This window comes from Rhodnius prolixus, unplaced genomic scaffold, assembly GCF_049639745.1.
Source record: "Rhodnius prolixus isolate KJV_2025 unplaced genomic scaffold, Rpr scaffold_22, whole genome shotgun sequence".
Taxonomy (NCBI): Eukaryota; Metazoa; Arthropoda; class Insecta; order Hemiptera; family Reduviidae; genus Rhodnius; species Rhodnius prolixus.
In genome coordinates, this window is record NW_027411617.1 from 1,323,249 (window position 1) to 1,391,224 (window position 67,976).

Here is a 67,976-nt window from a genome sequence, read left to right on the forward strand (position 1 = left end):
GCGATGGGTGATCAGGCTGAGGGGAGAACTGCTGAATCTCAACTATAAACCTTATAACCCTGATGGTCAGGGAGAATGTTCCCTCTGTAATTATAGGGTTCAGGAGGATACTTTTCACTTTGTAGCGGTCTGTCCTATCCTCGCCTCTTATCGTCTAGAAGTTTTTGGCGAAAGATTTCTCTCATTTGATTTTTTTATATCTCTCTTAAATGGCCCAAACTGGAATAATCTGATTAGATATGTGGTTGGTGCATGGAAGTACAGGAGGATGCTCAATAGTGAATACAGCTGCTGTTGATATAAAATGATGGTCTGATCTTTGAAAACCTCAGTTACATAATTTCTAATTATTTATAATTTCTGATTTATTTTTGATGTTTAATTTATTTTTTTTCTAATTTCCCAGTAAAGTCAGCATTATTTTAGAGAGTATTGTGTATTGCTTTGTAAACTATTTATTTATAAGTTAGGATATTGAATTCTGAATGACTTGCTGATTTGTTGATTATTTATTATTATTATTAGGTATTCTTTGGCTATTCATTCATTTAAAAAAAAAAAATTTTCTCTCTAGTTTAAAGAAAAAAGAAAAGAAAAGAAAGAGGTCTGTTTATTTCATATTCACAACAACACAAAATTGTTTACAATTACAATTATTAAAAATGTATAATTTTAGTTTATTTGTACTTACGTATATAATTTTATTTATATTCAAAACCAAACCCCGGCAGACGGATTTCCATGCCGTAATAAGTTTTTGTTTTTTTATTTTTATAAATTAAAATGTATTATGTATTTTGAGTTTTTCAATAAAACTTTATTATTATTATTATTATTATTATTATTATTTATTGCAAGTTAGTTTGTTCCAGCAGTTTGATGACTAAATCATCGCTCTCAAAACGTAGAGATTATAATTTTGCTGCACAAATTTAATTGTAAGCATCACTTTTATGCTGTAAAGTTCTAGCTTTGCCTTTATCTACTGGCTTTTTAATGAAAGTTATTGACCTTAGGACAGTAAGAGCGCCAACTTTACAGGAAGTCACTGGAAAAAATCTTAGAACGAGCGATAACCTCTTCATTTAATCACCGTAACCTTTCACTTCAGGGCTGTTGAAAACTCAGTTACTAGAGAGGCCTAGTGGCGGGTAGTCCAAATATTGCATTTAAACTTGCCGCGTTTTGCGAACTCGCAAAGGCGCAATTTGTAATAACCACTTTTTGAGGTAACGTGTAGGTATTTCCGGTGAAAACTAGCCAAATTTCAATACACTTCCGGCGAGGACGGATGAAAGAGATTACAAATTGATGTTACTAATTTAGATCGGAGATTGAAGTTTCATAGGTAGGTGAGCGAACGTATATCAGACAGGGAATGCCCGCTGCTAGACAGGATGTCGGGTGGGAGCCGGCAGTCTTGATCTCAGATTTACTACCGCAATATATGGCCTGCGATCTGTGCGGCAATGCTGACGACTTTCCCAGGGGATTATGCCGATAGAATTCTCTATACCAATCTTATCTGTTAGTTTATCAACTGGCCCAACATTTGTCTATTATTAAATTCGTTATTCGTATCGTTTGAATACTGTGTAGAAACCGGAAATATGACGCCAAAGAAAACCAATGTTTCTGGGTTCATTTTATTCCCCTTATCAGTTCTAACAGGAAGTCATGCAATCCGCAGATTTTCGTTTTTCCCTTTTTGATGTTCTCTGGTAAAGTTTTAATAAAAATTAACTTTCCTTACGTGTGGGTAAGAAGAGGTCAGTAAATTCCTAATAAGTAAAGTGCCCAGGTTGTCCCAACAAAAGGTTTCTAGCATTTTACATCTCGGCCTGGAAGAGAACAAATTGAAGCTGAGTGGAGGCCGACTCCAGAGTGCCCGCTGGGTCCACAAATGGCTACATCTTGTCCAGATATATATTTCATAAATGACTCTATCGATTGCCACCTTCCAGCACTCTCTCAGAGACATACTGGAGAAAGTGGCCCCCTCCAAATAATTTATATCACTTCTGGATCTCTCTGGAGCTCCTGTGTGACCTAATACGCTCACCTAATGGCTGCTACTCGTTCAATCCCCCAGCAAATCCACTAAATCGCCTTGTTCTCTTCTATAATGTCGTTGTACATCATCTGTACACTCAGATAACTTGCACAGTTTATTGATTTAGGCCAAGATAAGTAAATGCGAGCGCTTATGTTTTACATCGTTTTCCGGTTTTGAGAACGATTCTTTTAAAGAAATTCACCAATCGTAGTCCATTATAGGGTAAGTTGTTGACATTTCTTCCTTAAATGCCTTCCAACAAGTTAATACACAGATTTTCTTTTTTCATATGATCCGGGTAGGAAAAAATCACTTATGGCAACCTTGGGCTTACAGTCAAGAATGGAAAACCGATAGTAGAATATTTTTAGAGAATGGAAAAGAAACTTAATCCCTAAATTTCGGAGTTTAAATGGTCTGAAAGTGTCAATTACAACCAGTAACCCGCTGGCTGTGTTCGTATAGTTAAAAATAAACCAGCCTCACGAAGTCGCAGACTGCAAGCCCCACTTTAGTCCTACAAAAAAAAAGGTTATTAATAATTTTTCCGCCCCAAAGTCCAAAATAATTCTCTCGTTTATCCAACAGGACGGCCATCCTTTAGCAGGCCATTTAGTTTGTTTGGTTAGATTTCATTAAAATTAATATGATTTCACGAAATTGATGTAAACTTTTATTAAACCGCATTAAAATTCACGTTTAGTCCTGCCATTTATCAGTGTGTTTCGTTTAAAAGAAATCCGAGGATATTATGCAGGCTTCTCTGAGCGTGGCATGATTCACTTTTATGAAAGTTTTTTTTTTTATCGATGTTTAATTGATGGTCGCATCGATTTTCTTTGTACGATGTACATAAATGCATAATATGTAGGTCCATCATTTTTGTTTGAAACTTCCCAAAAATTTATCTAAGGGGGGTTTCTCAAAATGAAGTTAAGCATTTTTTTAAGGCACGGTTTCGAGTATTGTACGGTTCTTAAGCTGAAGTGTAACCAAGATTTCGATTGGGAAGTTTTATTTGACATAAAGGGCGACTGTTTCTTCCAAGTTTTCTTAATTCTCTGGACCGTTCGCGATGCTGTATCAATCGGACTAGGTTGTATTATAATTGGCAGCCCAATTACTTTTGTCTGGAAAATTATCTCGAGATTGTATTCAATACAGGGTGGTTCAGCGGCAGGTTTTTACATGAAAAGTTACGTGAGCTTTCAGTCTGTATTTTAATTTGCGTAGGTCGAACTTCCAAACCTTTTGTAAACAAGATGGCTGAATTTCTAACTTGAGAAAACTTGTATTAATAATAATTCCGGAAACGGTGAATACTATATTTATGTTACCGTAAAGCTAAGATTGCTCTTTGAAGATACCCTGATGGAATGATAACAAAGCAAGTTTACTATGAGCCTCTGAAGATATTGGAGATGTTCGATAGCCTGGAGGCTCATTTCTCTGCTAGTTCTTGCCTCTGGAAGTTCTGCCCTGGATTTTAGATTCGGCGGCACTCTGTTCTGCCCCGGAGGGCTTGTAAAACAGACCGAACTGCTGTCAACCATAAAGCAGGTATATAGGGCCGTTAGTCAGTTCAAGAGACTGGTCTGCTCACTGTTCCACTTGTTATATAGTTTACTAGGCAACTTCCTCCACTCTTCTTTGCCACCCAGCTTGTTCCAGTTGGCCAACCCTTGGGTCCGACCTCTATCTTCACTAGATAGTCGTAACTATAACCCTTCCATGTAGAGTACTAAACAGTGACCTCCAGATCTCAACTTTGCTTCGCAGACCCCACCTCAAACGCCATTTTATTTCCTTTCACAGATTACAAGAGCACCGGCCTGGATATTGCTTCTATTTATTGCACCTATAAAATAATATCTTAGGGTGAACCAATAAAATACAGTACAGGTTTATCAGCCAAAGAAATCGATGTACAAACAGCGTCATCCAGTGAATGTATAGATAAAATTGTATTGAATCCGTTACTATTGTATTTCATTGAATATGTTACTGTTGTATGGTATCGATTATTGCTTCCTTTACTCGGATTTGCTGAATTTTACTCCCCCTCTCGCTCTGCACTAAAATTGAGATTGCAAGGGGCGACTCTTTTCCCTTGTCTATTTATTACATCGATTGCCTTCAAAATTACATTTGTAGTATTATATCTGTACTGCCTAATTTTCTATTTATTTGCTTAGAGCGTACTTCAGGAAATTAAACCAATTTATTTCTACCTAAATTAAATTTATCATAAATTATAACCATACGTATATATCCGGAAGTCCGTGATGTTGAAAGTTGGGTAAAAACCGTCATCCCGTGCAAATAACGTGGACACTCGCACGACAATCTCTTACGACTCAAAGTTTTATTCAACAGACTCACTTCCTCTCTCAGAAGTACCTCCCCCCCTGTAATTTTTCAAGGAGAAGTTTTCAATTTATGTGTTTGTATTACACAAATACTAAATAAAATAGTGGAAGCAGATTGCCGGAAGCAACTCGGTAAAGTGGTCACAATCAAACCAAAGGGTAGGTTAGGTCAACATGTAAAGCCTTTTGGCCACTGTATAGACAAATACAATTACAGAATACTCGAAGAGGCCGAAAGGCTTTTCCGGTGGATTTGGGCCTTCTTCTTCTTCTTCTTCGGACTTTTGGCTTCTCAGGTCATACTCATACAAGTATATGAACTTAGGATATCCCGAGAAAAAGGCATTTTTAGGGATGAACTTGATTTCATGACCACCCTAAGGTAATCAACGACGGTAAATTTCACGAAAGATATATTGAGCTGCTTGGCAGAAAATGGGATTGATTGCCTCCAACCAATACAAAAACGGAAAACTCTCATTAAGGAAGCCACAAAAGTAAAAATATTTTAAATAATACGTAGTATACAGCGCGATTAGGGTATCAGTTAAAAAAATCGTTGAGCTGTCTGTCCTCTTGAGGAAAACCCAATAAACTTAAAAATAACTTCTTTGAAATGACTTTTCCGGTCAATTAAATTTCTTCAAATTTGTAATTTGGGTTTCATGTTTGATTGTTTTGAATGTAAACTGATGGTAAGATAGTACATTTAGATGAAATGGCACTTTAGAGAGAAGTTTAATTACTTTCTCCTCCAAAATAAATAACGATAACAAGAGTTGCCTGAACGAATTACCTTCCAGTTAAATTCACAACTAATTTCCCTCAGTCCAGGAGATTCTTTCTATTTTTGCAGTCACGTATTTATTTAGAAAATAAAAATAAATTTAATACTATTTGAGAAGCAATTTAATTAAATACAGAACCAGCGATTTTAGTGAAAGAATTTGACGAAAAGTTGATTGAAGTGAGCAAGTCCAACGGTTTGCAGGCTCTTTAGTCGAGTGTGAAGTCCACTGTCGGTAAGTTAAGTCAAAGCACTCCAAACTATCTGGCAAAGCTCCTATTGGCTCCCAATGTACAACTTCCAACTGGCCAAAACTCGCCCAAACAATACTCTAACTACTGAGAATCATCCTTCAACTACTGTTCACTGTTGTTCGCCCCAACGCTGAATGTTCAGAATTCTTGGCCACACTAACTTCTCTTCAGACTAGAATTAAACATGATTAGAAACCCCTTTGTTGGTTACAATAGAAACATTCAACTTTTTAACTTTGCTCGTACTCTCTCATAAGTGGGGGACTTATTGAGATTGTGACAAAGTTCTGGATTGTAGCAAAGTTCAGCTTCCGAAGTAGGTACTTTCTGGAGGTGAATTAAAGTTTATATGATCTGTAGGGAAAGGTGTGTGGGTGTTTTATCTCACGAAGTCCCCAAAAAATCGAAAAGAAGACGCAATACAAATTTCATCTGTGTGTCTGTTGGATAGCTTCCGGCAATTCCCGATTCTGTGTTTCCGATGTAATCTACTACCGGAGGAGTCTCTACTGAATATTTCTCTTTTTTAAACTCTTTTCACTTTTCAAATTTCGTTTACTATTCGACCTCAGACACTCTTTGGGAAATTCTCTAGACCCGGAACACGGAAGTAAGAAAAAGAACAAAGCAGCCACATGTGTAGGAGATCAAACCTGGCCCAGAAGGGATGCATTCCAGGTAGCAGTGCACTCTAATCATACCAGAACTCTCATTTGAAACTTAGCTTGAAACTTTAATTAGCACTTTTGATTAAGTATTTACTTAATATGGTAAATAGGTTTCAAAACTTCCAGGTTTGAGGAAATTGATGAGCTATAATTTTGGGATTTCCCGTAAATGGAAAAACCGTGTGTGTTTTATTTGTCGTTTTTGGTAGCCGTCGTTATGTATGTACTTACTACCGTTGGCAGTCAGTGATTTACAGGAGTAAGTAATGAATTCATAGTGCGAGCCACATCAGCGGAGAACGCCGCTCTGGATTTTTATAAGAATATAAAGAAATAAAAAGTGTTTTTATTTTATAAAAGAGAGAGAGAAAATTGAAATAAAGGAGTATTTGAGAGCGGACATTAGGAGCGCTGGTTGGAGAATTGCAGAGTTGGGCAGTAATAAATGGTGATAATAATGTGATAAAGAGAGAATGGATGAATACAAACAGTAAAAAATAAGAAGGTGAAGAAGCTTTTATTAGGGAGAGGTTGCTAAGTCCTTGTTGGCGGCCGACCATCGCTGTAAGAGGAGTGCGCGCGCACAACACTCGCTTTATTGTTGCCGAGCACGGACAGGGGTAGCCTTGGTGGGAAATTAGACGGCAGAAACGAGCCAACATAAAGGAAGTAACAACGAAGGCGAAGCGATAGAGTGCGGTGATAGCCAGCCAGGTGTAGCTACTCGGGAAGCAAGACAGGAAGTGGAGGAGGAGGAGGAGAAGAGCTTGAGGTTAGGTCTCACCACATGAACCATCATAGTGTGCTCTTCCGTAATCCGCAGACTGTTTAGAAATGCTCCATATCAGCAGGACGATGCTTGTATAGAAGCTGCGGACTACAAACAGTGCTATTCTGCTCGTACGCTCCCAATATCGATTGGTTATTTTCTTTTAAATAGACTCGTATTGAAGAAGATGGAGCGACATGTCCAGAGGAGCAGATTAAATATGTAGCTGGAAGTGAAAGGGAAAATAGCCGGAAAGCTGGAAATTTAAAGAAAAACCGCCCCTGTGTTGGAAGCCACTGTAAGAACAACTCATTCCAGAGGCTACATCTCACTTAACTTATAATTTTCTCTCCCCAAAAAGCTCCCTGCAGATCTGAGCCTGATAACTCTCCAGCAGTTCACTGGCAAGTAGCGCTAGAGCTCCTATTTAGTGCTGGTTCTCGTCTTCTAATCACTTCGGTTTGACCTGGATACCAGTTGTGATACTGCTTCGTTAACATGTTATTGTTGACGTAATGCGACCATTAACCTCAAAACGCGAGAACTTCTGCGCACACTCAAGCTTAAGGAAAACCGTTGAAAAGCCATTTATGTGGAAATCTTTGTAAATATTAAATTTTTCAGCAAAGTGTTACTTCTAGTGAATCGAATTCCACCAAACCTTGTTGCGCCTTCCTCAAGAGACTAACTTCCATTTTCTAGAATTTTTCGTTTTTGAATTGCTGTGGATATGTAAGCACACCAAAAACCAGACAAACAGACAATTAGGCCAGTTTGTTGGAGACCTCAAAACTTAAATCTCAAAGTAGTCTCTGGAGAAAGAGACAGAGTAAAGCCGTCAGAAAGGTGGTACTTTTCGGTATTTATCGTTAATACTATTATATAATTAAGTTACTACTGGGATGTTTTGGAGGCTGCGGATGGAATTGTAACGAGCTTTTAGCGATTTTTCGTTTTTGAATTGGTAGTGTTGACGCACACTCCAGGAAAATCACTTTTTAAAACTACGGGCAATTCAAAACGGGTACTTCTGATGAACAACATCAAATATTTGACACCATTAAGATATTTCCTCTAAATTACGAGTACATTAACAAAGTAATAACTGTAGATTTTAAATTTAAATTCCAGAGACACCAAAATTATCTAAGTTATATGTGAAATGAAAAGGAAGTGAATGTTGATTGAGTTTGGTCTTTATTAAGTTGGCTGCACTGACATAGGGAAGCTCTAGCCTTTAGTCGCCGCCTACTAATCAAAGCCGAAACCTCAATAATGGGGACCAGTGAAGCCGGACAAATAACTAGCGAGGCCAGAGCCTATTATCTAGGGACGCTCTAATATTATCTACTGGGAAAATTGGAAAGAGAAACCACAATACGGCGAACATCTCAATATTAGTCTCTTGTCTAACAACATTACACACAAATTCTTCGGTACTCAAACTGACTGACCTTGGACACAACATTTATTGCAATTTTCTTAACCAATCACATTGCTTATTTCGCACACTTATTTTTTATTATAATTGCAACGTAATGCATTGGATATTAGTTATTAGTCATTGTTCTTATTCCTTTATAAGTCAACTTTTGGAAGTCTGAGGGCCACTATTTGTGGGCTCGCTACTCCTTCATCCAATATCCCTAAATCCAACTATAGTAGAATCATTAATGACATAATTTACATAACACCTTACAAAGTTTTTGACGGACGTCTGTCCAAAAATTTTACTAAAAATGATACTAGTACACATCGAAAGTACTCTAATTGCAAGTTGAGAATCTTGAGAGGAACTCTAACTCGGAAGTTGTACCTTACAAGTTGTACAAACAACTTTCTCTTCCTGCGATTCTTACCGCAATCCTAATTTACGGTTTCCCTTAAAACCAAAAGTTTTTCTCTATGGATCTAAGAGCCTTTCGGTCTTCTTCCATTTTCGAACTCTCAAAATTAAATCTTTCAATGAAATGTTTGACATTAAAAAAAAACTATAGCTTATGTGAGTGCAGTTAGTAATAAAGTGCAGAGAAACTGTCATGGTTGTAGAGCAATTAATTCGTAGAAAAAGATCATGCTAGAGGGAAGCCTAAAGATGGCGGTCCATAAGAATCCTCAATTTCTCCGGTCATAAGTTTCAAATAGTCAATAGTGCTATATTCGGAAAATAGGTAAAAATTTACAAAAGAATTTTTATATTTTAAAACTACGAGCTACAAAGATTTCACTTTTCAACTAGCAGCCATTAAAATCCGATAGGAGTGGGCATGGCTGTGGGCGTGGTCACTATGAAAGTTCTTGCTTCTAATTGGCCGATCCAACCGCCCATATTTGGCTCCCTTATATCCCCCTTCTGATTAGTTAATTATTCAACACTGATTATTTTATAGAAAATATAGTTTAGAATTTTTTTTACTAATTTTTCCCCCGTAGGTATTTGATAAATTATCGGATTATGCAATAAAAATGTTATGGGAAAATATCTATTAAATCGTTATCATATTTATTGTTTTACCTTATTTAATGCTAAAAGGGGTGGAAAATTAAGTAGATTTGTATGATTTTAAGGGGAAAAACCAAAATCTACTCAGGTATAGATCAGGAGTAATCTCCCAGGTTTGTGATGTTAATATTGGACTGCCTTTTAATGGAAACTGATTTCTCAAACATTTTTAAAAGGTTAGTTGAAGTGGTAATTTGTAGTTCAATGCTGGATAATATCCAATCAGAGCAGTAATGAACGATTCGGATGGTAATTTTTTTTGGAAAATATTATAAATTCTTCATCAGAGTTATCTGTCATAGAGACCTAGGTACCATGTATTTATGAGATCAATCAGGTAGTCGGTTCCTCCCCAAAAACCCTCGATGACCAAGATGATAAGATAAGCATCTAAGGGCAATTTTCAGTTTAAAAAAGAAATCTTAATTTTGGAATTCCGAAACGATCGCAATTCTTGCTCGCACTAGAAACATACAAATGAAAAAATAATATTTGATAGTAACTCTAATACTGTGTTTGAAAATGTGTGGCGGAAGGTAATGTATGTCGCAGGGGTCACACTGGCGGGCCACAGTTTCCGCACAGCTGCTCCACATCAATGTTCTTGCCATCACGTTGGCAACCAGTTAGTTCCAAGTATAAAGATTTTCTTCCAGGATATTGTGGGGAAAACCTTTGGAAAATTCTCCGAACTTGTTACAAGTAATTGGCGCGTAAAAATAAAAATGGCATTGTAGGAGGGAGTCTGATTAGCCCTTTCTCTCAGGGAGGTGATCAGATTTTTTGCGGTGAGAATCTACAGTGTAAAACTTCTCTTTAACGACTGTAATGCTTCCGCCCTCTTGACAATTGATGGAATGGCGTAAAGGGTTGGATGCAGTGAAAGTGAAGTGCAAAATGAAGTAGTGAGTGCATGTTGAAAGGAGAACTGTGAAGATGACGTTGTCCACGAACTGGTGAAAACAAAACGTGTTAGCTTGAGAGACGGCGAGAGAATAGCAAGAGGAAAGGTTATTTGTGAGGGAGGTTATCACACGCTGACACGGTTAACCGAGCTAATGCCATTGTAATAACGAACTGGAAGAGGTCGGCTACTTCACGATGTTTAGGAGGTATGGTGTAGGTGTTGTTATGACAACCACATATAGATGACCAAAACACGTAGTACGCTGTTGAATGGTTGTTATATTCACTCAGATCAACTAGGGTGAAGTCCTTTTTGGGCTGTCCAGGGGGTAGAGAGGCGGGAACAGCATCTCGTCTATCTTCACCAGCTGTAGGGTAGTTCACCAGTGCCAACACTCAGCGCGCTGCTGTCCTAGATGATCTATAGACGTCGTTTAGGTGTGCTTTACTTCCGACCGCCCGCTGTCAGACCACACTTGGCGGCCACAAAATGGAACACCATCTGACAAATCTCTCAACGTCCATAGCATGCGGCTTCACAACTCTCAAACCCAGCTCTTTAAAGAGGCTTCCCAACCAGCAACCAGTAAACATGTTCAAAGGAGAACCCCTTAATATCCTCTTCAGATAAGGGGGGTGGAGGCAAACTTACTTTACCATAATCTTCTAGACGGAGACAGAGTGTCATGGCAGAGATCATCGCCAAGTAGACGACCTAAAACTCTTTTGAGATATTGTATCTGTCATCTGGCCTTTACCACAGCCACATAGCAAGAATCATTAGCATCTCCAAAAGGTATTTTTTCCTGTAATTTATCAAAGAAATACATTATCAACTAGGCAGTGTAATTCAGCCTGACATACTCAAGCCTAATCGCCTGTCGAAGCAGCCTGTATACCTCCATATCTGCGATCAATACAGGTCCCTAGTTGTCATCTCCACCTTAACAATATATTAGGGAATCATTCATACTTGAGAGGATTCTTCTTTTGAGGGTGTAAACACTCTCAAGACTTCTTCAAACTGCAATTCTTTGCAGGAAACACAATGTTCTGCCGAATTGGTTAATTAATAAATTGGGTGCAAGTCTTTTGATGGTTTCTCTGGAAATCGGGCATAATGTATGTTAAACCAATCATATAGGGTTTACTTATTCTTTGAAAGTATTGATTTTACAGTGTTCTGACCATTCCAAGTTGACAAACCAACTACTTATTTTTGGTACAAGAAGAAAATTTAATTAGATGAATTGCGGAAAGAAGAAGTCGTTTAAGTTCTTAGTTAACTAGTTTTGGATCTGCAAAATACTGGAAAAGGGGGGGCATTAAAGAAATAAAAAGATATTAAAAGGAAAGAAATTGGGAGAGCAGACTGAACATGAGAATTACGATTAGGGTGGGGGACGCCACCAACACTCAGAATACTGAAGGAGATTGGATAGAAAATGATCATATACTTTTAAATGATTCAGCTGTACAAAAACACACATAATGTGGTCTAGTCCATACAAAATATATATTAAAAAGACTTACAATTTGGTACCTTACGAGACATACAATTACTCGTTCAATTAGCACGTGCTTGGCTTCTTATTACAATTTATGTTTCCTTGCTATTACAACATTAATTCACACCTTGACAAAATAGACACAGACTTCGCGACATTAATGGCCATTAAATATTTATATTGAAGTCTTTAAGGAGACACAGGTCACCTGCCCTACTCGTCGGTGTACTAGGACGACATCTTGATTATGGCTGGACTTGACGGCAACTGACATACAAGGTGACACAGACTGCAGTTCCGTTGAGTAGCCCAAAGGGCTACTTTCCCAATGAGAAGCCCCCGGGCAACTGGATCGAACTCCTAGGCACAAGCTGGAGCCCCCTCTCCTTCCTCTTCACCAGTTCTGCCAACTAGCCAATGATGCGCTATCAGCGCCATAAGACAAATTCTAGGTAGGGCCGCTCATCCTTTCTAAGATCGAACAAAATCTGTGAATAATTACGCAAGGCTTGACACTTTCTCAATGTTTGTTTTAGAAAAATTAATTTTAGTAGTGATCCTGAGGTTGAAGAGAAATAAGTGATTAACAGAATTCTGTCTGAATTTGGCTACAACGGGGGGGCTACTTGAAGAGTAGTTTGTGTGGCAGTTCTACACCATACTTTTACTTAACTAGAACGATGTAACTTGATTGTGTAATTGCTTAATGATGTCGTTGGTTGTGCAAGTACCTCAGAACAGTAGATACTTTGAGGGCATAATGGATGAAAAGTGAAAAGACCTGCCCTTCAAAAAGGGAGTGAACCCGAGGCTACAGTTGGGTGCCAGTGTACGTCATGGTGAAGCCAAGTAACCATACTTCACAACGCACCGGAAGTACGCCCGTCCTACTTCTTCATAGCTGCTTTTCAGGTAAATAGAGACTGTAGTGGCTGTTGGTCTGACGACCAAGAAAAGTTTGAAGTACTAGCACCCACGGCAAGAATTGCTGTAAGACGGTCCTCTCTTTGATAAATATGAAGGCAAGCGGATATCCTGTTGGGAGCCATTTCGTGCCCACTTCCTGCAGATAAATCATACTTGTCTGCACAACTTAACTTCTTCTTTTGTGTGTGTGAAAATTTCTCTCTTATTTCGTGTCTTTGTGTGCTGTTCCTCCACTCTTCTTCTGCGCCCTTCTGGGAGCGAACTTATGCTCGTTCCAGTTTTACCTTCTCTTACCCCCTCCTAAAAGAAAGTATTGTGATAGCCTCAAATTTTTTTATATCTACTTTCACCGGAAATGTAGTTTAGTCCGAAAATTTCTATTCCAAAGTACCATGCAAATTGATGGCTTCAAACCCAGTAAACATTCAACAGCAACAAATTTCAAGTTTTAAAAATAGCTGCCATTCAGTAGTGCGACTGCACAGTTTTTCGGATTCGCCAAAACTATTGTTGGCAGGCGAAGGAATGTGTTCGAACTTGGGTTTGTTAGAGCTAGCTCTTAATTTTGAAATTTTATCCCAGTGAATAAGTAATCGCCTATTTTTCCAGGCGGGACTTAACGTTCAACTACCATATACTAGGTGTCGTGGACGGAGACGAATAGCAAACGTACTTTACTATTTCTCATTTAACCATTAAATAAAATCCAAGGCCAAGACCGGGAATCGAACCCAGTACCACAATGCATGTTAGCTTTGCTTATCCCAGTGAATATTCTTTCTTGTGAAGTTTTTGCACAGCTGGGATGTCGCGCTATCTTTGAAGTAACTTTTTATCATTGTTTTTTAGTATAAAGTCCAAATTTAAGGCAAATTTTATTTACTCAAGCTGCTATGAAAGATGCTGTGTAGTGGTGTTAATACAAGATTGTTTAATTCTATCTTCTTTCTGCGTTGTTGACAAAGTATTAAAGGAAACTGATATTGGTTTTACTTCCTGTTCCCTTGTGTTGCGCCTTCTCTCTGCCCCCCCTCTATGCCGCCCCCAAACTAGTAGAGAGAGATAGGGGGGCGGTACCCCAGCCAACTTGTACTTCCGCTTTAAGCTCATAAAAGATGAAATTTATTCACTCAAAGCCGTTCTTCACAGGGTTTACACACAGGGCTCGCAAATAAAGAGAAGCAGGAAGGAAGTACACGGCCTCCTTGTGTCTGGAGTACATTAAATATTTTCTTAAATATAAAGCTAGTGGCGGGAGTACAGGATGGAAATGATTATGGCGGCAAGCTGCGTGCATGTGTTGTCGTCTTATCGACTGATAAGGGAGGAAACAGGATCATACGTGCAGGATACACACATACACACAGGAGCGCAGACAGGAAGCAAGTAGCTCCCTTTCACTGACGACAGACAAAGGAATGTCACCTGGTGCTTGAAGGCAGCCAGCCGAATATTAGCAGCGGCAAGGCTACAGCCTCGGAATTTATTAACCCTGCAGAGAGTACAACCTCTCGCTGAACTTAATTAAAAAAAATAACTCTCTCTCTATAGATCTCAGACTCTTACCTCGGTGCAGCGCCCTTGCGCCAGTCTTGCCAACTAATATTCATTAAACTTTTACTTTGAAATTAAAAACTTTATTAAAAAAAAAAAATTTACTTCTATTTCCCGCCAAGTAGGTGAGGCGGTTTCTCCTCTGGTCTAGTTTATTCTAGATCATAATTTATTGTACTTCCATGACTCGTCAAATCGACGACAAGTGATTGCTTACCGTTTGTGGCTTAGTGCCCAGTCGAAATGGGATTGGATATGTGATTGTGAAGTGCGGTTTGGTCGAACTCACGCTAAAAACGCGTCGATAACTCTGGGTTTAGCCACATTACAGCCAAACAACACTTCACAATCACATATCGATTGACCATCAATTAATACGCTGTAAATTTAGTCCCTCCAAGCAGGAAATGCATCTTTTGTATGCATTCCAAGGGAAATCTGAAGGATGGCGATTCATTCTTGTTGATGATAGATGCACTTGAAGTCTTTCTTGGTTACCTCCTCCACTTTTTAGTTTAACCGCAGTTACTTGCGAAATGAAAGTTGTACGATAGTCAGTAAAAACTGCGGGATGGGTTTTAAGGAAGCAAAAAAAAAAAATTGAAAAGAAGATTATAATTTAAAGGAAGTAACGTCACAGAAGTGGAAGTACTTACAAGATCCCCCCAGTCAGGATAGGGAACGCTCGTTTCCTCCTGCCTGCGGTGCATCATGAATAACCCAGGGGTAGTATTTTGTCTTTTCCTGCGACTCAGCTGGTTGCCGGCCTGGAGAATGACTTGAGAGAAGATCTAGATTAAACACGTGTGTCCCTCCCCTCACTCTTTTTTTTGTTCGGCTACACCCCCTCCTCGTACTCCGCGCAGTGAACTCCAACCAACTCTGTTCTCCGGGGCTGGTGAACGCTTTTTTAAAACATTATTATAATGATGGCGTCGCCAGTGTGGGGGGGGCGACACTTCACCAGGCTGGGTCGAGTACATCACCAGGAGCACATCCACCTTATCATCCTGCCAGCTGGGGCTATTCCACCCAGAGTGTGCCTTCTTTACATAATTATGGCCCGTGTCCCGTTTCAATATCCCTAAATAAACAGATTGTCAAGTATTGATTAACTTTGTATTTTCTCTAATACACCCACTATCACCATTTTATGTATGCTAATTGATTTTTTATTAGTTTGTGTTTATTCATTGATGGAAATTTTTAAAATCACTTTAACCTATTTAGGAAATTTAGGTCAAAGTCTAGCGACTTCCGTTTTATACTTCTTCAACTTTTTTCCACGAAACTATGACTCGAAATACTCTAGTTACTCTTACTTGATTAGATTTTCTTTAAACTCGGAATCAGTACTGAATCACATAATTCACTTGAGAACGTATTCGTTCAATGATAACAAAATCTGTCGCCTCGACTCACATGAATTTCTCTTATCGCTTTTCCGCTTTTTACAAATTAATTTTCCTTTAAACTTTCAATTTTCTCTAAAATATATGGAATACAAGTTCACTAAACTGGTTCTTTTTACAAATATTTGCTAAAAACCTGAAAAATCCACCAGCAAAATGGTACTTCCGGTCATCTAGTTTCCTTCCGTTTTGCAATTTCCGGTTGAATATTGACTTCATATTTATATTTAATGATAATTAGTGCCCATATTGCTCTGTAATGACGCTCAAGAGAAAAGCCCAACCACCCCTCCAAAATCTTTAGTCGAATTTTACAGGGAAATATTTTCAAATAATTAATGTAGAACTGCTTGGGCGCAATAAGGAAATTTTTGGCAGAATCTTTTAAAAAACGGGAAATATGTTCTATAAAGTGGCACTACTGCTTGATCAATTTTGTTCAAAAGGCATTGGTCGATAGAGGCATTTAATATAATAAGCCGCGATTTTCACTAAACTACAATACAATGAATATGTTAACATAAAATTTTGTGGGAAGGTATTAGCTATGCAGTTAGCGTATTGGATTCCCACGCGGAGGTCCCGGGTTCGAATCCAGCTGCTGACCCTTAGATTTTCTCTTCCTAGGAGCTTCTTACAGCTCACTCTCCGGTGATGGACAGTGTTGTCTGTAACGAGAGAACACTGTCCGGAGGCCGGCAGTACACTGAAAAAGCTCCGGGCGCCAATAACCTTAGATGTTGACGTGCCTTAAATCATTAAAAAAAAAAAAATCTGCTACAGTTTTCAGAATTGTCACTTCACGTTAGATATTTTAGATCTGCCCGCAGACGACGGATGTACGAGTCACCGGAAAGAAAGAAGCCGTGATGTCACTGTCAAACGTATGCTTACCGGAATTGATTCATTTATACCTGAATGAAGAATTCCTGAATCCTTCTTTGGGTTATTAATCCTTTATCAATTCTTTATCAATTGAAACAGGAATTCGAAATCTGATGTTTGCCACTTCTAATTAATTTAATTAAGTATGTCACGTCATCTAAAATGATATCAATATCTTACACGCGGCTGCTTAAAGTCCACCGAAACGTAAAGGTTAGGAATACTTGTTCAAAGTACTTCCTGTAACAGAATTCGACGGGTACGCAATGAATACTCAAATAGTTGACGTTTCTACGATTTTCTAAAAATCAATTGTGATCCCAAATGTGTCATTTCCCGTACAGAATATTTGACGCAATCGTAGATGTCTTCTTCAAAGTTGCCAGAGAAAGAAAACAAAAAAATAAATAAATGAAGGAAATGACTTAGTTGGCTCTTAGGAATAAAGAGAACATGAATTAAATTGCGAGGAGTTCATTAGACGACCTTCACAAAACGGCGAAGGCCAAGGGGGAAAGAAAGAAGACAAAAGAAAGGGGTTGGAGGTCGTCAGAAGGTTAAAAGGGGAAAAAAGAGTGAAAATAATAGAAGTGAATATGATAATTATTTTGATAAAGTAAGCCGGGATGAAAAAGACATGTCGGCAAGATCAAAGAGAAGTTGTAACTGAAGAAGGAGTTGGAGATAAGAAGGAACAAAAGAGTCTGTGTGCAGGTGATAATGACAGCTGGCAGCCGTCTGTGGCGAACAGCCGGGGAATTAGCGACACAACAAACAACATCCTCTTGTACTCAGAACAGAACCAACGTCAGCAATGGAAACCAAGACAAAGCTAGATTTTACAAACAGTCTTTGGCTAGACGCAGACTGCATTGTTTGTTTGTGTAAGGATGTAGTAAAATGGTACTTTTCTTCTGACCTGAAAATCGATTTAAGAATATTTTCTCTTTCCATTTGAGTAATTATTGTTGTTTACTTGATGAGACTGTGGTAGGTTGCTGGTCTTTTCTCTGCGGGTGGTTGTTTTGAGGACGCTCCAGTAGCTGGCTTAGATCAACCTGTGCAGCCTAATTGCTCCAGAACAAAGCTAGCAACTTAAGATATGTCTGAGATGTTTATATTAAATCTTTGAGGATGCGACAGTGGCCCATTCCAGAACCAGGGTGGGGCGATTCTGTTAGATTAGCACGCGGAAGAGTCTCCTAACTCAAGCATCCAAAGAGAACTGAGTACCATTCCATGAATGTCTATTGAAGCGAAGCCTCTCTTTTTGTTCTGTTATCCACAGTCTTTCTTTTAGAAGCACAAACTTGAGGACCTTAAATACATCTGTATTCTGGTGCAAGAAACTGTTATATTTTTTGAAGTTTCTACTAAAAAGAAATATGGAGATTTTCTCAATTTTACAGCTGTCAGTAGACCTTTTTCAATCTAGGAAATCAGCGTATAATTAATCTTCTTTGAGTTTTTGGAGATATGGAACAGTAAATTTTACTAAAGGAGCCCTTTAGAAGGAAGGTGTTCCCAGGGAAGCTGAAAAATATTTGCTAAAGATTGGAACCATTTTCATGAAAATTGCTTTAGAAAAGCGCTTCAGGAAATTCCGGCCAAATCATTCCCATCACTAGCGATACCCATAGAACAAGTTTTTAAAACTGTGAACCCTGTAACTGCAGAACCCTATTTACTCCACTAAAGTAAAACTCCTGCAATAAGTAAATGGGATGAAAATGCAAACTTGGGAAGAGTCATCCATCCAGGGGTGACTCTCCGATAGAAACTTGATGCCAAATTTGAGTTCCCTTTGATTTTCATTTTTTGAGATATTCTTTTATCTTTCACACTGGTACTTTCAACTGTGACACCCATGCTAGATTTGGTTTCTCAGGTGACTACAAAACAAATATATTCTTCTTTTGCAAAGTCATTTTCAGAAATGATACTTGATTGCGTACTTAAACTTGCTTAGAGAAGGTAAAAGAAAAATAAAGCTAGAATTGGTACTGTTGCTTTATGGGTAATTAGCGAGAGTGAAGTTAATAGATTTCAATGAATATCGTTAAATAGCAAAGCGCATGCGCCTTGTAAACAGTTCGCTCTTGGAGGGAGTGTTAGTGCAAAGAGTGTAAACACAAATACCATACAACACACACAAAAACAAACCGACAATATGGTATAACATTAAAAGCACATTGCTACATTAAGATAAACAGAATTCGCTCGGTAGGACAGTTGTTACAACTGGGTGGATATAGTTACTTCCCTTTGGCCTGTTTAAATACAATTTCTCCATTTCTTATTGCCAACTTAATGCGGTACTTCTACCGAACTGGGTGTGAGTGTGTGTGAGGCATTAGTAGCAGAGAGGCTGTCGTAGCTGAAGTGGAGAGGAAGGGGGCAATCTGGCATCGTTTCAAGCCTAGCCCAAATGACCCGTCTCTAATAAGGCAGCATAGACCATGTAGACTTGGTGGGTGGTGGAATCTCTGCGTGTTTTCAGTTTCTACTCGAGACAAACTTACAACTTTCTGGCTGGGAAATTTAATGCTTTAAAAGGAAACGGAAAGAAAAGACACTGCGGATAAGCGGAAAGCCGTCGCTAATCTCTACTTAGATTCAATACGGGGTTCACTCACACCAGAGTTAGCCCCCGTCCCCAAGTCGGATAGTGGGTGAGTGAGATGGTCATGTCTGTACATGCATGATCGTCGCTGGTACCTACTCCTGGCTGTTTTAACAGTTACACAAACTGACTAAATTAATTATTAAAAACTGTAAACATTTATTTGGGGCAACCAGGAACTCAGAAGGTCTTCGAAGGTTTGGCATCAAGGATGTGACGCACTACCTCATTAGAGGATGTGTATTAACCGGAAATCTCACTGTGATAACAAATTGGACTGGGAAATTCCAAGATGTACAGTTTGGTATTAAACCCTCTAAAAACCGAACTCCCCCTCCAATTTAATTAATTTTAAAATTATTTAATTTTTCCAATGAAACGAATATTTCGTTACATATTTTTTTAATTCTCGGATCGCAGGTCTCTACCGACTGGACAGAACGAGAGATTGCCTATGGGTAAAGTACAGTAAAGTAATCGCTTTTTCAGGCGGGGCTTAACGTCCAACTACCATTTACTAGCTGTCGTGGACGAAGGCGACTAGCAAACATACTTTACTGTAAATTTCTTTTATTAACCATTAAATAAAATCCAAGGCCACTAGACCGGGAATCGAACCCAGTATCACAATGCATATTAGCTTTGCAGGTCTCGCCTCTAAACCCGCTCGGCTACCAGCCTATGGGTTCGCTAAACTCCAGAATTTCTGCAGGCTATCAGGAGCGAAGGTTTGGGGAGTCAGTATTAATGTTTCAGGTTTCCGCAAAGCTGAAACCAGCTGATCTTTTTAAACTGAAAATGTTAACAAAAAAAAAAGCCAAAACCAGCTAAATGTTAGTTTCTTGAATTAAAACAAGAGATATATTAAAAATTATAAATAAATAAGACAATGGATGATGTATCAACCATAATTGTGTGTTCTTCTCAGTTGAATGAGATGGAGACAGGTGTGCGACAAAAACACTTGTGTAAACTATAGTAAGATATGCAATGCCTTCTAAATATTTCAATCTCAGCGCCTTTATAAAATATATTGAAAGACTGACTCATATGTGACGAGGAGAGCAGAACATGATGCATGAAGTGCTGTTAACATGCTGAATGGAACGGTAGTGTTGTAGCCAACTACAATACAGTTTGGATTTCCTCTTGGCGGATCACGTTCCTTCCGCTTAAAATCTGTATAATCACATTGATGGATTATAAAGCAAATTAATCAGCTAAACAGCAGACAAGTTTCCGGAGCACGGCCTTCCAAGTGAACAACATCATGACAGCCTGGCATCATTCAGCCGTCAGGCTGCGTTGTTAATGTGAGCGATAACCAAAATCACACTCAAGATCGCTTCTCTCATTGCTGTAATTGTGTTTCAATACGAGTCTATTTTAGAGTTCATGGTTTCACCAGAAATATTTTTGTTGAGCTGTCGTGGTTTCGAAAAAAGTAGTTTCTACAAATTGGTATATCGGGGGGGAGGTCATGTTGTCGGTCTGTCAGTCTGTGGAGGGTGTGATCAGCAGAACTCTAAAACGAGAAGTCACAGGAAGTTGACATATTTGGTTTTGGTGAGATAGTGCAATACGGCCCTTACTTTTTGAAATTTAGCCAATAGAATGAGACAATGGATTAATCACTGTAACGATTCACTTCCAGTCGGAATTTAATGAGCTTTGTACAAATTAAAACAAGAAATTCAGATATTGTAAGAACAACTGCTGTAAAGTAACAATGCCAAAATTGTATGGAAAGAAAGTATCATGTATTGAATGGCAGGTGCAGTAAGAGAACTATCGATGATGACATTGAATCGATACTGTTAGACCATTCGACCACATTTAGGTTTGCCACGAACTAACAAAAACTATGGAAACCTCTTTAAAACCTCACACCACGTTCATTCTTTACAATAGATAGAAAACCCGTGCGTTACATCAGTTTTCTACCGAATGAGGCGACAGGCAATGGTGGCTCCATCGTGGAATAAATGTTAACTTATTCGGGATACATTCCTAGAAAAAATAACCAAGATCCTTGTTATTTCAGAAAAACCAAAAAATTACTTTTTTGTAGAAGGGGAGGTTGAGGAGAAGTTTTTAGCCACTTGGGGTCGGCCTGGCTACAAATTTGTAAGTGGGTCCTTGATGGGGTGCTCTAAAGAAACTGCCTAAAGAGTAACAACCTGAAGAAGCGTTATTGCATAGTACAATGGTACTACAGTGTTGCAACAATAAATCAATGGGTATAAAATATAATCTTAATATCTAGGACCACCAGCCGTTCCAAGTCGTGTAAAGATGTGCGCCCATGCGTAGCAATGTAATCCGGGGATATATCTATCGACCGGCAACATATTAGCACTGTAATTTCTATTAGTAAGCTCAGATGGGTTTGCGGGCGGGCCAGAGAGGAACGGTGTGGGTTTTGCAGATGGGTTTGAGTTGGCTCTGGGGCACGGTGGGTTAACTGGGAGGAAGTGAGGGTACCGGAGTGGTGATAGTTGGCCAATGTTTGATGAAATCTCTCTCTCTCAGCGAAGCGGGAGGGGGTCTAAGATCGCTCCGAGAGGGGCACAGACTAATCCCCTCTGAGGGTGTTCTCCTCGACTCTTTCATCCTCTTTTCGCCATCATTCTTAGCGGTCAAACTTTATGGTGAACCCAAACACTCTCATTGCCAGCAGCTCGTTCTTTTAATTCCTCTAAAAGTACGCCATTAATATTTTATATTAATCCAACACCGTAAATGTTTATGGAAACATAAAACTGGTATGTGCTCGTACGTTGCTTTAATACATGTCCATTCATTAACCACCGCCTTCCATAACTGCCCACCACCTCCCATAACTGCCCACCGCCTCCCATAACTGGCCGCCGCCATCTAAATAAAGCTGGAAGCTTTTCTCCAAATAGCGAAACTTTTTACTGCTACGAAATTTATTTTTTTTATTTATTTTTTTTGTTATTTTGGGAAGTTAGTTTGGGAAATGGAAAGCGCGGAGCAGCTTGTGAAAATATTAACATGTTTCCTTCCACCTCGATGGCACACTATCTGAACACCCAGGTCTTTGTCTTGTTGATACAAGGGTCTAACATCCTCAAGGGTCTGATTTACCCATGTTCTGCAAACCTTATTATCTCGGAACATATTAAATAGTTGCCAATTAGTAGAACCATTAAGCTGAAATAGCAGTAGCCGGACCTACTTCCGCTTCTGAGATTAAACAAAGATAAATTTCCCGCAAAAAAAGAATTCCAATCGTTGTTTTAGTTCTACGTGAATTTTCGCAACATCTACACGTTGAGTAAAGTTTTGAACTCGAGGCCAGCGGCCGATTTCCTTTAAATTCGAATTTTCCATAACACCATTCCTTCTTAATTGTATGCGTGATGACCGTACTTTATACAGAAATCTTAAAAAGGAAACTTAACATTTCTCAACTTCCAGTCTTCGGGGAGGGACTTCTCCACTCATTACAGGAGCCATTGTAATCTGGAGAGTGGGTCAGTGTCGGGATTGGCACCCGACATAAGTGTAATTGGGTCGTATGAATGTTAGTGTAAATAATTATGTAAGTAGTTTTTATTTATCTTAGATTAGGTTATTAATGTGATGCGAGGAACATCAAGTACTCCATCACAAATCGCGATTAGTAAGCGGGAAAATATATTTAGCTAGATTTAATGTGTGTGATTGTATTTACTTGGATGAATATATTTATATGCATGAGTGTTTTTTAGTAGAATGATTGTTTTAGTTTATTGATTGTTGAACTAGTATAGTGTCATTCAGAAGCATTGTCAGGTGCAAAGGACCTTAGATGTTGAGCACCTTTAAAAATAACACAATAATAATAATAACATTTCCCTTTTTCTAGAAACGCTCTTAACAGAATTTTCCTCAGTAAATGAGAGCCATTTATACGGAAATCATAGAAAAGTAAAATACGCCTTCCCGGTGAAATCACGGAAGTTAAATCATTGTGAAAGTTGCAGCTGCTTCAATGAATCCTCACGAATAATAGGAAATTTTAATTACTTTTCTTTTTTTATATTTTGAAAGTTAATAAAAAATGTCTTTAAAACTTGTTTCCGCAGTAAAAAAAAGGAGACGACCGGAAACGTGGTTTTTTTACGATATGCCGGCAGAAAAGCGCGCAACAGCTGTTTAGAAGATAGTATCGTCCTGCACTAAATACTTGAACAAGCGAACTCGTTCGGAAAATAAAAAAGATGGTAGAGTATAGTTGAATAATTGATATAGCCGGGCTCTCGTAAATTTGTAATAAGCCCGGGCTCTCAGTATAGAGGTTTACTTCCAAATAATACCCAGTTTGGTAGTTTACCACTTGTAAAATAGGAACGCATTTATATCCCACACATGTGTGTCTGTGTGTGTATATCTTTCGCTCCTCGTAGGTGTGAGCGAGATAGAAGATATAAACCATTTTTAAACATTTAAAAAGCAATTTCGTTGCTACTAAATAAATAATTGTTTAAAAATCAATATTTTTATATTATTTTATTTAAATTTGTAGCAAATATTAATGCCACGGTAGATTTTCATCTTAGCGATCTAGTTCGATTTGTGATCACCGTTTGGAGTCTGACCAAATGTCTAACAAGACTTGAGCGGTTCTACTTGATCAGAGCGTGTTCTGAATATTGTGCTACTACGCTTCCAAGCTTTAGCTCTTCTTTTTGCATCTGAAGATGCCAAAATCTCTTCCTGAACTCCTCAATGCCGGTCTCCTCTAGTGTAACATACATTCAATTAGGAAAGGATGATTTTAACTAAAGGATCCATTAGCGTCGGTAGATGGCAATGGAATTTCATTAAAAATTAGAGGTTCGACTACTATATAGATCTATGGTCGATAAGTGATTTAAGTTGTCGAAAGCGTCTGTTTTAGTTCCTTCCTTTTACGTCTTTTGTGGAGATTACAAGGAAGTTATCGGTTCCAAGAGAGTTGAAGGAGTCTCAAACATACCTTATGGGAAGATAATGAATCTCTTACGCTAATGGGTTGGTCAGACTGGAGGGGAACTGAAGAGTTTACGAGGTTTTTAATGGACCCAAGTAGACACAGGTGTTGGTGGAGAGGCTGTGGAGCGTGGCTATGTAAGTGGAAGATTCCCAGTTCGATGCCTGTAGCTACCACTTTCATTTGTTAGAGAAAATGTAAAGAATGTGTTTTCGGCCTCTACCACTACACGTGATTGGTAGTTGGACGTTAAGCTCCGCCTGAAAATTAGGTGATTATTTATATATATTTTTTTTACTTTAATTGACCTAAAGTATGAAGAACTTCCTTAAAATGTGAAAATAGGTCGCCCGGAAAATCGTAATGTGTGAAGTGGAAAATAAAGCTTTTCCTAGTGAAATCTCAAGCAAGAAAATCTGCGGGAAAACAAACTTGGTCTCTTGGAGGAGGCAGGGTAGTTCGCATTTTCATTTAATACAACATATAAAATGGGAGACATGTAAAATATGGAGAAAATTTAATCAGTTGAAGAGTAGAGTTGACTGTGATGAATGTTGATGGTGCATTGGAGGCGGGTTGCGATAACTCGCCCGGGGGTGGGGCTGCAGGTCTGCAGAGAGTTGTCACGTTGTATCTGTCCGTACAGGTTAACACTGACACGTCCGGATCTACGCAGAGTACCCGTAGTTTTGTGGGGCGGGCGACAGCAGACTGTGTCATCAGGCTACACTCTGAATATACAATATGTATTTTATATATATATAGAGAGAGAGAGAGAGTGAGAGAGACAGTGAGTGAGAAGGGGATAGCCACCTCCAGCTGGCGGCCTAAGTAAGCCGTGTGCACTACCACAATGAACAGTGTAGCTTTCTAGTGGGGAGGCGGATGTACCAGATATTCATGTAGCTTGAGCTGCCCCCAGTTGAAGTGTACGAGCTGTTAATCATGTGGTGACAAGTGTACTGTGCCGCCTCCAAATTCACGCATCATCCACTTCTTCTCTCGCTCGACATGCCCGCATCATCCCGAAGAGAAGCACATTCTAAAACCGAGTGGTCCATCATCGTACACATACATACATACATTACTGATAATTTCATTGGACATGTCACCAGGTTTGCCACTCCACTAAATATGAACGCGTATGAAATTAATTAAAACTCTACATACTATCACAACCGAGTATTAACCTAACATCTACGAGTCTACTTTTATCTGCAACACTGGAAATGTTGTTCAATTTTATACAACATCCATTAGTAGCTAAAAATGCCATTCAGCCCTCTTCTAGCCCGTCAAAAAAAGAAATCATGTGGTGACACATTCACACTCACAACTGCAATCAAGATTCAATTGACTCCGAACTTCGGAAACAGTCGCCACTCCCCGGTATATTGAATAGCCTGAGAAAATGAAGTCAGTAGAATAAGTTTAAACGAAATGCAGCGTAAACACTTTTGGAAAAAAAAGGACAAGTTTCTTGATGTTTCATGTATGGTCTCGATAAGTCATCTCAGAACTCAGACAGCAGTCAACAGGCTATAAGATGCTCCAAGGAAGTGACAATTTAAGGGCAGGTGGATGGACTCCAATCCAGCATCTGTGCGTTGCAACCTCCAGCTGATCCATTTACTGAAACGTTGTCGTCAATGAATTTAAAATGAGTCATTCAGTTGAATAACCAGAAAAATCGTGCCATTTCCTGAAGGTAATATCAAACAGAACTCAGGACTGGCTCGGTTTATTGTACTTCTTGAAAAGTAAGAGGCCAGCAAGTCCCTCTGGACTGTGTATGTCGCGACGGTAAATTGGACTTAACTTCTTAGCCGTGTCAGACTGTCAACTCGTATCTCTCTGTTGACAGTTATCCGCCAGGAACTATTGATCTAATTTCTGTCTCATCTTTAGTTTACTCGTTCATTTCTAGCAGAAATATCTGACAGCATTCCAAGGATTGGTGTTCCACCATTGCTAAAATTAAGTTTCAACAATAATCCTATCTTCCACTCGGTTTTATTGAAGCAACGTCACCGACGAAGATTTCTTTTTGCAGGTGGTATCGATATTTTGTAGACACGCACATACAGAATTTTTTCTAAAAACTACTTTTCGGATTCACGGAAACCTCAAGACCGTTATTTCCGGTGAAAATGCGGCACGTTCGCGAAACTCTCTCTTAGTCTAAGTAAAAAATGATTTTCCCATTCCATTCACTTAACAGAATGTATTTCCTTCCAACAAATAGTTTATTGCACTTTCCAAAGCCGTCATTTTGAGCCATCAGAAGTGAGCGGAAACTCAAGTTTTACGTACTGCAAGCTTTCTAGTTTGGTCTGCCCATCTCACTTCCGGTGAGAAAAGTATTGCGATCTGGTAGTTTACAGATTGTGGCTCTGAGTCAGGAGGTTAGAGTGTTGAGTCTGTGCGCAGGTGCAAACCTTACTTATCATTTATTTTATAGCTAAATAATTATTCGTTCGTTTTACCCCGATTAAAAAAAAATCTATTGCATTTTTTGGAAACTGTCATCGGATGTTTCGAAACATTCAGTGAACCATTAAATCAATTCAGTCGAATAAAATATTTTATTGTCTCAATGTCTAGGATATACAAGAATCCTAATGGGGTAGATACATGATTTGATGATGTAAGGCAAACTCTAAGAGTACACTTGGACACTAAGACTGCTTACTTTCTTATAATAGTTTCGAATAACCAAGAGATCATAAGCAGCATAGACTAGTCTTCCAGGGGCACTGATCCGTGCGTAGGTATCCTTGAGAAAGTCATACACTTCGTGCTTAATGTTTCCGGTACAGTAGGGATCTAGCAGGTACCTATCTGCGCCCAACAGCAGGCGATTCGTCCAGAATCTGATTGTGTGGATCAAGGTGGCCTGGGCAAGATCGTACAGAACAAAAGCTTTGTTCGGCGGGCAGTCACAGTTCAACGAACCACAACCGTGTTTGTAGTCAACATTGATCAGAACTATGTCCGCACTCGGCATCAACTTGGTGGTGTCCACCGAGTTGATACGGGAATCATTACTCCTCCGGATCTGGTTGGAATACAATTCTCGGCCGGTCGCCTTCTCCAATACGTTGTACTCTATCTTAATGGTGAACTGTTCAAACAGGATGTGTTTGACGGCCAGCAAGATGTGATAGTTCACGTAAATGTTCAATATGGTATAGTCACGATCCCTCCGGTATATTTCTACACCGTGTTCGTCATAGCAACACAATTGTGCAAACGGAACAGTTTGGTCAAAGGTCTCTAGTAAGTAAATGATTTTCTGATCGGATGTCCAGGAGTAACTTTGGACTTTCACTTCCAGCAGGTACTGCATAGTTTCCAAATTGAATGCACAAATACAATACGTTCCTTTACCATCTTGTCTGTCTGTAACGTTTCCAAAAGCCAAGTACAATGTGTTGCCAAGGAAAGTTAGCAATTCCAGGTCAGCACGGCCTACTAGATCCTCGTACTCGTTCAACCTCCGGTTACTCCCCTCTTCGTGAACATAGTGAATGAATTTCTGATTGTTCACTACATAATAGGCGTAATCTGTTTGATATTTACCGCAGACCTCGTTAAATCGATACACCAATAAATATTTCCCATTGTTCACTATCAAATATAAAGTATTGGTCAGCAATGACTTGTACGAAGGTTTCGGCTTCTCCTCCAGAGCTATGCGATCTGCATAATGGTCATGCACATGCACAAGATAGGCTTGCAGTTTATCTTCTGATTTCACCACCAAAACTTCACCATTGTAGGTCAAAATATCCACCGGCTGTGAAAATGGTAATTTTAAAGGAAATGACTTAAATTTATCGCTGGTCCAATTTCTGGCCACTTTCTGCTTCAGATAGCAAAGTTTCCATCTGCAAGGAACCGCAAATGTCCAACTGAAATCTGAAACAATTACAGATGTAAGCCAGAAAATTGGTAAAACAAATGAAAAATGCCCACCGCTCAGATGTTAGAGTACACTGTGGAAGACACTGTGGTCTAAGCAGCTGGGGCGGCGTTATTGGAGGAGCGAGGTGATTTATTCTTCCGGCCTCGATCTTCTCTTATAAAACTAAGTTGGACAGAGCTGAGAGTTAGATGATTCTGTGGCTTCTCTCTCCGCACATCTCTCTGGCTGCTGACTGAACCATATTCAAGACACTTCGTTCTCAGGATTTAGCATGAGGCTCATACCAAACCTTTCTTGGACTTAGAAGAGGACAAACCAAGGAGATTAGGTTCCAGATCTTTGGCTGGAACAGGTTTACAGCAATCAAACAGAGTAAGATTTAGTAACTGCAAACTTTCAAATAAAAGAGAATTTTAGGTAAATATATTGATAGGGCTAATGTTGTGCAGCATCTTATGGTCCAGAGTAAAAGTTTTAACAGATGTTAAAGTTTATTTTATTGAAGACAAGATGAAGACTCACCAAAGAAACGTTCAGTTCTCTCAGCCAGATCCACTTCACACAAAGGCTTCCAGATTCTGTTCGTGTTTATAACTTTATAAAACTGTTTGCAGACCAAATTACACCTTAGCAGATCCTTCAAAGTGAGAGCTTCAAAAATTTCTAACCAGACTTCATCGAAAAGTTTCATTACAAATTTTTTGAAACTGAAAAATGAACGGGTAGAATAAAAGTGAGTGATCTCAAGACTTCTTTTTAACATTTATTAACTTAAGTACGAAAATAAATTTTGTATGGTGGCCATTTTTTCCCTTACTGCAATGCTCAAATACTCCGAAATTTTCTGTAGACTTAGATTTTTACTAACTATGGTTAATGTGCTTCAATTTTATAATACATACGCTGGTGAAAGAAGCATGACCATCCAAACATTCCCTAGAACATTTTAAAATGACTTATCTTGATGAAAATATAATCAATAAAAGTGATAAGCCTACAACTTTCAAACTTAACTGTTCAAAAAAAAAGTTTATAACCAAGTTTTGGTCACAGCACCTCCTCTTTTGATTTGGGGAGGGGGGAATTACTGTCAGGGTTGAAGTATTGAATCAAGCAAGGATGTTTGCTTTTACTTTAATTTCCGGATTTATTTCTTCAGCTTGTGTGTTGGACAGAGTAATGTTCATGACTAGAGATGGATACCATACTGCCCAAATCAGAGACATCAACAATGTTGGTTCTCCTCTGCCACTAAATATAAACTTGAGCCTCTAAATTTTCTGAGGCACTCATGGATATTTGATATCCGGTTTACGTAATATCGTATCTAACAACATATGTAAGATCTCAAAATTCTTTTACTTTTTCCTTATTTTTGGTGAAGGTTAGGTTCATATTTCTTCCAAAAAAATAAAAATAAAGAAAATGACAAATCAAATAGAACACAAAGAAATTAACAATAACGTTAAAAGAAATGTAACAATAGTGTGATAATTTGCTAGGTAACTAAGCTATGAACACATTGGGAGCAGATGATTTTTGTGAACAATAACAGTAAGCCCTTCTAGGTAATCCCAAAAAGAGGATGGCCTCTATAACAGTAAGTTTTAAGAGAATTTAATGAAATTGCACTGTTTGAACTTATTTTTTTTTAATTTACAACCAGTTTTGCTTTCTGTACAATATGCTTTCACATATTCTTGCTGAACACTCGTGCTGTGCTCTCTACAAATTATTATTATGAGTTGTTCAGATTTAATCTGAATCATAAGAGATATAAACTTTTATTCCGTTTTAAAACAATTCTAATTTCCGTAAATCGCTGCAGAATGGACGCTAAAGTACATCTCTTTCACTTCAAATGGATCTGATAACATCAATAAAATGGATGGCTCCTTGAAGCCATCACTTTTTTTCTGGTCTCCATAGCCAGACTAACAGCTTGCTTTGCAGGACAAAGTCCTTCTTCACTCCTAAACAGAAAACTAGTTTGGACCGAAATTGGTGGTCTGATGAAATCTGAGGAATCGGTGTCTTCCTGACCGAATCTTCTGAAAATAGCAGCTTCGATGACTTGTTTTGCAGGTTACTGTTTACATCAGTCTGCGGTTAGAAGAAATGAGGTGGTACACCTAACTGGGGAAGCAATAATTGTTTCTGGAGCTTTACATGAAACTTCCTGTTTTCACCTGTTCGAAGACGCTCTACACTATTTCGAACTCAAAGGACTTCAAAACGGATGTGTTCAGTGAAAAGTAAAATTCGAAAATTCAGCAAAATGACAACACCAGTAGAATGATCGGAAGTAAAAAAAGATAAGTGGCAGGTAATGGATGAGATCTGGAGCTAATGAAGGTAAAAGGAAATATGAGCGGAGGTAATCAACAATTCTCTGCACGTAATATCCAAGGAAGAGTCGTCCTGTAGGGAATGTTGAGTTGCAGCCTGGAGCGTAACCTTTTACTTCCAACCATTGCCAACCTAATCTCCTACTAACAGCTTTCCATTTCATACAGCACATCATCTTCTTTCTTTCCAGTTCTTTCAACTTCTACACTTCTGGCTTGGCCTTCTTATTTTACACTTTTCCAACTGGTGATGTCTAACCAGTGTGCAAGTAGAGGCCGTCCTGCTAGCAGAAGACATTGGATTAGAATAGAAGCCGTTGCCTTGAATTAGCTTCAGCAAAAAATATTAGAGATTCAAGCACCTCTTATAGGGTCTGTAATCCTGTCCACTCTGAAGATCGGAGTCTCATTTCCATCAAATGCTGTAGTTTTCTTTTGAGATAGTTTTTTGTGGGTGCTTGAATAGAGTTGGTTTCCCGCCCCCACTGACGAATAATAATAACAAGAGTGTGGTAAAGGATTGCTTGCTGGCCAAGCTCGAAGAGCGTAGAGTTGTAGGCAAAATGACCTTCCTTGATCGGAAGAGACACTCACCACCTTTGAAGGATAATTCCCTCGTTATGATTTCCGCCTGAGATCTCTTTCCACCTTTCCGTCGTCTTGTGGAGCACCCATGGTTTAGTAGTTGTACCGTGTGCCATGTTGCAATATCCCAAAAGTGTTCAGGTTAGGTGAGGGCTCCATCATTCCTTTTCGAAGCCAGTGAAGTGCCGCTTAATTCACCTAGGCACTTGGTTCAATTTGATGACGACTTGAATTTGATTATTTGAATTTGATGTGGAATTAGTTATGGCTATTATACGATTTCTCACCGAGCGAATACATTATTGACTGTAAGAGTAGTTGGCTGGATGGATTCGCTGTGAAAGAGTCCCGGATTAGCAATGTACATCATGACGGTCCATCCCCCTAGCTACAATACATACAGTCGCTTGACAATGGTGGTCCTTTAAGCTTCACGCTTTAAGCTTCTACATCCGATCTGAGAACTTTAAAAGGTTGTCAAAGTCATGTTCAATATTCAATCAGAAGTCATGCTATCGGAGTGCAGAGCCACGGACCCGTCTCCAGCTTCTCGCGTAGACCTTGAAATCTAGGCAAAGTCTGGAGCAGATTGCAGCTGGACTCCTTTGCAGCAAATGCACTTAACATTGACGGAGAGGATATTACTTTCTTTCAGGGATAACTTCTAGAGGGAAGGGGGCATTGCATTGGTAACTAAGCTGAGATGGAAAAATAAGTTTGAAGACAGTCCTGGGAGTTGAAGAAACCTTTTAACGGATTTAATGGAAGAGGCAGGAAGTAGTGTACCGGTCAGAGCTCATCCGACGGCGGACACACGACAAGGGATTGCTCTAAATTAACTAACCTGCACCAATACTGCTCTGTACTTTATTAAAGCCGCTTATTACCTTCCTTCCGCTAGTTGTGGTGGGCGTGGTGGGGGTGTTAGTTCGCCCAAATGGATTGGATTAGTATTCCAATTAATTTTTATTTTTCTAGAGAAAAACTTATTCAATCAACTCTAAAGTGGAGCGCGCCGCTCGTCCTCTTGTTAATCTGATCGCTCAAAGTTCTGGGAGTAGACTCCCTCTTCTCTCTCTCCAAAACTTTTCTTGTAATTCTCTTCACTTAAAGATTAACTCTTTATTTGCTAAGAGGTTGGATAGATTTTAGCTGAACAATTCTTAAAGAAGTTAGAACCTTCAACCTTATCACCTAAGAAGGCTTCGTCTAAAAGAATTGATAAAGAAATTGACAAGAATCTCGGCCATTTGTAAGAATTTTAGCGGTAAAGCTAGCCACTTCTAATGTCTCTTAACCACTTGTTGGTAAGCCTGCCTAAATACTCGCCAATATGGATACGGCAACAGATATGGCGTGAGAATCTGGTTTCTCAACTTTATATTACATAATTTAGGTAATGCAATTTTGTTTGGTACTTACAACTTCAGATAAAAAGATACTTGGAACAAGATTGTTGGTCCACTATGGGAGAAACCTAGCGTCTACATCTACTCGCTGCTGTCCTACTCCAAGATAAAAGCCTAATAAAACTCAGTTCAAAATGAAAGTCTTTTTGCTAAATGCCTAGACAATTACAGGAATTTCCGCCCACTCTCACACACAAGCAAAACTCTTTGTTAAAACCAATTCTTCTAACTCAGAGAACGTCCAAATATTTAATTCCGAAAAAAACACTGAATAGTAAGTAAATCTCTCCAATAGCAACACTTCTTCATAAGAGGAGTAAGAGCAGACCTATTTTCCACTTAGTAAAGACCAAAGGCGCCAAACTTTGAGGCAATCGTCCATATAATTGGTTATAAGTATAAGCCCTGTAGAAGACCTAGTCCCTTAGGTCGAAAAATTGGAATTGGAACAAAAGTAATGATTGAATTTAGTAATTCCTTGAATTAATGTCACCATTAAAGACGAACTCTACAGTGAAAATAGTATCTAATATAACTACCCCGCTATATCAAGAAAGCGTAATTTTAGCTTCATGGGAGTAATTGTCTTAAATCGATAGAAGACAACCCTTGCTAAAAATAGGAGCTAACGATGTGTACGGTGGTAAACGGAAAACTGCGAATTGTAGCTGCTATAAAACTGTGCGGTGTATCACGGAAACGGATGTTAGTACCAAACACAGTTCCAACTTGCTCAACTTTATTCAATGATTAAGTCCATCCTTGCTGAAGACTAAAGTATTAAGACGTCACGCGCTGATAAGAGATTGGCACAGAACTACTAGGAAGGAGTGGAAGGCTGAGCTGGTGTCGTTCCAGCATCCAAGTGGCGCTCCTGGGAGGTAATGTAGTGGAACATCTTAGTGTTGGTCCACCAGCCACCAGTATCTAGTTTTGCCGCGCTAAACTGCCAGACTTTAGCGGAAAACTGGATAGGGGCGCGCCATCTTTAGGCGGTAATTTCTTCCCTTTTCTACACTTCCTTTTCCGCTAATAATACTTGTGGAAACTTAATAAATTATAGAACTATTTAAAGAATGAAAAACGGGTCAGTATTTTCCATTAGTGTTTGCGAGTTGATTGCAAAAGTTTTCTAGTGATTCTAAAAGCCTTGGCTTGCTACTTAGAGTTCTTGGAGCTCCTGACTGCAGGGCTCCCTCTCAAGAAGTAAGCTTCGTTGAAAGAGTTGCTTCATCGCTGAGCTCCAGGATAGATAAGCAATCTGTCTTTCTGGCCTCACAGCAATCGCTCGGAGTCTGCGGGTAAATTAACTTTACTGTACTTATATTTCCAAGGCTGAGCCTATCAAAATAAATCATTTCGATGGAAAAGTTCCATGCCATTTCCTAAATCGGTTTCTCTTCAAATTTCAATTTCAGTCATGTTAAACATTACCAACTTGGATGTGACCTGAACGAAAGATTCAGCAAAGTGATACTTCCAGTGAAGCGATTACGACTGAAACCTTATTGTGACATCCTCCGTTCGCCTTTAAGCAAAATCTCCAATTTCCGAAGTGTATGATTTTCCGTTTTTAAGTTACGGTGGTTACAAATTGACCAGTTTGCAAAAACTGAGGAATCAGTGGACTCAGAAGATCTGAAAATGAATATTTCTGATAAGAACTTTTAAAAAAACCGGAAATCTGCATCATTAAAATATCTTCTCTTACTAGAAGAGGAGATTCAGTACAAATGTTGGTTTGATGTGTCCGCTATTCACAGAGAAGTTACACTGAACAGAAACTAGAGATTCACTGCCACCGAAATCAGCCAACCCGAGTAAAATACCCAAGTAGTCCCTGAAAATTACGCCAGCAACGCCAAGAATTTCTATTGGAACTGAAATGAATGATTACTATTGTATTAACATCTGTATATATAGGTATACCGTCGTATTTAATAAAAATAAATTAATTTTTATTGGTAATAAATATGGTCCTGTTTGATGTATGTCCAGAGGGGGCAGCCGGACTGTTTGCTGACATCAAACCAATAACAAGCGGAAGTAACGAGTGGCCATTTCCCGCAACCCCTCGATACCTTATTACTTCTCCAGCACTAAGTGACCCTCCACTCCACCCTGCTTCCTATTTCCAGTCTCTCAAATTTATAACCTGTACAAATGAAGACTCTCTGGCTGAGCAGCAAGACCAGCGCTCTGTCTAAGCTGGCACTTATTGCCTTGTTCCTTCCTATCAGGCGGAGTTAGTCACCCGTCCCATTTTTCAAGTCTACGGTGCTCAACTCTGGCCAAGTCTGTTTCTCTCTTTCTACCAGCGCCCATCTATTCTTCTAATAATCTGAAACAGTTATTTATATATATCTGTTAGTGAGTGAGTGTGTGGTCCATCGATTACCTTCTTGCAACCTCCTGCTTTTTCTGGATTCTATACAAAAATACTTCAGTTTCTTTTCTGCTGAACGCACATGGTTTAATACTCTTTTGATTAGAACGTTAATTTTAGGCCATTCTACCGGAATTAGGATCCAGTTATTGTGAAGGAAGCTGTGCAGTTCGACAGTAACTTCGTATAGTAGAGGAGAAATGCTGTTAGTTGAGGCTACCACAACGAGATGAAGGACTAAATTTTGCCCGTCTCCAATAGATTTGTTAGGGATACGATCGCGTGTTAAGGAAGAATTCTCGGGAGTAACGGTGTGAAAATTATATTTAAGCCATTAGGAAAATTGGTGAATTTCTCAAGTTTGAAGGCAACTTTAAGGATTGAGTTCGAAGAAGAGAGTTCCGGTAGCTTTTTAATTATACTGAAACGCACACGGACAAACCAATACCTAACCATTATGTTTTATCGACTCAGGAAAACCCGGCCAAGTATTTCCGGCGAAAAGGCTCCCTCTGACCAATGTTAAGCCAAAGTAGAATAAGGAAAATACTTTCTTAAAAAAGGGTAATGTGCTTTAAGGGCTAAGTAGAACATAAAAATCCAGCGGGAATAGGGAAAAGGTAAAAAAGCAATAGTCAAGGTACAGAAAGTACTTTGGCCAAGTGGATTTCTTCTCGCTTAGAGTTCTCTGCCATCTTCAGCTTCAATGTATTCCATGAATTCGTAGGAGGTTATCTCAATGCTGGCCAGAGTGAGAGAGAGTGGCGGGGGAAAAGTCTGAACTTGCTATTTCTGCATCATTTATATTCTCGTACGGGCGTAATGTCTTTCTCCAGCGAGTTCCAGCCAAACTGCTATAAGAGCGTAATGTAGCGAGGATTAGTTGTGGCCGGTCTGCGGCAGGAAGACTAGTTTCAGCAAGTCTGAAGAAATAAACAGGAAGAAAAGTGCTTTCATCACCAAGGCTGTTTTAACCCGCGTTCAGCTGTTTATCGCTCCGCCCACACAACATCTTACCCACACACCTTCTCCTTCTCAATATGATATTTACAATATTTCCGCAGTCCCTATTCTAGAGAATCTGTTGGTAACAACCTGGAGTGAGCAAACAATCCGCAGTCAGCTGCACATTCTTGACGCCATTAATCAAACTTGTTAGCTCAGCGCCTCTGTTTCCTTTATAAAAAAAAACCCACATTTTTCATCTCTCTCCAGGTTGTGCAACATCTAACAGAAGTAAATATATTTTCTCCATATTATTCCAAATAAAATAATATATCTCTACTTATTTTTCAAACTCGGAAAAAAACAGAAAAACACTTGGCAGCAAATGCTCAATAACTCTTATTCATTTCCAATGATTTTTCACTAAATGTTTTAGATTTAGAAATAAATTGAATTTTTGAGGGAACCGTGCTGTCTGGAACCGCCCTGGAAAGAATATTATTTCGTAGTGAGGAGGGTAAACTGCTCCTCCTGAAGAACTAATCAACCAATCATAAGAAAGATGGGCGTTTCCACCTCCGTCTACGAAAAAAGATCAGAAGACAATCCAGACTTTTTTCAAAGTTTGTTAAGATTTACTTTTCCTATTCAGATCAATGCTAGATGTTCCATACTGCGCTGCCTGTTACAACTTTTTAAATTTAGGTATTTCTTTTTGTTCCAGCTGGTACCAGCCTTATCAATAATAGTTGTGAGATTAATTAAAGTCCGCTGAGTGGCTCTGAATGGCTCTCAATTCTGCAGCGAGCCCCTGGATGGACATTCGTTTTAACAATTTTCGCACGTACCAGGACTTAAACAATTCTCTGTCCGCTTTGCAAGTAATGTCATAGATAATTACTTTTTGATTGACACGGTATCCTGTCCAGCCCACAACGCCGGCCTCCAGAGCTGACACCTGTCAACCGCTCCAGGGCTTCCAGCAACGCTTCATCACTTTATGGTCACTATGACGACCATATTGTTCACTAACTGTCCACCGTTAACCGCCTGATTGTTAAACTCTTTTTGAACGACCTCCATTCGTCTGAATACGTGTTTCTCCACGTTAAATAAATAAATATAGGCTATTCTTACTAATTAGGGATTTGTATTAACCTAAAAACCATAAAAATCAAAATAAAAAAGTTAATAGATCTGTTCCGAAAAGTTTTACTATTTTGTGAAATGTTTTTACACTTCAGGTGGTCAGAACTTAAGGCCTACTTCGTCAGACCTTGATTAGAGCTGGGGATTGCTGCTCAAGGCCAATGTTTTAGATTTAAACATGACTTGTTTACCATCCTTCTCAGTGTCTTTCGGGTTTAACTTCCCCAACAAACAATGTCCTTGGTTTACGCACTGGTCAGGATGCTGCAGCTAAAGTGTTTCCTCATTATCCTGACACAGTCTGCGCAGAAGTTCTAGTTTAATAAGCTTTGTCCTGTAAAGAAAGGAGGCCTGTTCGACGAACTCTTTTGTAGTTCTAGTAAGAACTACATCATCATCGTACCCAATGGCTACGCCATTTTGTTGAAATTTTAATGTTTAGTTCATCAGTAGGATTTAGAGGCTGTGACTATTTTAGTGATTAAAATGATGGGAACCAGTACGAAAAATGGTTGATGACATACAGTAAATGTAGAATAGAAACGTTCAAAGTATCATTAATCAAAACTACGAATAGATCCAATCCAACGGTGCTGGAACATAAAGGAGACGGTGGGATGTGGAGAGTGTTCCTTGTAAGCCGCGCTCCTAATACCCTGGACACGTAACAACTTCTAGATGGTGGTGGGATTCCATTCTCTCACCACTGGATACACCAGGAGGATCTCTTGGACATGTAAACTAGAGAATGGTTATTGTAGGAATAACTGGGCACAACGTTAGGCACGCAGATATTCTGTGCAAGGCCTTCAAGAGCTGTACTTAGAGATGAATGCTGAATACGTGACAAGTAGTCGGCTTGTTAATGAATCCATTTAACTCGGTCCTTGCTTGGCTAGGCGGTGACACCACTCGCCGCCCCCGACTATCGCCAACACTAATCATATTGCTCATTGTCAACATTTGACACGACCAGAACGGCCCCGGACTGTTCGCGCTACTTCTCCCGGATATTTACACCACCGCAGCCAAGACAATACAAAACACCACAAAGCTTCACTAAGTCCAAAATCCCTCAACTTGCCATCTACATTCTTAACACAACTTGTTCCCTCCCTTCGCCAATTATTCTTACTTCAAACTTCGATTAAATATATCAATTGTGTCAAAATTGTATATTATGTTTTCAGTGGAAATGGACGTTGAGAAGAATGAAGTCTTCTGAGACGGAAAATGTTTTTTTTTGTCTAACCTTCACACATTCGTGTTCAAGGTTATGTGATACTTCTTTAACTTTGATTTGAATCCTTTTTTGTAGAGAAAATAAAATAATTTTCCTGCATTGAGTTAGACATCTCTCTAGGGCGCCATTTCGATGTTATATCCTGCATTTCAAAATTGTAATTTTAGTAAGAACGAAATTTGCTTTGAAATTGTGAGTCGAAAAAAATCTAAATTTGAGATTTTGGAAAGAGAAAGGTCGTATGAGTGTACGCTCCGGACTTTACTGAAGAAGTATCAAGCTCCATCTAGTTGAGAAACCACGGTCTGATCTGAGAGCACCGGAGTAAAGACACCACGGAGTTAGTTTGCCATAATGAGCTGGAGGCAGTGGTGTGCGATTCGAAGGGAAGAAGTTTTTGCCCATCTAAGTAATTGAATAATATCGGTACGGAGACGCTGGCTACACGAGGCGCGCGTGAAGACCAAGTAAAAAGAAAAACAGAGTTGGAGAAATTTTTTAAAGGGGGGGAGTAAAAAAGAAAACAAAATGGTTGACAAAGCAATGAGGGGTGAAACTTGAGATGTTTAAAGTGGAAAGCGCACACAATATTACACCTGACTGCTTGCCGGCGACTGGTAAGGGGTTCTGTCCTTGCCAGTTAACTCTAAGTAGGACTGTGTTAAAGAAGTTTTTGGTTCTAGTGTTGGAGCCGTACCAACACGCCAAAACACTTAGGTTACGTTAATAATGCCGTCGGGAAATGAAGAAAAACAAAGAAGAGGGCGGGAAAAGTTGGTCCCCTAGTTTTCCTCCACTCTAGAGCTTATTGCGTTAGCGTAACCCTGGAAGTTTGGTGCCGTCCAGCGATTGTGACGTCGTGCAGAACCTCACTGTTGCCAACTTCAACCCATCCTCCAGGCAGAGTTTCAAACCTTTCAAATAAAAGAAATCGTTCATACTTAAACAAACCATTAAGCATACCTAGTGTGTGTGGTGAAATCGTTTGTGTCATTTTCGGCACGAAAATATCGCATTTTCGGTTATCCTGTTTTCCAATTTTCCCTTATTTAAAGTTGCCTGAATTCTAAAAAATGGTCTACTGTTCGCCTGTCTGTCTGCCTGTATACCTTACAAGTACATTCATTACGAAATAAAAATTCACCGCCTCCTCCAGTAGAGGTGAAGATATTCCCGTCAGAATCTTGCCGCCTCCACCCAGACCAGAAAATATTAAAAAATACCATCCTCTGCCCCAGGATGAATAGTACTCTAAATTTATCTCGAGTTTCTGTCAGTGTCCTGATTTGCTCGCTTTCACTCTTTGTTTTATGATTACGATAGTATTCCTTCTCCTTTGGTGTTTTTATTCACATTCCGCACATGCGCGCCCCCCCCCTGCGGAATCAGCCGGCAATATTTAATAATAAGTATGCGGAATGTGAGCCGCTCAGCATCAGGTAATTATTTGTAATAAAACCTTGCATTGTTGGCATTCCTGACCACCAGTTCCGTCCCCATCTCCTCGCTGTAATTCTTTCACTCGCTAGAAATTAAATTGTTACTTGTCAGTCCTTGGTGTGTATTTGTTTTTTGTTTCCATGTTCTTCGCTCGCCACAGAAATGGAGAAAAAACATAATCCTCAGCGTTGAAGTATGTTTTTGCTAGAATAAAAGCGAAATAAAATAGTTAATCTCATTCCAGGTTAAATTCATTTATTTTAAAAAGTTCTTTTTTTATATAGTACATTTATTGTTACCACTCGTGAGTAAAATTATTGTAATCATGCATTTTTTTTATTTTGAGCTTGGAAACGGCTGCTGCATCTCTCTTTACAAATAGTGCAGAAATTGCATTCATTGGTATCCACAAACATTTGTTAGAAAATTGCTTCCAAGGGAATTACTCAAGTGGATAATTCTGGAATAGAAAGGTGGTTAAGTTTGGGCTCTAAAGTGCTATTTATTTGCAAGGTATGGCCCTAAAATCACTTAAGTAAGGTTTACTGTGTTGGTGAGTTTCCCAATTTGAAGGAAATGCCTCAACCGAAAGGAAGATGGATTTTTTCCTTATTAATTGTAGTGTGAGTCTTTACACCAGATTATTTTGTTTAAAAGCGTGTCAACAGCTGAGGCGCACTGCCGGCTCCTACCCAGTGTTCACTCGTTATAACCCATTACCGGACAGCCAGCTGAAAGAAGCTCCTAAGAAGAGAAAATCTGAGGGTCAACAGCTGGATTCGAACCCAGGTGGAATCCAGTATACGCTAATCACTGTCGTTTTATTTACTTAAAATTGTACTAAGATAGTAAATAAATATATTTTTGATTTATACCCATCGCTATTATTCTACTAATCACTCTCATCTCCATCAACTCTACTAGTAAATACCTTCATCTCATTCACTATCTATCGCCTGCATATTTCTCCTTTCTCACTGCTTGTAATTGTCTCGGAGAGTTTCACTGGACAACTGCTCCACTCTTGCACTCATCTTTTGCATTTATCATATTTACTAGATGCAAGTTTATGCAGTTGTAAATTTTTCAATAAATAATAAAAAAAAATGTTTTATACAATTTTGGGAAAATATCTCAATTTGTAAAATTTTAATATAACCACAGGGAAGTGACAGGTTAGTGCAGCAAATATTTAATAATATTATATTTCATCAGTCAGTATTACAGAACTAATAACTTTACTTTACAATAAGTTTAAATAATAGAAAATTTGTAAATAACATGGAATTAGTGTTGAAAGTAAAATAAATATGAGTATTAATTTACAGCGGAATAATTACGGTATTATCTTCAGCTCTGCCATGTTTACAAATATAATGGCGTAACATTGAGGGAGCGCACATACAGTATTCTTGACTTATTCATCGCAAATGTAACCACCAGGCTGAAGTGTATTCTAGGAATCAGTGTTGTCATCGTTGGCCACACATACCAGCAGTTGGTACAACTGCTGCTACTGCCCCCCACTCTCTCGTCTTGATCCTCTATGCCACAATGTCAGCTGGCTTGTTCCAGAGTTGCATCCATTATACATATTGTTCTAATGGAAAATAATGACGACAAATGATAGTTTAATTATTTTCTTTTCTGTTCTCTTCTCTCCCCCACCCTGCCATTACGTATTCGTTGTTTTAACTTTGCGGTCATTATCTTGGTTTTAAAACTTTGTGACGTTACCATTTTACAATTTGCTGTGCATATTGTCGACTAACGCAGTTTTACCATACATCACTCCCTACCGTTTTTCCGTCGATACCTAACCAGCTGTATATAAAGTGGAATTTCTGCTGAAAATTGATCGCCTTTGCTAGAGGGTAATCTACCTTTGCTTTATGAGGTAATTTTAATACAATTCTTGATTTTTTTTTTTTTTTAAATAATAGAATCCATATGTGTAAAATAAAAGCATATTACTGCGTTTCAAACTAAACAAAATAATCATTCTTGAAGCTCCTGAAGCTTTTAACGGGTTTAGCTTCTAGGCTTGCTTTGGAAGCTTAAGGGTGCGTCACAAAGTACCTATACTTAGACCTTAATAATGACACGGGCACTTCTACCGTTAGTTTTCTAGAGCAGATGTTCCGCAGGAGAGCATTCTAGGTCCTCTTCTGGGCAGCTGACATCCCCGTATCTCTTTTTCATCTAATCGCTGAAGACAATGCCAACCTCTTTCTGTGCAACTATCCCGTGCTAACTTTATAAATCTTCAGAAGCATGTAAGCTCTTTAGAAAGTTGGTTTGAAAAATGGAGTACAAAAGTCACTTGCATTAGATTTCCTTGAGTGGGAGCAAAGGTTATGTGAGGGTAGGTTTCAACAAAACCTTTTTCTTTTTACCTGGAATTAGCGATGACCTACAAAAATTCTTTAAAACAATATCATAAAACTCAAATTTGAAAAGTTTAAACTCAGAGTACTATTTTTACTACAATCATTCCGAACTTATTTACTCTAGTAGGTATATAAACCATAGTACCTATGTAAATTCAAATGATCTTTACATTTACATTTAGTTTTTGGAAAATTTGAATTTAGAATTGAAACAATTGAAGTAAAATATAATCGCCAGGGTGTTTCTAACCAGATTTCTATTTAAATATTGATTCAGGAGATTAAAATTGATACCAACATCAACGATTAATTAATCTCCTAACAATATTGACCTAATTAAGATAAAAAAAAGATTTTGTTCTAAGAAAAAAATTCGCTGAGGTGGATGTACTTTGCAAGTTGACTTAATAAGTTGGTAAACAAGTTAATGAAACTTAGTTACTTGTTTAACTTTGTTACAATTTTAGAAGAAACAGCAAAGAAAAAAGTGAAAATAATAATATCACCCGGTCGAGATTTCTAACCTAATTAACAGTAAATTGTCTAAAATGTTTTTTTAAAGGGGGGGCCTACATTTCTGGGAACCCTCAAAAGTCAGTTTTCTTGGAATAATGCTTCGAACAAAAGTAGTGGGGGTATTTAGTTTGGGGACACAGCATCCTGCTTAACCCCATCTATCCTCAATGAATATTCTTCCCAAAATTGAAATCAGAGGCTTGAAGCAGGATACATTCCCCTCCAACGGGAGTGAACTCCTTATGGCTTACAGAGCAGCCTCAGAAGAGCAAGGAGTTAACAATTAGGAATAACCAGTTCCTGATACAAATAACGCCAGCTATCCATCCTGTTCTGAACAGGATGCCTAAAATTTAAGGGAACTGTGCTCCCTCGGGAAAGTTTTGAAAGAGAGAGGAGCTTTATAGTAAGGGATAATCCCTCCCTAGTATTATGCAGTTGGGAGGAGTGTCTACGGCTCTCCAACCTGGTAGTGTCAACCCTCGAAGGGACACCATCCTAGAGCTCCTTCTGTGAAGAGAGGTTCCTTGAGGCAGTCTGCGACTTTAAAGTCTCGGAAATGTTCTTTTGATGTAAATCTACCGGCCACAATGGCAATAATTACAATAAAAGAAAGAGGAGGAAGTAGCATCTAAATGTTTTCTTTGGTCGACTAGAGAGCGCTCCGTTGCAGAGCCAACGAGAAAACCATACTGACTGTATGTGTGTTAGTTGTGGTACTTTAATCTGTCAGTCTCAACGTTCTACTTTAGTGGGTATGTGGCGACAACACGACAAATCAATCATTCGCTCCCCTACACTTCCTCTGGAGGCTCTGTTATCTGCCAAGCAGAGACGCCCGGAAGAACTCTCAGAGGAGATGGGCGCCGTGAAATTGTTTTGTAATTGGATGTACCAGGACTGAAGAAAGCAAGTGTGCTGGTTGATGGAGGCGGCGAAGTTGGGCTGCATAATACACACCACATTAACACAAACCCCCGCCTCCAAGCTGCCACCCTCCATCCTGGGTAGTAAATTGAGAAAACAGTGCCGCCTCCATTCTATCTCACTCTCTGTTCACAGCTTCTTCTCTATCAAAATTTCTTTACATCGCCGCCAATAAAGCAGTCTTGCCGCCATACCCTATCTCCTTTACATTTGTAAATTGTATTTCCTTCCCGCGACGCTTGGCGAACCCCTTCCACTTCATTTTCCATTAGCATATTCAAAACAATAACGATTCTATCAATTCCTCTGTGGATACACGCTGCAACAAAATACAAAACAATAAACTGCAGGATAACTTTTGCTTACAATTGTTTTAGATCCTTACATTTTAATATGGCCGCTATATAGTTTTTTTTTTATTTGTAATTTTTTTGTTCGGCAATCTGGGCGGCATTATGATAGCTACTCATGTTGCCTAGGAAACATTTAAAGCAGCAAAATACTCCTTTCTAGATTAATCGATCGGAGAACTAATACGAATCGTACCTCTTGGACACTTCTCAGCGAAATCACGTTGCTTTCTGATATGGATCACTAATTCAATCTTGGTAAAAATTTAACTCAATTATTTGAACCCTGCAGACACAGAAGGACGGCATAATCCTCTCCAAGACTTGGAAGCTTCAAGAAATGGCCAGCCTTCTGAGTCGGTAGCCATAAGAATTTCCCGTGAGTTAAGTACTACAACTTATGTTTCAGCATCAAGTTAAGAAAGCGGGTGAATTTCCAGAACTTAATTTTTACCTCAGTTTTCAACAAAATTGACTAGAACATAGTAAGATTTACTCCAAGTTGGGTGAATTAGAACGGAGAAATACTTGGGAACAACTCTGTAGTTTAGCGTACGTCGGTGGAGTTAGGCCAGCGACCCGGCCAAGTATCTTAAGTTGGAGAAGAGGGTGCTGGCGCTCCAAACTGCTCTAACAACTTGGAACAGAGACGGGAGAGTGTGTATAAAACAGTTTGGGTGACATTGTTACCATCAGCAGGTTATACAACCTGGCAGATGCGTAACCTCCCCATTATAGTGCCCACACTGTCTCCAGAGGGAGCCACTTGCACCTGACTGTGGAACCTTCCACAATTTAATGGCCGTACCAAACTATATCTTGTATTATAATTTAGCCAACTAACATTCTCTTAACAGATAACAGTTTGCAAGATGGTGGCCATCTGACCGTATGTGAATTACGCAAGTTTTGTTTGCTACAGTTTGTTAAGTGTTAATCTTACAGAAATATGTAAACTGTTCCCAAGTTCCTAAACTGCGGATTGCTGTTGTCTCTGAACAGTATTTTGAAATTACCTATTTATTCTAACTCCGAGTGGAGCTCTTCAGGCTTTGCTTTATCTTCGTCTTTTTTTGTTCTATTTCATCGAAATTAATTACGGACGGAATTAGCATTTGTTCTTTTCTCTCTAAAATTTCATTTCACAATGTTTACATTTCTTAAAAAGTAGCTAAATTGTCTTAGCACAGTTAAGTAGAAAAGTTGACATAATTTAATTTAAAAAAAAGTATTGGTAACAGTTTGGCAGCAGAAACAGAAAGGTTAAAATAACTGCGCTTTTATTGGCTCCCACAAGTTAACAGGAAGTTAGCTCGCGAACATCCTGCGGTAGTTCATAGATATCAAGTTACCACTGGAGATTCAAGTGCCCTGAGGCCAAAGAGTTGTGTGCATGTTAAGTATGTGAATACTTGCCGGAAGCATTTCGTTTCAAGGCCACATGAGTTAGCAAATCCCCCTCCAGAAGTTTCAGCAATATTTATTTAATTTATTAAAAATTCTTAGAAACCAATAAATCGATTAGTTTTGTGCGTGACAATAATTATCTCTCTCGCTACGCCAATTTTTAACTTTCATTGATTCCTCTTAATCCGCCATTTCGCTTTCATCCTGCTGAGAATTATTAAATAAAAGTCCTCGAACGGAAAGAGCGATCCACTGAGAAAATGTTTCACTTCTTCTTTTTTTAATTTTTGCTTAACTGTATGATAATCCTTTAAACACCAATTGTACTCATGAATTTTATTGAAATCATTGTTAGTGGACAGTTCCAATGTTTTAGGTCAGTTCTGCAAAAGGGTGGAGGAGAGCTGCCTTCAAGATGTAATTTCAGTGTAATCTCGAACAGCAAGTAACATGGTAGTGCCGGAAGTGCCACATCTCTTAGTGATTTCTAAAAAATGGTTCCAACGATTTCCTTCAAAACTGCAGAAGATCCTGACAGTTGTGAAAATATTTCTGAAATTCAGAGTTCCCAGGAAATTCCAGAGAATTTTCAGCCAAAGTAAGTCGCGTGAATGGTATTGATTTTATAAATAAAGCTCGATAAAGCTTTTTGTTAATTCAACTGTTGAGAATGGTGGCTGAGCTTCGCTGAGTAGGATGACTTGCCAAAAGAGTAAATGCTTGTTAAACTACCAATGAGAGAGCCGGTAACTTGCTGAGGCAGCAGTGTATATGTGTGTGTGAGAGAGATGAAATACTCGGGCGAGCGTTTTGTTTGATGAGAGAAGTATTTTAATTGTATAAGGTGCGGAATTTGGGAATGTAGAAGCAGAATTGAATGTTGTATTTGCAAGTTCGACAGTGATGATGGTGGGGGATTGGCCAGGGCGCACAGAATGAGCGCGGGGGATGACCAGTCGGTGAAGTTTTAGAGTATTGCTGAGTTTTGGAAGTTCTGCAGGCTTTTTAGAAAGGGCGGCGAACGGCTCACGGGAGGAGGAGCAGGAGGAGGAGGAGGAGAGTTAGTGAACAGTTTTTGGAAGGGCTTTTGTTGGATGGCCAGTTCAGAGAGGCACACACGAGCGAACGAATCGAGCATGTAGCGGACCTTTACAGGAAAACGGACAGTGTTAACTTTTCAATCAGGATTGCCAACACTGCTCATCTGTATTCATTCCCCATGTGTCTGTATTCCCTTCAGACCACTGTTGCCACCACACCCACACACCTACGGACAAAATACCAACCCTGACACATTATCCATTTAAAGGACAACTCAGTTCTTGCCCTTATCGAATACTAAGTACACTTCTTCTTTTTTCCGTCGGTCCAAGCTAATACCAACATAACTCCCTGGGGATGCTCGCCCTACATTCCTTTTATTGACGCGCAAAAATTCTCATGTACTAGCCTCGCACATTCACTCACTGTATTCACATAATTCTTGTGAAATTATTTTCTTTAAACAGAATTTTCCAGAACTCTTTTATGCACCAGGGCGACAGCAAGAGAAGTCTCACACCTCATTACGCAGTTTACGCAATCCAATTTTGTTTCAAGCTTAGCATTTTGTACTGAAAATATCAATCATCAGGTAGTTTGTGTAATTAGGATGGGATACCCGCAGAGAGGTATCCCTTTCCTTGTGTTGAAGGAGACATCAACAATCAAAGCTTTTATTGGCGAAGATTTAATTTAATCCAGATCAGTAACTTGCTTTTTGCACGCCCCTCGAGAGGACAGTCTGTTCCTCTGTAGCGCTTATTAATTTTGCCCCATCCCCCAAAAAAACTTCTCCCTGTACAGCTGTATCCGATTGCTATTTGATTCCATTTCTATTTTCAAACTAATTAAATAGAAACTGCACCCTCCAAAGCGGGCATGCCAGCCAGGCGAGCCATTCGGAATGTCCATGCTAGGGTGTCCCTCCAAGTCTCTCCAGTCTGCTGTATAGTCAGTCCACTTCATGGCCTCCACCCACCACCAACTCTCATCTCGCTAGCATTCCTCGACAAATCTAGGTTCTATTGACTGATTAATTTCTTTGAAATTGCACCAATAGATTTTCTTTGTTCCTGTTTACCATATCACTGTGGAAGTATAACTTTATTAGCCTCCGTAGATTTGCGCCTGCGCACCCCCCCAAAAGAGAAAGCTAAAGCTATTACTAAGAACTGTGAAATTTATTCTTTAGTCAGGTTTTAAAGTTTGGGGGGAACTTGTCTAGATGTTTGCAGCGTAATCAAAACATAGACCAATTAAAATGCATATTAAATGCATGTTAGTGCGCAGAGTTGTTGCATAATAAAAGCTATCAAGCCTTGCATAAACAATCATGGCAGGGGTTTTAGCTTTTGTATAGAAGCTGTTATTACAGCAGCGAGCTTACGCCAGTCGACGTTTGGAATTATTAACACCTGCTCATTAATTGTAAACTTGCTAATACGCTCCCCTCGCTCCCGCTGTGGGGAATCGAATTTCCTGCGAACAAGTCGACCGCACGCGTTAAGAAACACATGATAACATCACACTACTACTAATAAGTAATATTCTATCTTGAGTTCATTGAATTCGAAAGAATACTTACTATTATCTGGTTCATTTAGTAAACCTCTATTTCTGGTACAAACTCAACCTTGAAGAGCTGCTGGAAGCCATTATCTCTTTGTAAGAGCAGTAGGAACAGCGAACTGCAAATGGAAAATTAAAGATGGTTTTTCCTGAAATTTTCCCGTGATAAGCATCTACAGCAATCATACTAATCTAGAAGACCAACGTAGTAGATGGCGATGTTGTAGATTCATGATTATAAACAGAGTACGCGAACAAAATCTCCAAACTTACAAAAAGGTGCAAGTCTGAAGTAATTGTGATGAAGGGTTATCCCTTGGGAGCGTGTAGGGTAGCCCTTTGGGATTTCCATGATTAAAACTGTACTCTTAGCGCACTTGGCAATTTATAAAGGTATGCCCCGTCGAATTAATAACTAAAGAAATGGAAACAAGGGAAACGAACACCCCGGAATGTAGGTCCGCCCCTTGTTCAACCTTTCATTACTATTACCAAAGGGAGCTGTACAAAAAAAAAACAGGAGATGTTCCTGGTAATGAAGCCTGGTTAATCCTGCCCCGTTAGTCCCATTGTAATTACGCGTAAATATGGTGGCTAACAGCACATTAGATCGTTCGTCTTCCTTTTATACGAGTGTAGACAAAGTCAACCCAATACTTCACCGTGAGCTACAATCATATTTTCCTAACTCCAAGATCCCCTTAATAATATGATTTTGGCTGGAATTCAATTTTCGATAAGTAACTTGATGGTAACACCGCAAAGGAAGTGCTGTAATCTTGTGATTTATCTATTCGTAATTTTTGACGGAAATATCTGTTTTGAGGTTTCCAGAGAACGGAAGTGGTTTCCACAACTTGTGTGTGTAATTCAATGTAACTAAAAACAAAAAAATCACCAAAAGTTCAAATTAAATATTTGGCTTAGTTTCTTCCATTTTTAAAGGTATATCTCAAATGTTCGAAGTTTTGTGAAAAGTTATCGAGTTAGATTCTGGTGGAAAACAGCGCAAAAAAAGTCGTGTGAGTCGCGCACCCCCCTAAATTTGTATTTTCCTAAGAGGAAAATGGCCGCACATATTGAATGGGAATTGAGTAAGGAATAAAGACTTTCATATCGCTCTTAAAAAGAATGGATTTGACATATTTACTGAAGCATAAAATAGGATTGTAACGTGCTCAGGTTGGCAAAAAAAGATCCACAATAGACGGAGGTAAGGAGATTCCGGCTGAAACTGGCTGGCTAAGCACAAACTGAAAGTAGACCACCAAAACCGGGAGGAGCCACCTTGGAAGGGAGGAAAAGAAAGAAAAAGGAAAAATTGCACCCAGTGAAACAATTGGATAAATTCTACGTTAGCGTTTTGCACAATTCTCTTATACGTATTTCAAATTTAAACGGGGGGGGGGGGGAACTGCTATTTTCAAACTTGACTGACTGTTGTGAAATTGTAAGATGGGCAGAGAAAACGCTCGCGCTAATTATTAAACCATTGAGGACAGCAGTTCTGTTAACTATTAATTTGTAATTTCCTGAATAGTGAGCGAGGCAGCGCTAAAAAGTCCCTAATTCACATTTCATTTTCCGTTTAGAGGTTTCAATCACAGGAAGTGCCACACGTTACTGAATGTCTACTTCCTCACCCGTCGTGAGAAAACCTCCCAACGTTTCGTGTTTTTTTTTCTCCGGAAATTACTATTTTGAACTTGCTGAATGACTGTAAATAATGGAACGTTTCGTTTTGGTGGTGCTCATACTTCTGAGTAAAGGATAAGTTCGTTTTCACCGATGACCAGAAATCCGCCGTACAAAAACTTCGTACTGTCAAAACCTACTGCCAGGTCGCTGCCAGGCCCACGTACGTACATCTTTTCATGTCAAGTGCCCTTCATCAAAAAGTTCTTGTCCTTGTAAATTTAGTCGATCGCGAATAATGAACTGTTTCACCAACCTCGAGGGTGACATTAAAAACAAATTGAATTATAAACTCGGCGACTTTTCTCTCGAGTTTCCTAACTTCGGTGGTTGCATTTAGGTGGCACAATGCCGGTTCTCAAGCAATCATTATTAGACTCTTTCCAGGCAAGGTGATCTGTCGTCATATTAGTCAGGTACCACGAATTTTCGGACATCAGTTTTATTTTGGATACTAACTCACGTCACCTCTTTTCAACTTCCAAAAGATTATCAACTTTTCTCTACAATCAGCCAAAGAAACCATTGAAATCTGGACAAAACAAAAAGAAATATAAACATCTGAAATATGAAGTCATTTGAATATCTCCAAAATTTAATCATCAATATCTCTGTAACTGTTATCACTAAAACCTTGCAATTTTTATCAGGTATAGAGCTAACATTTATTTACAATTTGGTAAAGAAATATGAAATCCGGACAAAAAAACGAGATATTCACGTTTGAAATTTGAAGTCATTTGAAAAGCTCCCACAATTAACATTTAACTTCAAATATCTCGTTTATATTTTCCCTGTATATGGAGACTACTATTGTCTGCAATTGTGTCAATTTTAGTAAAAATCTATTGAGTAGTTTACAAGATTTTTAGAGTTTCTGTTCTATTAAGTGAAACATTTAACTTCAAATATCTCGAAAACTACTCGATAGATTTTGTTTATATTTGATCTCTATATGGAGACTACTATTGTCTATAATTGTGTAAATGTTTAGTAAAAATCTATCGAGTAGTTTTCGAGATTTTTGGAGTTAAAATTTGTTTCCGTTCTATTAAGTGAAACATTTAACTTCAAATATCTCGAAAACTACTCGATAGATTTTGTTTATATTTCACCTGTATATGGAGACTACTATTGTCTATAATTGTGTAAATGTTTAGTAAAAATCTATCGAGTAGTGTTCGAGATTTTTGGAGTTAAAATTTGTTTCCGTTCTATTAAGTGAAACATTTAACTTCAAATATCTCGAAAACTACTCGATAGATTTTGTTTATATTTCACCTGTATATGGAGACTACTATTGTCTATAATTGTGTAAATGTTTAGTAAAAATCTATCGAGTAGTGTTCGAGATTTTTGGAGTTAAAATTTGTTTCCGTTCTATTAAGTGAAACATTTAACTTCAAATATCTCGAAAACTACTCGATAGATTTTGTTTATATTTCACCTGTATATGGAGACTACTATTGTCTATAATTGTGTAAATGTTTAGTAAAAATCTATCGAGTAGTGTTCGAGATTTTTGGAGTTAAAATTTGTTTCCGTCCTATAAAATGAAATAATTAACTTGAAATATCTCGAAAACTGCTCAATAAATTTGTTTATATTTTACCTGTATATGGAGACTACTACTGTCTATAATCGTGTAAATTTTAGTAAAAATCTGTCGAGTAGTTTTCGAGATTTTTAGAGTTAAAGTTTGTTTCTGTTCTATAAAGTGAAAACTTTAACTTCAAATATCTCGAAAACTAATCTATAAATTTAGTTTGTATTTTACCTCTATACGGAGACTACTATTGTCAATAATTGTGTAAATTTTAGTAAAAATCTATCCAGTAGTTTTCGAGATTTTTAGAGATAAATTTTGTTTCCGTTCGATAAAGTGAAAATCTTAACTTCAAATATCTCGAAAACTGCTCGATAGATTTTCTTTATATTTTACCTGTTTATGGAGACTACTACTGTCTATAATCGTGTAAATTTTAGTAAAAATCTGTCGAGTAGTTTTCGAGATTTTTAGAGTTAAAGTTTGTTTCTGTTCTATAAAGTGAAAACTTTAACTTCAAATATCTCGAAAACTAATCTATAAATTTAGTTTGTATTTTACCTCTATACGGAGACTACTATTGTCAATAATTGTGTAAATTTTAGTAAAAATCTATCCAGTAGTTTTCGAGATTTTTAGAGATAAATTTTGTTTCCGTTCGATAAAGTGAAAATCTTAACTTCAAATATCTCGAAAACTACTCGATAGATTTGGTTTATATTTTACCTGTTTATGGAGACTACTATTGTCTATAATCGTGTAAATTATAGTAAAAATCTATGGAGTAGTTTACGAGATTTTTAGAGATAAATTTTGTTTCCGTTCGATAAAGTGAAAATTTTAACTTCAAATATCTCGAAAACTGCTTGATAGATTTTGTTTATATTTTACCTGTAATTGGTGACTACTATTGTCTATAATCGTTTAAATTTTAGTAAAATTCTATCGAGCAGAAAACGAGATATTTAGTGTTAAAGAGAGTTTCCGTTCTATAAAGAGAAAATTTGAACTTCAAATATCTCGAAAACTACTCGATAGATTTTGTTTATATTTTACCTGCATATGGAGACTACTATTGTCTATAATTGTGTAAATGTTAGTAAAAATCTATGGAGTAGTTTTCGAGATTTTTGTGTTAAAATTTGTTTCTGTTCTATAAAGTGAAAATTTTAACTTCAAATATCTCGAAAACTACTCGATAGATTTTGTTTATATTTTACCTGCATATGGAGACTACTATTGCCTATAATTGTGTAAATTTTAGTAAAAATCTATGGAGTAGTTTTCGAGATTTTTGAGTTAAAATTTGTTTCTGTTCTATAAAGTGAAAATTTTAACTTCAAATATCTCGAAAACTACTCGATAGATTTTGTTTATACTTCACCTGTATATGGAGCCTACTATTGTCTATAATTGTGTAAATTTTTAGTAAAAATCTATCGAGTAGTTTTCGTGATTTTTAGAGTTAAAATTTGTTTTTGTTCTATAAAGTGAAAATTTTAATATCTCAATAACTCTTGTCACTAAAACATTGCTATTTTAATCGGTTATAGAGCTAACGTTTCTCTACAACTTGGTAAGAAAGCCATTAAAATAGGGACAATACGAAAAGCGATATTCACGTTTTAATTTTGAAAGTATGTATTTGAAAACCTCCAACATTTGATCTTTAATATCCCAGAAACTCTTGTCACTAAAACATTGCTATTTATACCAGTTATAAAGCTTACTTTTCTCTACAATTCGGTTACAAAAAAAAACATTTTATTTGAATTTCCGGGCAATGGTGACATTACATTAAATTACGGAAGTTACGGAATGTTACTAAAAGGTTTTCCATTGGTCTGCGTTCCGACAGTAGGTTACTTCACGTGGAGATTTCTTAATAGAGCTACACCATTTTTGAGCAGACTCAGAGTGCTTGGCTTGGCTGTACACAGTGTTCGAGAAGATTTTACAATTGATTATCTTACAATTTATACTCTTAGCAGCGCAAAGTTACACTACGACTAACTTGGCCTGAAAAGTCCACTTTTGCTGATCGAGATGTCTAGGCTTAGCACCGCGCTACCCAGCTCTCATTCCTTCTTACTGTCTTGGGCTAAGAGTACACTCAGATTCACGTGATTCTCGCTTCCAAGCTTCTCGGTCTCGTAAAAGAATTATAAATGACTTGCTTTAGCTTTTTATATAAAATTTTAAGTTGAAAGATGTTCAGCAGGAACCAGAGAATAACTTCATTCAATGAAGTTCATTGCCAAATTTTATTCTTAGAGCTCCATGTATCAGGAGCTTTTAGATTTTGATTACCCAAAACGCTGAGCTCCTATAACCAAGTTTTGGTCGTGAAGGTTGCTGACAAATTTTTGAATCTGGTTTAGATTTTTTTTTGTAAGCGCTTAATTTAACCACATGCCAAATACATACTCTTAGGGCAGGAATAAAATATCGTTTAAAAAATTCAAGGGAAATCAACATTCTGACACATGGTAAATTTGGTTTGATGCTGTCAGTTGCGAGTGCTGAGATTGATAGATATCAAGTACATCTCTGTTGCTAGGCTCTACTCCTCTGTCTCTCTTTCTATATATATATATACATATAATATATAACTTAATTTTCAATTTAAATATATTTTTTTTACTTACTGCTCTGTGAAAAATATATGCGTGTCGAACTGAAAATTAAATTACGGAAGGTTACGAAAAGGTTTTCTATTGGTCAGCATGCCGAGGTTTTGCTACCATTTCCTTTAAACAAAGTGTACTTATTTTCTAAAAGCAGTTCTACAACTTCCATTTGGAATACAATTCCAGATAAATTCGATTAATGATTCGGCCAATTCTAGATTGGTTAGAAGCTGGCATTTAGAGCTTTACAATTTAATCGCCTAAGAAACATTAACAAGAATATTTTCATTTCGCTCCAATACGATGCTCTGATGCTTGGAAAACCTTTTTATTTTTATAAAAAAGTTTTTCCAATTATGAAGTTTTCTGTTTAGTCCATTATTATTTTAAATGAAACGTTTTAGCATCTTGAATGTGCCATTTTCAGCCTAAATTCTACGAATTTAAACAAAAAACTTTTATTACTTTTATTGTATATATCGATTATTATTATTACGTCGTTATTTTAAAAACAATTAGATTTTGTTTAGGTGATAAATCTCATATTCTGATAAAAGTGCGTACGCTCTGATTAATATCGATCCATCACTTTTACTGTCATTTTACTTCCCAGGAACCGTCAAATATATCAGCACTATGATATGTCCACTCTAGTTCCGGAATATGGACGCTAGAATCGAGTAGTAATCAAGTGTTCTCGCTTTGACAGAATCTCTTACTAATAAGGCAGGGACATGAAGGTTTGTTAGACTAGCGGTTTGTGAATAGATTTTACAAATGTGATGAGAGAAGATCAGAGGGTTATTTTAATGAATGGATTAGTAAAATGTGAGGTGATATGTTAACAAGTGATGGTACAGATTCTGTGAGAATAGCTCAGCTCCGTATCTGTATTTATGTGGCATGTTTATGTAGATATGCAGATGACGTAAAGCTACCCAGGAATGTATGGCACTGCTGTCTCCTCTAGCTGCAGTCCATCCATTTGCAATTATAGTGCCTGCTAGCCACCCACCTGGTGTCGACATCCGAACTCCTGTATCTAGTCACAGCATCTTTGTCAACATACTATAACATTTCAAAAGGAAGGCACTAATGCTTCATTCATTTGACTAACCTGAATTCAAGGAGGTGGTGCTGGAAAAGAAGCGATCAGCAGGTCAGCCGCAATAGAGATGAACTTATCAAACGACCTGATTCGCTGAGCAAAGGATTACTATAAATCAAAGATGGCAGCTGCAATGGACCATTGTTCCAAATAATAATCTAAGAACTAGTAATTACTCGGGTAATTCCTGGGACTCACTTTCTAGGACTGTAAGTGGAGAGCGAACATCCTGCTTGTGAACACATGGATACCTTATGCTTGGCTATCCCTTTTGCACCATATTGTCATGGAAAGTCCTACCTACCCAACTTGGTAGGCCTCACAATAAGATTCTCAACCTCTTAAAGGAGGCTTTGTAAAGTGACTTTCCTACCCTAGATTGAATGGGATTCAATTAAAATAAAAAACACATGTTTACAGTAAAGTTAAGATAGGGTTTGCCACGCCCTGAAGAAGACAATATTTTTGTAGAAACGTTGGAAAAAAGAAGAGTTGTTTTTATTTGACCGATTCCTCGCCACCCTTGAAGCCTTAATTTAATAATTTACGGTGACGAAGCCTATAAATTCATAATTTTTTAATGATTATATTTAAACGAGATGAAGTGATGGTCCAGTTTGAATGAATATACGCTGTATGAGAGTAATTTGTTGGAATGTACTGCCAAGAGCGTTGATTGCTAAAAAACAGCGACCTCAAGTCGATGCATTTCTTTAGTTTTTCTCATTTTCACGAAAATAACTCTTAGAAATTTTCATTAAACTCTGTGTTCTTTAGACACCCACACGAAGAGGTGGCAGCTTTATTGGAAATAGCTTCCCAGGAAGCTTGATTTTCTTAGAAGGAATCTTAGAGGAGATCTGCTGCGGGTAATCTCAGTGAAGTGCCCACGTCACAGCCAAGTTCGGTCCTGTCTTCTTCTACCAGCGGAAGATCAGAAAGGTACTTCTTCTTGGCAGATTTTTGCAATTATCCTTTATTGATTGCTAAATTCCCAATAGCAAAGATTTAGGAAATTTAGATAAAGAAGGCTTTGCTTGTTATTGAAGGGTCAGTAATGGTACAATATTGTGCGATAAATATAAAGATAAGTGGAATATAAGTAGAGTAAACTAATTTATTACAATGGAAGCGTGCAGAAAATAACCAAAGCAGATAAAGTGAATGATTAATAGGAATTGTAAAGAGGAGATTTATTCTAAATATTCCAAGTGTTTTAGTGTATGGGATGTAAGTGGGATTGTATAGTATTAACAATGTGATATTGGCAAAGGCCTTCGGACGGGCATTAGCAGGCAATCCGGGGTCATATCGACTTGCCCATATACATGGAGATAATACTAACTTGGAATTATGAAGGTGGGTATTAAAGCCAACGAAGGGGAGTACAGGATCACAATTCAATAAAATGTAATTAGCTGACATAAATTATGGTATGATAAGCTAGTGACTGTGCGCACTCCGGAGGTAAGCCAGCGGCTAGGTTTTCCTAATAAATGTGAAAAACTCTCACCTTTAGGATAACTTAGGAGCGCCTCTGCTTCTACTTCCAACAGGCTTACAGGAGTATGCGTCCCAACAACTCGTCCCAACTTTTTTATACTTCCTTTAAGTACCCTCATATTTTGTTCCTTCGAGTTTCTTTTTTTTTTCAACTTGGAACTTTCTTTCACCTGCCAACCTTCCAAACTCTGCATTAAACCAAATCCGAAGAAGAGAGGGGGAAACTTAACCTACTCCATCGTAGAAATCCAGTAGCGAGTTGAGGACTTGGAAATAAGCTTTCCTTCATGCTAAAGCTATGAAACAGTTCAGCTTACGATGGCGGCTTGCATTCTCTTTGTTATTTCTTCTTAACCGCCCCCTTTTTCTTAAAAACAACATCACCAACCTTCTTCCACGACCTTCAACACATTTATCAGGATTTAGAACACTTATTCGACTTGAAGTTATCCATTACTAGAACCATGGTTTTAATATGTAGTCGTGTGCCTATGTCATAAACCAGTCTAACTAGTTAAGTAATGGAGTTTGCTTTGTTTTCCTGTCTACCCCTCCCCAGTATCCTGACTTTCTCCCTCTCTCGCAGGATAAACCCATTTTCTATTTCCGCTTCCTAAACAAAATTTAAAAATGGTTAATATTGTTATCGCTACTTGCAAGATTACATTTCCGCAAAAGCGGAATCATAGCTACGAGTATTTAAATTATTTGAAAACTTTTTCTCTAATAAGTAATCGATTATTTAAAGTTGAATCTACTAGAATAGAGGTTCCCAATAAATAGACTTCAATTTCCCTTATTATTGCCAATATCCTTTGATATGGATATTCAAATCGAAGTGAAGTCCCGTAGTAATGATGATCGTAGTACGTACGATTTGATGAGTACTCGCGTGTGAAAATCGAGCGGATAATAGCGGATTCTGTGGCTCGGTAAGATTTACGGAGGAAGTGGCTATGAGAGATGTGCAACACAAAAGACTTGCTGCGGCTCCTTAAAGAGTCTGCGCAATACATATTCGCAGATAGACCCGTTATTTGAGGCAATTTGGTAAAAATCACTCAGACGGCCTGAAAGTGCTCCTTCCGGTAAAAATTAAAAATCGGGAACTACGCGATTTCAATACTCACGTAAAAGTAAAAAAAAAATAAAGTGCGAATCTTTAAAAATAACTCATAGAGAGTACAATCCGGAAGTAGAAAGTGTAACAAATATTGCGGAAATAATTGTACCCCATGTAAAATAGAAGATCAATCATACTAGCTAAGTAATGTATCAGCACCATTTACAGCGGAATGCCATTAGTAAAACATCCATATATTATTATGTATTTTAATGGCATCACTAATCATGGCGTTGTCGGAGTTTTTCCAGTTGCAAAGCGGTACATTGTTTGGAATTACACATTTTGCAGGGATTTTCATAAATTTCACTAGGATTACATTTTTGTTTTTTTGAGTTGACTGTCATTAATGGCGACTAAAAGTGCCAAACAAGTGCCAGGCTAAGCATGGTGCTAATTGACTTTTAATGTCCACCATGGACGCAGCTAACCTACGTCATTCTAGTCAATTACATCAGATTACCGATCTCCCCTCACTCTTTGACGTACTCAAATGCTTGTAACTAGAGATAACATAGTTATTATTATTATTATTATTATTGTTACTGTTAATTATTTTTGGTGAATGAATCATAGTTTCAATAGGATGTAAAATTAACTGCCAGTTTCAGTCATTATAAACTTTATTCTGCCGAGCCTTCGACCTAGTCACCCTAGGTCGAAAGCTCGGCAGAATAAAGTTTATAATGACTGAAACTGGCATTAATTTTTTCATCCTATTATTATTTTTATTTTTATGATTTAAGGCGCGTCAACATCAAAGGTTATTGGCGCCCGGAGCTTTTTTCAGTGCACTGCCGGCCTCCGGACAGTGTTTTCCTCGTTACAGACAACACTGTCCATCACCGGACAGTGAGCTGTAAGAAGCTCCTAGGAAGAGAAAATCTAAGGGTCAGCTGCTGGATTCGAACCCGGGACCTCCGCGTGGGAGTCCAGTATGCTAACCTCATAGCTAATCCCTTCCCTCTTATTCTTATTATTCTTATTCAACCCAAAAGATTTCGTTGTTTTATTTGTCAAAAAAAAAAAAAAAAAATCCATGGTGACATTTAAATTTTTCTTATCGATTTTTTAACGAATTATTGAGTTTTCCAAAAATAAAATAAATGCATAAAACTGTGCATTATTTAATTTGGTTTAGCCCCCCTCCACTTAGCGCAAACATTTCCAGCAAATGTATTTATTTATTTATTTATTTACTCTGAAATAATTGTGAGGGAAATGGCAATAAATAAACTGTATAACAGGCACGGCCATCTAGAGTGGACATTTTACTACCACGGCATGTACCTCACTCCTCCGTCTCCCATCACCCCCCCTAAGAATTGTGCGAGCCACGTCCGTCCTTAATTCGATTAATGGTTCATTTTTATGTTTGTCTTTTTTCTGATCATTCAAGTTCTGGTTTTATCCAAGCATGTTTCGAAACTCACTTCCACTACTTTGTAAGTTTATATTATTGTTATTCCCAATATCTGGGAAGCCGGTAGTATTGTAATTTAGCAATTTCCGCTATTCTAATTTGAGCATTCACCGGCAGTGCTCGTTTTGAGGTAGCCGATTGGACTGAGTGCTCAAAATGACACCATCAAAGTGAGCAATCTATAGCTCTGAACTCAATTTCTTTTTAATTATGGCTTATTTTAAGTAAGGCTTGGGAGAAAATTTAATTACATGCGAGCAAGTCCATCCAGATTCTTTTTTTGTACGTCACTAATCTGAGATAAAATCTTTGCGCCACTCAAAGCTGTGGATTAAATTTAGTTTTTAAATTTAATTAGTGAATTGCTTTACTAGGGTGGGATATCGCGTATAGCTTGCTTTAGAATTTTTTGTTTCAAAGTCCAGCATGTTACATAAAAGATTTAAATAAAAAGAGACTTGAAATAGCCGAGCTTGAAAGTTTCATTTTAGAGTAAGCTAAGCCGGCCATTTTGAATGCATTGCAATAACTGAAATGGGATTGACCTATTTCAATCGCAGGTTATTTCATGTTTTTGTATGTTTTGTATTAAAGTGCGATGAAGAAGGGGGCCCGGTTGGTTGATATGAATGGAGGTTTGTTGATGAGATGTTTCTTCCTTGTTCTGTGGACCACTGGAGAGATGGAGGCTGTGAATTAGGAGATTAGGATGTACTTCCGCTTGTTAGGCCACAGCTTTTTGGTCGGGTGGTTGGCCAAACTGTGGAGTTTAGGTCTTTTTTTTTTAGCGGTACTAAAGAAGGGAATTTCATTTGCTCAGTAACAAAACAAAAGGGTTCTGAGGCGGGAATTATATATGAGTGTGTGCGTGTGTATTCCAATGGGTTTGTGTGCGAGTGGATGAAAAAGAATGTTTTTTTTGGGGAAAAGAAGAGGTGTCGGTCAAAAAGCTACCTCATTGGGCGAAAACCCACCGACAATCCAGCTTTTACAAAACCCATAACAAAAGATTCATCTGAAACCCGGGCGCTCTAGTAATCAACATGACCAAATAGTGACTATTGGTGAGCCCACAGACTGTTGGCTGTTTGAAGCTCTCCATTCACCCACACTAGAGACCCTCTTTCACTTCCTGGGGTGTTACTACAACACGCACACTCTGTCCCCATGAGGTGTCCCAGTTTCCCTGGGGCAGGACTCCCATGCCAGTGAGTAGATCATCCAAACAAAAGTGTTAATTACTTTTGATCACGTCCACAAACTCCCTTCCCTACAACAAAATCCTCTTTGCTAGGTGTGCTCCAGGGTTCGTGATTGTACATAACCAACATTATTTAAAATATAATTTGTTACATGAATTAGTTAGTACAAAAGCCTACACCAATTTGGCACTGTCAGACTGATGGTACCTGTGTTAGTGTGTAACTGAAACATGGATACTCTTATTTACTTTCTCTGATTTATAAAGGAAGGAAATTACTGGGTTGTGAGAGGAAATGAAATTCTCAAAAACCGTATTGTTCACCTCTCAGGGATTTGTTTCAATATATAAAGATCATGTTGGCACTGTACTAATTTAATGAACATTCAAACTAATACATCTTCCGGTCATTTTAATCACCCCCCCCCCCACTTTCCAAACTGCTCATTTTGATAAAATTTTCTAAATAATAGAATTTAAAATTTGTTTAATCCAATAATTTTAGGTGAGCAATTCAATGGTTATGCGGCACAGATTTTTCTCGAAACAATGTTTCAATTGTAAAGTTTATCAAAAAGAATTCTGTTGGTGAACACGGAAGTTACAAGAGTTTAGCTAGACATGATGTCTATTGCCGTGTTATTTAGAAATCGTTACGAGTAAAATTGGAACGCTTTTTATTTGTAGGTAAATGGCGATTTTATGTTAGAAATTAAACAGCGATTACAGTACTTCTCCCAAAAATGGCAAAGAGAAATCAAATTGCGAATACTTGCAATAATTCCCCTACCACTTCTTCTTCACGCCAATTTTTATTAAAATATGGCGAAGAAATACAGAGTTATTATTAATAACAGTTTAGGCGGAAGCCTCTTTGAGGGGACAAACTTCCTTCCTAAAGTTTATGCCATCTAGACCCCAAAAAGCTAAATCTACATAAAATTTCGTATTGAATGACAATTCATTGATGAAAATCAGTTTGCATGTCGATAATTTGATTGACAATGGCAACACTTTCCCTTAGTAGGTGTAAGAGCAGGATGGCACTCAGGGATGCTCTAATCACTTCTTCCTGACAAACTATTAAAATCTTGTTAAGATCCAGATTTATTATTTTGACGATCCTTATACGACTGTTCTTTAATTATTAAACCAGTTGTGCTTTTAAAATCTGTGGATCTTAATTATACACCCTTAGACTCAGATCTGCAGCAGCCACATCCGGATTGGAAACTATTTCTAGATAATAATCAGTTGGATTTTGGAGGAGCAGAGTGAGTAACGCTTCCTTAATCAGATTTGGTCATCAAGGACCAGAGAAACATTTAGTGAAAATTCTGTTTCTAAGAATATTACTGCTAGAAGAGGAAGTCCTGCTAGAGTTTTCCTTTTAGCTTCAATCGATTTCTTATCTAATTGTACCGCCCACTTATTCTAATGATTGCGTTAAATAGATGCCCCCACCAAAGAGGCGGCTAAGAGCATGGGTAAGGCCTAACACCGTGAGGAAAATTTTCCACAACGTTAAAAAACAAGGATTTACAAGAAAAGAAAAAGTACTAAAGAATACAGTTGGAGGCAGTAGGTTGGGCAAAACTTAGTTCACCGCCGCCACAACTTAACTATTCTGCTGTCCATTTGTAATGGAGAAAATCTAAATTACAGATTTCTTTCTTACAGAATGAATAGCCCAAGTTTGGCCTGCCTTAAGTTCAGCCAAGTTTGGATAAGACTGTGCAGAGTGTGAAGAAGATAAATTTGCAGACGGTGTTGTTCCACACTTGCGCAAACTATTTCCTACTAACACACGAGAACTCAAGATGAACTTCCGGTTGAAAAGCGATCAGAAAAATATGATCCGCAAACTCACATGACTTTCTCTTATCTTCAGTTTTTTTTAAAAAACTTTCTTCGATTTTATTTTCTTTATTAATGCTAACTACACCCACACAAAGTTGTAAGAACCATTAAAAATGTGGTTAGGTTGGCAATGCAATCTAAGATATTATCCGTTATAGCATGCATATTTATTGTGTCCATGACTGGTTTCGGTAGATTCGACTTCACTCAGCTATACACTCTGAAGATGGATGAAGGTCCGAACCGTTCAGGAGTACAGACTATATGCGTGCCCATAAAATACTCAAAAACTCAAAATAAAACAATTTTCACGATTGTAATCTTTACGCGGAAAAACAAAAAGCAGTTTTGGATTGGGCTGAAATTAGTTCAGTGAAAGTCTGTATTAGATGGGAACGTCTCGCGTAGAATGGAGTGAGAGGAAGTGTTCAGATTGTGGCCACGCATGATGATCAGGATGCTGTGATTCAGATCGCCGACAAGCGCTCAATATTCCAATTTTTTTCTCAGCAGTTAGAGAAAATTTTGTTACGCATATTGAGGATAAATTTTAACCAGAAGAAAAATGTTAAAGATGACAGGTTTTACGGTCGGTTTGGTTATTACTCGGCCAGTTCTTGGGAGTACCTACATTTTATTACATCACCCCTGTACAGTCAGATGAAGCTCGACCATAATGGAAGCCTGCCAGCTGTAAATACGTCTTTATCCGCAGTCTCTACTAACACCTGGATATCATAAAACTACATTTTACGGTCGAGTGGTAAATGAAATACCGAGGCAGTCGAATTACAGATATCGCAAAGCTCCAGTCGCCTCACCCTGGTAATTTTATTTCTTCAAAAAAAAAAAAAAACCTCCTTTGGCCGCCTTCTGAGAGGGGAGGGTAGTGATGTGCCGAGGACGAATTAGAGATTCTTCCCTGGGCCAAACAGGGTACTAAACTGCTAGATTAAGTTACTCCAGCTGCCAGTTGTATTCGTTATCCCGGCGTAATGGTGAAAAGGTTGTAAAGAGAACAGCAGACAAAAAAATTAACATTATTTTAATGGCGCACTACCTTCCATCCTGCTACATCATAATTACTAAGAAAATGGCGCTGCAGAATCGAGATAAGACATTAATCTTTAATAACCAACATCTTAAACACAAACCAAAAAGTAATAAGGCGTTAAATTTTTACCTTTCTTCATTCAAATCTTGTTTAATTAAATTATCAACGGTTAGGTTATAATTTAATGGCACTCGTTCAAGTAAACTAATCACTGAATCTTCTTTTTTTTGAACGAATCATTTGATTCGAGATATTTTGTATTCCCTTACGATCGTGGACAGCATGTCTCAAAAATGGCAATTCACTTAGTTCAAAGCTTCTGTTTAGATCAGGCGCTCCCATCGGAGTTTTGAAGGAAATCCACCAGCTGGAAAATCCATTTTCCTGAATAAATGTTTTAGTTTTTTGAGATTTTCTTGAAAACTGTAAACTTGGTATTCTTAGCGCCATCGGTAGATCTACAATTTTTATTCGTGAAATGTTTCCGGGCTAATCTTTCTCAAGACAGGCCTGAAGAAGAGAGGCGGCTTAAGATTGCCTCTAAGGTGCCGTTTCAGTACGTGTGCTGATTATCTTTATTTGTATTCATTGGAATTTCACAAACGAAAGGAATTTGTTCTTTGAACAGTTTGGAACAGCTACTTTAGCGGAAATGTGTGCAAATGGTTAGTGGAACTTCCGCTCTTGAATTATGACTAGGTTTCTTTCCGGGAATCGCCAATGAATTTCCAATTTCCTTGTTGTATGTCTTCGTTTACCCAAAAGTGATCATCTAACAAACAGAAGGTAAATTTGCCCATTAATACTGCGAATGTTGGATACGTACACCTTTGTTCTTCTATAAAAGAGGAGTGTAAAGCAATCAGTGCAGAACAAAAGGGAGATAAGGAAGCGGCAAGTGAGGCAAGTAAAGATGGAAGCAGGTTTCTTAGTCCCGAGGGAATCACTTTGGAGCCGTTCATCCCGACTTGATAACAACAAAGCTCGTGCAACTTATTGATAACGCCGGCACTCCCTAGACACAGCAACTCCTCTATACTCCTCTATCGTCGGCTTTACGGCGCTCCATTCCACGCCCACAAGCACAACTTTCCAGCCACTTCGGCGGCTAGATATACAGTCTGCATGCTCCACATTACTTCAACTAGTTGCGGTTATTTAGTTGAAATTCACAAATTATCTTAACATTAACACCAGGATATAGAACAATAGGAAAGTGCGATTCCAAAATTTATAACAGAACTGGAGTGAAAGACGACTTTTTCTGACTATAAATCTCAATCATAGTTAGTGAATGTTACATAAAGACGAAGTTTCGAGAAATCCATGAAGGGACAATTCAATTCAGGAATGTGGCACTATCGATTAAGCCATCTTATTCAATGGTAAAATCGAAAATTATATCTAAATATGGCGTAGAGGAAGCGTAACCACCCTCTCTCACAGAACTACCCTTTAATCGATTTTAACCAAGAAAATTGAATTAAACAAGTTATAGCCTAACCGTGAGAACAATAAGAATGCCAAGTTTAAGAAAAATCGTGGGAGAAATGCTTTCTGAATTTCAAAAAAATCTCAAACATGATTCTATAAACTTACATTTCTAATTAAAAAAATTGTTGCTTATTTTTTGAAATTCTGTAGAAATTTGGTTACAAAAATATCAAATTGCAAGTCACAAAATTTAGTAATTTGCTAAACTTTTATGTATTTACTAAAAAATCACTAAGAATTTAATAGTCGCATCATATAAAATCAATTCAATAAAAAATAAAATTGAAACAAATGCTAATAAAAAAAATTAGAGCAAAACGATTTTAATTTACTCTCACCAATTTTGCCGCCCACGATTGCTTGTAGAAGTTTTGTCCATCTACGAAATGAAGGGAGTTAAAATAACCTTCCTCTCTTGAAGGAGAGAAGGTTATATTTAAATTGTTAATTAATTTATTAAAAGGTCACTAACTTCCCTTAATTGTTGTAAATTGTTTTTCACTTTGACAAGATTTATTTGAATCTAAGTTAGAAAAAAAAATGATGGCAAAAACAATTTTTTTCTGCCGTTTAATTGTATTTTTACACAATTTATATTGAAGTGATTATAATAACTTTTAATTTAATTAATAACTTGCAGCGAAGAAATGATGAAGAAGAAATTAGTAGGAATGGAGAGGACAAAAAAGGAGCAATCTCGAGATATCACTGAAATGCGGTGTGGGGGTTAGAGGAAATAAGTGAACTCCCTTATTCTCTCCACTTAACTCTCATCGGATTGGGTAGGGAGACTTGACATATTTCATTTAAAATTATTCTGGATGATGTTCTTATTTCTTACGTCATTCTTTTCATCACTGTAATGTTGTGTGCACCAAAGAGTAGGACATCTAAATTAATTAGATCCAATTAAATCTCCTGATTCTGGATGGAGTGTTAATGGACCAGCGGACAGTGATGCATTTAAACAGATTTGAGGAGCATTCTACTTTGTTCTGTTTCCAGTTGGCAGCCTTGTCTCTTTCTCATTAAGAGATTTTTTTTTTTTTTGGTCCTGCCTCGTTTCAAGAACCTCCTTGCTGGTGCCAAGTTAATCCTTACAGATTCTCTACAAGGTGAGATTTCCAGAAGATATCAGAATCTGAGAGGTTTGTCCACCCACACCAGATTTCCTTTCAAGTACCTAAAACTTTCCCGAAAGATAAATTCACCACCTTCATCTCCCTACAGAAACTGCAAGTGCCATCACGTTCAGACTACATCAGCATGTTCAGGAGCTGGCCAGAGCCGGTAATGTGTTCTGATCACTCAAAAAACTCAGGAATTCAAATATTAACTTCCGACTTCTAATTTTTGAAACACATTTACTGTGTACACTTACAATAAAAAAAGTGCTTACTAGTGGATTTGGATTACTACACAATATGGAGCAAATTTCGGCCCCATTACTTTCTTCTCTTGGTTTCGTTTGTAAGCCTTATTTGGGCCTTAAGAGTCTGAGGCTTTTCTCAGTCCGCCTCCAGTCTTCCAGTACTCTTCTCGCGGACATCTTATCTCCTTTAATTATAACAAATTACATTTCGCTCTCCATTTACATCCAACTAGACCGCTAGAGCTAGCAATCTCTCTTCAACAACTCTCTAATCCTGGTTATTCTTTTACCCAATCCCAATGAAGTCCTCTTCGGGCCTGTGTTGCACGTTAAGAAAAAACTTACTTCCCCATGCCAATGCTGCAAAAAGAGAAAGTCCCTCTCTCTATAGAGGGGAATCTTTCGACTGCGGTATTCTCTCCGCCTCTGTTGGCGGCCAAGTGGTAAAGGGGTGGATTTTTATAAAGAAGGATTTCAACTTTAATAGACTTCTCACAAACTCTTCTTGTTGTTATTCTTCTTCTTCCTCCTCTTCTTCTGTCGACGAAGTTGACATTTTCGCAAGTAATTTATTAGGAAGAGACTTTGTCCAAGACCCATCACATAAACCAAGGAAATCTCCTCCTTGTCCAGTTTTGCTTTGCTCTGTGATAATCACTGTTAATTGGTTTTTGACTTCTCTCCCTTGGAACAAAGCCTCTTGGACTGAGAGTTTAAAACATCGGAAAGTAATTCTTGAAATATGTCATTAAAAGTGTAAGCTCTCACGGAATTTTCCTTATTACAATCTTTGAGGTTTTAAATTTATAGTTTTCTTCAAATATTAAAATCTCTTATTCAATTTTAAATTCAAATTTATTTAATTTCTACGAATATTGGACACCTTTTATAATAAAACTTTACCTAATACCGAAATGGCGCTTTTCCTCATTTAAGCCCAACCCTGTTTCCTGAAACTGTCCTTCAACGAATTTTCCAAGAAAATAAAAGTTATACAAACATTAATTAAAAACAAAAATAGTTCCAATCATTTTAGAAAACATCTCAACAAAAAGAGTAGAACAATAGGTTTTCCGGTTTACAAGTGATTGAAATTCGACATTAAAGCAACACTGTTAATTTTCCTGAATATTTCCAGTATATTACTGGACCTCACAGAGAACACTGTGAACTTCTGACCTCCATCTCCTGGAAGGAAACTTTTCTGGGAAATTGTTACCAAGAAAGGTGAATGATTATATTGAGTAGAGTGTGGATATAAAGTTGAAAGGGCAGCGTTCTAACCAATTTTAAGAAAACCTTTTTTTAAAAAAAATGAAAATCTTCATTTTAGAGCTTCCGTTTAAAGGATTTTGGTCTGAAAACATCTATCCCGGTATTCAAAGTCTCAGAGCAGCAGGATTACAAACTTTCTTGGGACTGGCAAGCCGGCGAGAGCGAGAGAAATGACGGGAAAGGGTGGCCCAAAGGAAGGAAGGAAGACTGTTATATAAAATTTCACAATAAAGTACCAGATCTAATTAGCACAGCCGAGCAGCCATTACTTACGGTACCAGCTCAGTAACAAGTTTCCAACGAAATGAAAACAAAAGACCAAACTGTCGACAAAACAAAGAAAAAATATTCTGCAGTCTCAAAATGGAAACCCTACGAAAGAAAAAAGAAAGGATACGATTTCCAATTATGAAGTAGAAAACCATTAATTGGAGCTGAAAAACAATGCGAAGGGTAGTTTGGTGAAAGTTAATAAGGTTGCCCCCACCCGCGCTGACAGCAGTGAAAGGAGATTGGAAATAGCACACGGTCTTCCTCGGTATTAGAGTTCAGATTGTTCCAAAGAAAATGTAACATTTCAAAATAAATATTTATGAGAACTGCAGCGTGTACAACACTTTCTATCAGCTGTTCCAGTCAACAATTTTTAGAGTAGTTGTAAATCTTCACTTTAGTAGCACTAGCGTCGCAAAAGTAGAGGGGATATAGAAAGATTAACATTTCACGTAACGATGGAGAACTCTATATTGTATAATAACTCAATTCACAAATTATTGCAAATTTCAATTAGAGCGACATATAAACGCTAGCGCTCCATAAATGAAGATGTATAAGTTACTTATAATGAACTGTGCTCA

General features: G+C 38.1%; 1 protein-coding gene and 1 long non-coding RNA gene across 4 annotated transcripts; one reads left to right on the forward strand and one right to left on the reverse strand.

Moving 5' to 3' along the window:
- Positions 1-26,750: 26,750 nt before the first annotated feature.
- Positions 26,751-29,646, reverse strand: LOC141457553 (uncharacterized). 3 transcript variants are annotated; one of them, XM_074134708.1, is made up of 4 exons: positions 29,145-29,483; positions 28,948-29,066; positions 28,653-28,837; positions 26,751-28,123 (listed from the first exon to the last, which is right to left on the reverse strand). In XM_074134708.1, exons 3-4 carry the CDS (start codon positions 28,819-28,821, stop codon positions 26,862-26,864), a joined length of 1,431 nt encoding a protein of 476 aa, XP_073990809.1. In that variant the 5' UTR covers positions 28,822-28,837; positions 28,948-29,066; positions 29,145-29,483; the 3' UTR covers positions 26,751-26,861. The 3 variants fall into 3 exon arrangements, with proteins under 3 accessions (XP_073990809.1, XP_073990808.1, XP_073990810.1); XM_074134707.1 differs by lacking the exons at positions 28,948-29,066; positions 29,145-29,483 and adding an exon at positions 29,493-29,646; XM_074134709.1 differs by lacking the exon at positions 28,948-29,066 and having other exon boundaries at positions 29,264-29,483.
- A 19-nt stretch (positions 29,647-29,665) lies between these two features.
- LOC141457554 (uncharacterized) lies at positions 29,666-40,445 on the forward strand. Its single transcript, XR_012460414.1, has 4 exons — positions 29,666-29,730; positions 36,240-36,426; positions 36,528-40,148; positions 40,293-40,445. It is a non-coding gene; the product is annotated as an uncharacterized lncRNA (long non-coding RNA).
- The last annotated feature ends 27,531 nt before the right edge of the window (positions 40,446-67,976 follow it).

Excerpts from the sequence above, each read along its gene's own strand:
- LOC141457553 (XM_074134707.1), bottom strand. The coding sequence starts at position 28,821 with ATGAAACTTTTCGATGAAGTCTGGTTAGAAATTTTTGAAGCTCTCACT. Across the intron at positions 28,124-28,652 it reads GAGAACTGAACGTTTCTTTG|ATTTCAGTTGGACATTTGCG; the intron begins GTGAGTCTTCAT and ends TAATTGTTTCAG.